General features: G+C 39.7%; 1 protein-coding gene and 1 long non-coding RNA gene across 3 annotated transcripts; one reads left to right on the top strand and one right to left on the bottom strand.

The window, feature by feature from the left end:
- Window positions 1-36,256: 36,256 nt before the first annotated feature.
- LOC148020507 (uncharacterized) lies at window positions 36,257-40,960 on the top strand. Its single transcript, XR_015694553.1, has 2 exons — window positions 36,257-36,664; window positions 37,839-40,960. It is a non-coding gene; the product is annotated as an uncharacterized LOC148020507 (long non-coding RNA).
- On the bottom strand, window positions 40,848-55,805 carry LOC148020506 (uncharacterized protein At2g39795, mitochondrial-like). 2 transcript variants are annotated; one of them, XR_015694552.1, is made up of 4 exons: window positions 55,426-55,805; window positions 42,356-42,708; window positions 42,021-42,238; window positions 40,848-41,911 (listed from the first exon to the last, which is right to left on the bottom strand). XR_015694552.1 is itself a non-coding variant. In XM_087698270.1 (3 exons), the coding sequence occupies exons 1-3, from the start codon at window positions 55,693-55,695 to the stop codon at window positions 42,079-42,081; spliced, it is 783 nt and encodes a 260-aa protein (XP_087554396.1). In that variant the 5' UTR covers window positions 55,696-55,805; the 3' UTR covers window positions 40,848-42,078. The 2 variants fall into 2 exon arrangements, 1 of the variants encoding a protein (XP_087554396.1); XM_087698270.1 differs by having other exon boundaries at window positions 40,848-42,238.
- Between the last annotated feature and the right edge of the window lie 16,284 nt (window positions 55,806-72,089).

Below are 72,089 nucleotides of genomic sequence, written 5' to 3'. Positions count from 1 at the left end.
ATTATTTACAAACAATCCTCAATTTATAGTCACTCAGTATGTGTGTGTGTGTGTACTCTCTTCCGTGCACTATGCGCAATCAGGCTTTCGGCTTATCTTAGGTGTACTTCAAGTGCTAGAAAACAGTACGAGTGCGAAGGTAATGTGATTATGTGGCTCTCGCACTCTCGTTTACAGATTTGGCTTGATAGGCTATAAGTTTGATTTCTGACCGTTCTCACTGGTCCTTGAGTCTTGCTACATCATTCAACTCGATCGAGACCTGTTTGTGGATCTATGACTCAGTCTGGTACTACTAGTGACTTGGACCGCTAACTGGTCAGCTAAAGTTCCTTCTAAGTCCGAGTTTCTCTGATTTACCTATTTCTCGCACCAAAAAGCTGCTTTAAGCATCTATATGGCCTTCGAGGGTTCGCATGACAGTGGTCTGGGTCAGCTGGGGTCTTCAAGTCAAAAAGTTAAAACAATTCTAATTCAGCTCAGCAGGTCCGAATTGCAGGGGCCAAATGTCCAATTCAACCCCTGCAAATGGCTAAGGGCCAAATGCAACTCGGCACAGTCCGAATGTGGTTGTCCAAGGGGAAAGTGCCCGGATGACCCAGGACCACAAGTCAAGTGGGTTGAATGCTAGATTGGTCTGAATGGTCGATTTGGCCAGGCCAAATGTCAACTCGTCCGAGTGATAATGGGCCGAATGGCCAAAAACACATGAGGGCCAAGGGCTGATTTTGGGGTTTGGCCCATAATCGCCGTTACTCGAACGGGCCAAACATGGCACGATTTTGGCCGTCGCAACCACAAATCAATCGAATCATAAGATTTATGATAGGTCATGTAGCAAGCGGCTCCAGATCAAAGCTATAGACAGAGGAGAAGAGTTGTGTATACTTGGAATAGCAAATAAACTCCAAAATACAAATCGACAAACAAATCAAATCCTCTTGCCCAGTTATGATAGCAAAATCCCTAATGCTTGTTTTTCTTTTTTCTTTCTCCATTTTTTGCTATCCTAATACACCCAAACCACAAAGAAAAACCTACTCTACTCCAACATGCTTTTCCAAATCCAAAAAATCAAAAACTTACTTGATAAGGAGATCGTATACCTCTTCAAACTCCATTGCTTCCTACCTATCTACCTCAGGCACCAATTTGGGAAAAACTCTACTTCAATGCTTGATTCGGAGCATACAAGCATTCAAGGCTTGAATTCATTGGTCCTAGCAAACAGAACCAAAATGTAGAGACAAACCACCAAGACCCACGGACTGCTTATTATTCAAGCATTTAAAGCTGAGCACTAATGGCTACCTCTCACATAGCCGACATGCTATCTCTCTCTATGAGTGTTATGAGCTTACCTCCATGCTTAATTGAGTTGCCTTCTCTCTCGAGCACTTTGGTAGCTCCACGATCCAAGTGTAAGCTTCAAGCGAGCTCAATCCTAAAGCTCCACGCTCCAAGCTCCATTGCTGCGAGCAAGAGAAGAGAAGAGAAGAGAAGAGGAAAAGATGGAGAGCTTATCCACCACGGTCCCTCACCCTCACACACTCACTCCCTCACACTCTCACACTCCCTCTCTCAAGCACAAGCTTAAGCAAGAAAAAATAAGAAGAGGACAACTACTTTTAGCCATACACAAGAATGAGCTCCTCATTCACTTTTAAACTTTATATACAAAACTCTAAATCCCTTTTGGGCGGTCATCTCTATATCCCCTTTTTTACATGACCCTAGGCCCTTTTTCCCATTGTCCTCCTATCTTCCTAGCTTCCTTCCTATTGCCCATCTACCTTTATAATTTGCACAGGAGGGAGCCTGGCACTCTTTTACAAAAAGTTTAGGGGCGCCTTGCATTTAAAAATGTGCTTTTGCCTTTGACTTAGCTTTTGAGGCCACCCTTGCATTTTCAGCCGTTTCCCTTCCTGCTTCTTTCATTGTATCTAATTCCCTTATGGGCCACCTCTTTTAGGTCCCGACTTTGTGCTTTTTCACTTTTTCTGCTTTCTTCTTGTGCTGAGGCTGTTTTGGATGGTTCCTTTTGCCTTTGTAAGATTACTATTATTCTTGATACATGAATGTATGATGTGGATAGAGCTATGATTTGTTTATTATTATAAGGATTCATTGGTTGATGTGGTTTTGAATTGATTTCATGATTTATTGAGCTATTTTGTCCCCATTTTGCTGAAAGGAGAGAAGGATCGAAGCTTGCACTCGAGAGCTATGGCGGGAGAGAAAGAGCAAGAAAGAGAGAGACAATAAATGGAAACTCCAACAGTCACAATGTGTGACCGAGCCTTCCTTTATTCAAACTGTCACTAAAAGAATAAAGAATAAAGTGACAGTGATAGGCGCCCGCCACCTACAGTGTGCAATGGTGGTGACTGTCAATGTAGTAATACACGGGCAACTAGGCGGAGGCACCTTTACCCCCAATAACCTCCCACTTAAAGGCGAATCTACCATAGTGAGGAGTGAAAAAGAAAAAGGAAAAAAGATAGTATAACATGTACACATGTATAAAAAGATGAGGAAAGACGTCATCTCATCCCACGCCCATCAACCTCCTGAGGAAGGCAAAGCGCTCTGTAGAGAGGCTTTTCGTAAGCAGATCTGTAGGATTCTGGTGGATATGAAACGTTTGATTAGAAGATTCCTAGAAGACGAGGATGGAGCTCAACTAATTCTCTACTGGACCACATATTAATTGGAAATTAATTCCAGGGAAGTGGATGATTGCCAATCAAGCGTATTAAAATTATGTCCATTTTTCTCAATAATATCACAATCTACAGATCCTTCAGTGAGATTGACGGCTCACTTTGCTTGTTGATACCTAGCATATATGCATAGGCATTCACATAATGATCCAAAGGCCATTCCCAAGTTATGCACGAATGTCAATATAAACATTGATTCCTAACAACTAGATGTACTGTATTTTCATGCCCTTTTCAGCCTAGCAGGTACCTTATCTCACTAGAAAGGATGTGTTGCCTTCAATTTTTCCAAAATCCTCCAAAAACTTTTGTAGATGAATCCTTATCCATGGATCGTTTTCGTAATAATAAAGCCTTTAAGAGGGATTATCTTCACTGATACCTCTAGATGTATGTAGTTAGTTGAGTTTGGTTTGAGACGCATATATAGGTTTCTTCTATTTCTCTGTATTATAGTTCTTTTTTGCTTACACAACTAAGAAGAGGAAAATTGTTTTTACCAATTCTGTGACAAGTGCAGAAGAAAGCAACGATGTGTGGTATGTTGACTCAGGTGCATCAAACCACATGACAGGTCATGCAGAATGGATGCAGGATGCAAGGAAAATGGAAAAACCAGGATTTGTGGAGATTGGTGATGATACTGCACATCCTATTGTGCAGATTGGAAAATTTCCTTTGTCTATGTAGGATGGGAAAAAGAAATACAGGTCAGATGTATTTCATATCCCGAATATCACCAAGAACTTGGTTTCTGTTGGTCAAATGGTTGAGCAGGGCTTGCAGGTCAGATTTAATCCTCATGGATGCTTTGTTGAGGATATGAAAAATAAAGGTCGCTTGATAGCAAAAGGAAAGAAGAAGGGTAGAATGTTTACGTTGGATGCAAACATGCCTGAATTGAGTGCAGCAATGTTTGCACATGGGACCGGTGTAGTTGCAGATATTGATATCTGGCATAAATGCATGGTCATATTAATGTACAGCGACTTAAATTAATGCAAGCCCAAAATATTGTTGCAGGATTGCCTAAATTCAAGGTTGCAGAAATGTATAAGGTATGTGAAGCCTGTCAATTTGGAAAACAGGCAAGGAAACCATTTCCTAGACATGTTCAAGAGAGTGAGAAGCCATTGGAATTAATCCACTTTGATGTGTGGACTACTAAAGCTGCATCTATTGGAGGCTGTCATTATTTTGTCACTTTTATTGATGACTATAGCAAAAAATTTTGGGTGTATTTTATGAAAAAAAAAAGTGAAGTGTTTGGGCATTTCAAAACTCTTAAAGCTATGGTTGAAAAAGAAATAAGTCTGCAAATAAAATGCCTAAGGTCAGATGGAGGGGGAGAGTACATCTCGAATGAGTTTGCAAGGTTTCTGCAGGAGCATGGCATAAAGCAGCAATATTCATGCAGTCATACCCCACAACAAAATGGAATTGTAGAAAGGAAAAACAGGCATATTGGAGATGTATCTCGTGCCATGCTCAACGAAAAAGACTTGCCAGATTTTTATTCGGCTGAAGCAATTGCTACAACAGTCTACATAATGAGCAGGACTCCCACTGCAGCAATACATGGGATGACTCCAGAGGAGAGATATACTGGTAGGAAACCAGATATTTCTCATTTGAAAATTTTTGGTTGCATTGCCTATGTTCATGTGCCAGATGAGTTGAGATCCAAGTTGGATCCAAAAGCTGAGAAGTGCATCTTTATTGGTTACTCTCTGTAGTGCAGAAAGGGTATAGATGCTATAACCCTTCTACTCATAAGTTTACAGTGAGCAGAGATGTTGTTTTTGATGAGATGAGTAGCTGGTATAAACCAGTAAATGTGATTGATGATGTAGATGCACAAAATGGTAATGTTGCACAGAATTCACAGCAGCAGTCACAAAATATTAGTGGACATGGAGTGTCCTCTAGCAGTGGTTCACATTCTTCGCCATGGACAGGCAAATTGAGATCAGGAGAATCTCCTCAAAACAATGCAGATAGTGGTATGCAGGTTTCACAAAAAGGAAAAGAGAAGGTAGATCAGCCCATGTTTGATGTGAATGTAGGTCACTCTTATGTGGATAGTGAATCCAGTGGCTCAGAACAGAGCATTGATGATGAGTTGGGTATTCCTTCTATTATTACACCTGGAGTAAGGAAGACCACGGATGTTTTGAGAGCACCTGGGAGTGAACCTACTTTGCGCAGGTCTACGAGAACTAGGTATCTTGTGGATAGGCTGAAATATGATGGATTTACAGCCATTCACTATGCCTATATAGTCAAAGTGATACAAGAACCAGAACCCACTTCTTTTGAGCAAGCCATGGAAAAAGAAAAATGGGAGAAAGCCATGGATGAAGAAATGGATGCCTTGGAAGCAAATACCACATGGGAATTGGTACCTTTTCCTAAAGATAAGAATGCAATTGGTTGTAAGTGGGTTTATAAGGTGAAGCACAATGCAGATGGTTCTGTGAACAGATACAAGGCAAGATTAGTAGTCAAGGGGTATGCACAAACATATGGCATTGATTATGAAGAAACATTCAGTCCGGTTGCAAGGATGGCAACCATAAGAGCAGTCATTGCTATGGCTGCATCAAAGGGATGGTCTTTACACCAGATGGATGTAAAGAATGCCTTCTTGCATGGTGATTTGTAAGAAGAGGTCTATATGGAGCAGCCATCAGGTTATGTGCATACTGTTCATCCTGAGTTTGTTTGCAAGTTGAAGAAAGCCTTGTATGGCTTGAAGAAAGCACCTAGAGCATGGTCTGACAAGATAGGATAGTATATTGTCACTATTGGCTTTCAGATTTCCAAGGCAGATTTCTCACTTTATGTGAGAAAAACAGAGAAAGGTATTATGCTACTTGTCATTTATGTTGATGATTTGATTATGACAGGTGATAGTGATGAAGATATCCTTCATGTGAAAATGCTATTGAAGCAGAAGTTTGAGATGAAGGATTTGGGAGAGCTGCGTTATTTTTTGGGCATTGAGGTGATTAGATCACCAAGTGGAATACGGCTCTTGCAGAGGCAGTATGGATTGGACATGCTGTCCAAATATGGGATGACAGGCTGTAAGCCTATTTCAGTTCCTTTGGAGCAGAATGTGAAGCTGAGCGCAGATGCAGGTGAGCTTCTCGAAGACCCTACTATGTACAGACGTATAGTAGAAAGTTTGATTTATATGACTATTACCAGGCCATATTTGAGCTATGTTGTTGGATTGGTAAGTCAGTTTATGCAGACTCCAAGGAAACTGCATTTGGATGCGGCTAGACACATACTCAGGTATGTGAAGTCCACATTGCAATATGGACTATTTTATGAGACTGGGGTTCAGATACAGTTGCATGGATACACTGATGCTGATTGGGCTGTTAGTATTTCTGATAGACGATCTACTAGTGGATATGTGTTCTCTTTTGGGAGTGCTGCAGCCACTTGGAGCAGCAAGAAACAGCCTACAGTTGCCTTGTCGAGCATAGAGGCTGAGTACAGGGGTGCAGCAATGGCTGCATGTGAGGTAGCTTGGTTGCATAAGCTACTTTATGATATGCATCAGCCTATAGATGGGCCAGTTGTCATTTATTATGACAACATGAGCAGTATACACTTGGCAAATAACCCAGTATATCATGCTAGAACAAAGCACATTGAGGTGCATTATCACTATTGCGGGAGAGGGTTTTACTAGGTCTTATTGATCTAGTTTATGTCACCATAGAGGATCAGGTAGCTGACATATTTACGAAGGCATTGAGTGCAGAGAAGCTGCGCAAGTTTAGAGACCTGCTTGGTGTACAGGAATTGGGATTGAGCTCGAGGGGGAGTGTTGAGATATCGAGCTCCACTCGTGATATGCCAGGGTGACCATTGTGCATTTATGTCACCAACTTGTTAGCTGCAAATGCGGTTGGTACACCGCCCATGAATAATAGCTAGATGACAGCTATCCTTATCTAATCTAGTTCGTGGCTCAGTTAGTATGCCACCTTAGTTAGTTGAGTTTGGTTTGAGACCCATATATAGGGTTCTTCTATTTCTCTGTACTAGAGTTCTTTTTGGCTGACACAACTAAGAAGAGGAAAATTGTTTTCAGCCTCCACCTTTGTGTGTATTCCCCCATTGTGTAAGTGAGAAAGCTACAAGTGAAACTCCTTCTTCTCTCCTACAATCTTGACAATCATAAGCTTTCCCTGCTATCAGCATATCATCCACATAGAGTACCAAAATCAATAAAGAACCATCACGGGCTTTCTTCGTGTAAAGAGAAGGATCCATAGCACTCCTGTTGTAGCCCTGTGACTGCATAAAGGCATCAAACTTATGATACCACTCCCTAGGTACCTATTTCAAGCCATAAAGACTTTTCTTCCATTTGCACACTAGGTGCTCCCTGCCAGGTTCTGCAAAGCCCTTAGGCTGCTCCATATAAATCTCATCATGCAAGTCTCCATGTAAGAAAGCCATCTTGACATCCATTTGATATAAATCCAAGTCAAGCTGAGCAATCAAAGCCAAGACTAAGCGCAGGGTGGTCATCTTAACCACAGGAGAAAAGGCCTCATTAAAGTCTAATCCATGCTCCTGCTTAAAACCCTTTGCTACTAGTCTAGCCTTGTATTCTAGCTTGGGGTATCCAGGGGTACTTTTCAGCTTGTACACCCACTTGAATGGCAAAGCCTTCTTGCCCTCAGGCAAGGAAACCAAATCCCAAGTCTCATTCTTATGCAAGGAGTCTATCTCAGATTGCATAGCCCTCTCCCAAGAGTGACTGTCACCCCTGCACATAGCCTCATCATAAGTGAAAGGCTCTCCTGCATCTATAACCAAGACATAATGCATCGAGGGCTAAAATCGATCAGGTGGACGTCTGTCTCTAGTAGACCATCTCACAACAGGCTCTGCTGCCTACCCAACTACCTGTCCAACACCCTGACCATAAGCATCTGCTGCAGCTGGAGGCTGTCCAACTAGCTGTGCGGGAGCCCTCGGCTCCTCTTGAAATATGACCCTGTGTATCTCAACAACTCTCTCAGGCTGCCTATGTATCTTGTCTTCATGGAAGACTACATCATGACTGCGGATGAATTTTCGTGCCTGTGGATCCCAGAGATGGTAACCCATCTCGCCTGCATCCCCATAACCAAGGAAAATGCATTTGACACTCTTAGGATCGAGCTTACTTCTCTTGTCCCTGGGCACATGGCAAAATGCCTCACATCCAAAGACATGGAGATGCGCATAAGAGGGAGGTTTTCCACTCCATACCTCCTCTGCAACCTGGAAATCCAAACCACTAGAAAGTGATCTGTTTATGACATGCACAACTGTACCAACTGCCTCAGCCCAAAAGCTCTGTGGTAGGCCTACATGGCTAAGCATACTACGTACACGCTCCTGGATGGTTCTATTCATCCGCTCACCCAAACCATTTTGGGGGGGTGTAGGGGACGGGCGGTCAACTGACACTTAATACCTCTCTCATCACATAACTGCTCAAAAGCACATGAGACATACTCACCCCCATTATCTATCCTTAGGCATTTTAGCCTATAACCAAACTGGTTCTCAACCAATGCAAGCCATCTCTAAAACACAGCCAAGACATCGGATTTCAGCTTATTTCAGCTTAATGGGATAAGCCCAAACTTTCTGTGAAAAATCATCCATGAAAGTAACAAAATACTTTGCACCATCCATAGACTGACAAGGCATGGGCCCGTAGACATCCGAATGTACCAATGCCAAGGGCTCACGCATGTGTGGCCTACCAAACTTCTTATGCGTAGACCTAGTCTACTTGCCATAAAGACAATGCTCACATGAATCAAAACATGCATAATCAAGGGGCAGTAATAAGTACTGCAAACCAGAAAGCATTTTCATTCCCTTCAAAGACATATGACCCAAACGAGAATGCCAAAGAGATACATGTGGGATAGAACCCACAGACAAAACATGATCAAGGGAAGAAGCGGATATAATCAAGGGATAGAGGCTGCCAGCCTTGGTACCTCTCGCAATCACACGTCTGCCACACGAGTGATCTTCCATGCAGAGTCTCCAAAAGATACATGATAACCTACGTCATCAAGCTGTCCAGCTGACATGAGACTGCGTGTCAAAGCAGGTACATGACGTACATCCTGCATAATAAAATTGTTTCCAGAAGGAAACTGCAGCCTAACATCACCAATGCCCACAATGTCAAGAGAGCTGTCATCACCCAAGCGCACAGAACCCGAAACAATACGGTATGAACGAAAGCACTCTTGGCAAGGTGTCACATGAAAGGACACGTCTGAGTCCAAGAGCCAACACTGTGCATACATAGAGTGTATCTCTGTCATCTGCGAAGCACTAGAAGAAGCTGCAAGGATATAATTATCATCATCAACATCCTCAAGTTGCATAACATTGATCTCTTCAATTTTAACACTGGACTTTGCAGGCACTATGCTGCGATCAGAAGACTTATCCTGCACTTTGTATTTCCCCTTATCTTTGCGCCTTTCATTGCGCAGTTCATGGCATTGTGGCCTAATATGGCCCTCTTTCCCACAATGGTGACAAGTAACATCTGCATTTCTGCCACGAGATTTGCTACATGACTTTCCACGAGACTTGGACCGAGATTTCTAAGAATCCCGTCCACAGCCACTGCCACTGCCATGCTTTCCATGTCCATCATTTCTGCCTCTAACTGTCATAGCATGCAACACACGAGAGGCATCCAAATTCTTACGGTTAACCTCTTCCTGCAAAAGAGCACTCTCAATATCAAATAATTTCAAGATAGCAGCAGAGGCACATAATGCAGTGCGAAATACATCCCATGACTCATTAAGAGTATCAAGCAAGAAAAGAGGAGTGACATCCTCTGCAAAAGTGATGTCATGCGAAGTCAAGTTCTTGAGTATAGCATGGAACTGACTCAAGTGAGCAGACATGGTCACATTCTCCTTCATGCGTAGATCCATAAGCTGCTTCAGCCAATACATCAGACGACTCGCTGGACTTTTCTTGTCATAGAGATTCTTGATTTTATCCCACAACTGCCATGCACTCTGTTCTTCCTCAAATACATTGTAATGAACCTGTTCTGTGAGAGAGAATACAATAGTGGAGTTGCATAGCTCATCAAGCTCAAACCATTCCTCATCTGGCATAGTTGCAAGCGGCTGCCCCTTGAACCTCAATGGTTTGATCTGCGATTTCTATACCAATACCTGTCAAATCTGGCTCTTCCAATAAGAGTAATTCGTACCATCAAGCTTAGTGATGTTGAAAATAGCATGATCAGTGGACGAACTCGCCATAATGCACGCTAGAAGACTGTAGAGAGTTCAAAACTACTTGTTGTTTACTGTCGAAAATGACCAAAAAAATCACCAAAATCGAGAGAGAATGGCGAGAAAAGTGTAACCAAAGCTGCTGCCCACCAAGTACATCATTTCAGAATATTTTAGCATGAAAAATCCATGTCAGTCCGGAGTTATATACTTGCTGTAATAAATGACAGCAAGGTATTGTGAGAGTCAATTGCTGACCAAATCACTGCACCAAGTCAATAAATGACAGCCAAGACATGACCAGCCATGAATGGCATAAATCAGCACCAAATAGTCATCAAAACCCTGAGCAAACACCCAAACATGTCACCAAAGCATCCGTCAGTGTGAGTAGGCTTACGTAACCCCTGGACAAAAGGGCAAAGTATACATAGCACTGGCAAGACCTGACACTTGTAGGTGTATGCTCACAAGAGTGCAAAGCCCAAGCTCAGGTCAAAAGCAACTCCAAGATATCAATGGCATGAACCATGCAACATTTAAGTGTAAGAGATCCCAAAGTCTCAAGTATCTGCAAAATGCTCAAAATAGCATAAACCTCCTGCTCAATGTCAGTCAAGCATACAAGATGCTCCCACTGGCACAAAAGGTGGATAAATGAGCTCAACAGCTCAATCAAACCAAGTCAAAGTACCAAAGACAAGTAACCAAGATAATGCCTCAATAGCATCCCAAGAGCATGACGGCTACAAAGCAACTGTAGGTAGCATCCATGAGCAAGACATACATCCCAATAAATACCTCAGACAACCAAAATGACATCCAATACAAATTTCCAGAATAGCAAATGAGAATCCAAGTCAATTCTTCAGAGAACACTAAAGCTCAACAAGTACATTGTACACTGTGCCAAGACAAATGCATCAAGCCGTAGGCGTCGGGTAAGCGTGTACCCGAATAGCATATAACTATCAAAGCATTGACCACTATCAAGCATAGACCAATGTCAATAAGTGTGGGCTGAAATAAGCTCAAGCTTCCAAAAGCATCTGGATCCAATGACAAGATCAAAGTCGTCCGTCGATGATCAATACATCATAGCATAACCCAAGACATACACCCGGGAACCAATAGGCATATGTCAAAGCATGAAAAATAGCTTCAGCCCAAGAGTATTCAGCATGCATTTATGTTATAAATTGAGTATTTTTAGCCCTACAATCAAGCCAAAATCATAGCATTACATGTAGCTTCAATCCCCCAATCAATCGGGATGCAATAGGCATCAAACCGGTTATGTAGTCATGCCCAAACAAGCATAGGCATAAACTGTGAATGTAGCACTAGCATCAAATATCTGTGGACTATTTACAACTGTCCTGAAACACTATTTTTAGCCGCCAACTAATGCCTGATCTCAAAGGATCAATGCCAAGCATCAATACATGTGCAAGAAGCCCGAAATGGAGCCCGAACAAGTGCTTAATGCCAAGCTGGAGCTGGAGCTGAAGTGGCTGACTATGTGGCTGTCCAAAAAATAGGCACAAATTTTTGTGGGGTTGCTTCTGGTCCTGCTAGTCCATGTGGCAGATCTGGAGTGATTGGAGGGCTCAAACATGAGCCAAAGGGGCCTGGGAACAACCCTCTAGCAGCCCACAACTGGTGGCAAAGAGATATGAAGGTTGGAAGCTTCAATGGTGGCTGCCCTGTTTGCCTAGACCTGTGGACTGAAATAAATCTCTGAAATAATGAAGCAATACCTCAATGTCAATGCCTGATGGTGCCTCAATAGGCCGGGAAGAAGCTCGAGAAGCTGGGGAGTGGCGGGAGCTTAAGAGAATGAGCTATGGCTGCTGGGAAGGAGACCCAATGCAAGTGGGGAGTCAATGGGAAGGAGAGAATGCCACGAGCCAAGCTCAAGAGTCGGGAAGCCAGGCTCTGATACCAGTTGAAAGGAGAGAAGGATCGAAGCTTGCACTCGAGCTATGGCGGGAGAGCAAGAGCAAGAAAGAGAGAGACAAGAAATGGGAACTCCAACAATCACAATGTGTGACCGGGCCTTCCTTTTTTCAAACTGTCACTAAAAGAATAAAGAATAAAGTGACGTGACGGGCACCCGCTACCTGCAGTGTGCAATGGCGATGATTGTCAGTGTAGTAATACACGGGTGGCTAGGCGGAGGCGCCTTTACCCCCAACATTTGCTTTTGAGAGCTCCTATAAGCCTTGTAAACTTCTACATGTCACTATATGTTGCTATGTGAAAAAAAGAATATTTTTTTCTCTAAAATGTGGTGGATTTAGGATTCTTTCTTAGCTAGATGAGTCAAAGTGGCTCATCAAGACCGAGTGAAGACTAAACTGAAAATGCTAGTGTAGAGTAGAGCTATAACATATGTATCCAATGAGTCCCAATGGCATGTAGATTTGGTAGTCCATCAAGAGGTAATCATGATAACTACTATCTAGAACTCCCTTAGAAAAACCGAATATCCATAATCTTGAATTACTCGACTCTACTCTACAAGGGAAGCTCTACCTCAATTCTGCAAGATCAACCTAAAATAGGGCCTAAATTAATATTATAGTCTCCTATTAGTATTCTCTAGCATCTGTTTTTGAGGTGACTACATTGCTATCATCCCTCAAACATAAGCAAATCATTATTGCAGTTGGTTCAAAGAGAGTGAGAAGTGAGGGGGAGTGATAGGCATTGAATCCTCAACCCATAAGATATAGCCTCACCTTCCGCCCCCTAAAACAATACTGGTTGGGATCTAGGATAGTCAATATTTTGGCCCTTCCTAGCTTTTCCTAATTCTAACATTTGTGTTTTTATGAAAGCCTCTTGACTAACCGAGATCACCCTATCATAATGAAAATTTGTTGGGGATCTAGCTACCCCTTTTCTTTAAGAAGTATTTTTAGTTTTCTAATTATTCTAATGCAATTGAATCTGATATTTACTCTCATTTTTTAAAGAACAATGTGGAGTTGTGGTTCATGCTCCTCATATTTCTTGGAATAGGTCAAAATGTCATCAAAGAAGATGAGAATGAAATAATCAAGATAAGGCCATAACATGTCCTACATTAATCCATTGAAGGTTCCAAGGGCATTGGTTAGTCCAAAAGAAATAATAATGCACTCATAGTGTTCTATCTTGTATTAAATGAAATTTTGGGAATGTCTTGTTCTTTTATCATTATCTGATAGTATTTGGGCCTCAAGTCAATCTTTGAAAGGATCTCTACTCCTTGAAGCTGATCAAGTAATTTATCAATCCTAAGGATTGGTACTTGTTCTTAATTGTAACTTGATTTAGCCAATGGTAGTCAATGCAAAGACAAAGAGTTCTATTTTTCTTTTTCAGAAATAGGTTCAGGGCTCCCCATGGCAAATGCTTAGTCAGATATATTCTTGCTTCAATAATTACTTAAAGTGTTCATTTAACTCAATAGTGTTAGGAATAGATAGTTGGTATGGTCTTTTAGCAATTGGACTAGCTCCTGTCACTAGCTTAATTTTATGGTTGAGTCCTCTTGGAGAGGTGGAAGTTCAAGTAGTTTTTCTAGGAAAATATTTACATTCTCCTTCATCCACAAACATTCCTCTTTTGATTTGTTGTCTTGACTAACTTTATTGAGTTTGATTAAGTAGACATGCAATCCTTTTCTTAGCCCTTCCACTTTTGTGAAGCTTTAGCCAATTGGTTTTTTGGTTTTCTAGCTTTGCCTTGAGTTGTCACTTGGTTTCCTTCTAAGTTTTTGAATGGGGCTTTTCCTCTTCCACAATGGATGTGAGCATCATTGGAGATTATGTAATCCAATTCTAGCAAGCATTCATAAGCGGCCAAGTTCATAACATGGAATCTTATACTTGTGGGCTCATTGTTGAGTCAAACTTCACATTTCTAGTTGACTATGATGACACAAATTCCTTTCCATTTGCTAATCTACCAATTTCAGATGATGGTGCAATCTTTATGCCTAGATTATGTAGACATTTGAAAAAAATAAAGGAATGATTACTTCTATGATCTATCAAAATTTGGAAGGGTTGACCTGGACTGTTCGTTGTTATCTAAAGCATTGAGCATTGGTGGTTTGGTCCCTTCTTATCAAGAGCAACATGAATCATCCCTCTTTCCATTTTTACTTCCATTGAAGGCTCTTTTTCTTCTTCTCCTATGAAAATTACTCTAGTAGCTCTTCCTCATCCTCTTGCACCTTTATTTTGGCCATAAAATTGTCCTTATCTCAAGAAGGTTGGTTTAGTTTGGGACAATGTCTTTTATAGTGGGCCTAGTTGGTTACAGTAGAAACACCTTTGAGCACCATGTTTCAATTTGATGGAATGAAGGACCCATCATATTAACCTTGGCCTTCTTCCTTGCATCAAATTATTGTTGTCCTTGTGCTCTTTTTATGAAGGCTTTGGGTCCTTTATTGGGTAATCCTTGATCCCAACATCTTATATTCCTTGAATTTTCTTGGAGATTGACTGGTTTTTATCTTTTATCAAAGCATCCTGAAGTTTTGTGGGATGCATGGCTTTCAATTGAGTATCCAAGGGAGGATTTAATCCTTGGGAAAACTTAGCCACTTGTTTGCAATATCCATAAACATAGGGCACGACTTGAGAGTCATAAATTAGGAGTACTATGCTTCTAGCAACTGGAGAAGTTTGAAGAGCTCATTCATCTCCAAGGCATGATAGAAGATGGAAGATACATTCACACATAGCTTCTTTTATGAGTCTCACTAAGTAGCAACAACCTTACAAACATTGTCTCTACACCACTACTTTGCACTTCCCTTAGAGGTGCTTATCCTTGCAGCTCAAAAATAATCCTCGATGGGTTCAATCTAAACTTCAACATCTATCTCTACATCCTTATCCTTCTAATCAAACTCGAGAGGTTTTATTTTCTTGAGAATGGATTTCTTATCTTATAGCTCAATAGGGTTAATATCAGATGGATTTTCTCATTTTACAATATGCAAATAACTAGTTTTAATATGCATAATTGAGATTCCATATAGACCTTTTCACATTTTCAATGTAAGATTCTAAATTTTTTTGCCCTTACACAAGTATAATAGAAAGAAACATCTTTTATTTCAATTTTTCCAATAGCCACATGTGTAATGTCATGACATGGATTCTACTATGAAGATTCACCCATGGAAATTTGATATATTGATAATGTGATAGCATAGAGCTTTAGTAAATACTTCTAAGAGTCCATGACCTTGAACTACTTGAGTCTACCCTACACAAGAAGCTCCACCTCAACCCCACAAGGATCGACTTAAAACAAGGCCTAAATTAATATTATAGTTTCCTATCAGTATTTTTTAACATTAGTTTCTAAGGTGACTCTATTGCTATTATCCCTCAAAATGAAGCAAACCATAGTTACACTTGGTTCAAAGAGAGTGAGAAATAAGAGGAAGTGATATTCATCGATTTCTATACCCATAAGGTATAGTCTTAACTGTGGTGCCCTACAATGGCATTGATTGGAATCTAGGATAACACACTAGGATAGTTAATGTTTCAACCCTTCCTAGCTTGTCCTAATCTAACATTCAGGTTTTTGTGAAATCTTCTCAACTAGTCAAGACAACCTTGCCATAGGAAAGATCCATCAGGGATCCAACCACTTGCTTTCCTCGAGGAGTATATTTTAGTTTTCTAATTATCCTAACACAAATTCATTTAATATATAGAGATGACTGTTAATTAATACATTAAAATATCTTCCTTCATGTAAGTTAAGCACATATATAAATAATAAATAATAATTTTTTTGAAAATAAAATTTATTCAAATTCATTATCTTTATTCTTATTCTAATAACTATTTCAGACTCTACCTAAAGGCCAAAATAATACACTAAGTCCACCTTCAACTAGCATTAGGACCTTCAAGGAGATCAACTTGGGCTTATGGAGGGTAAGCTAATTGTAACATGCCGGAGGAATTATGACGAGACCCCCCTTGGCTCCTTAGCACCTCCTAGCACACAACAAGTTCCTAAAGAGATTCTTCTTATATTTTGTGCCACTCCTAGTAATCTGGAGTGGAAATCCAATTCCCTTAGGGAAGAGCTAGTGCATCTAACCTTGGGGAAGATCTAATACGCACATCCAATAATTGACCTATTTTTTGGATAATTTATTCCTTAGCATCCACAAGAAGGACAAACATTTTTTTCAATGCAACAAGTAGTATGACAAAATATAATTGTGCATAAGTACTTGTCTAAAGCCTTGAGGTTACAAGTATAGGTTCCACATGATTTTAAGTCATGGGTCCTATTCTTGGGTCTTGGTTTTACTAATAAGATGCATTTTATTAGGCTATCTCATTCCCAATCTAGGCAACAAGATTATGCTACTATTTCAAGCATCGAAATCTCTCTTCTTTGTATACCTTCTCACTCTCTCCTTCTATATCTCTCTCTATAGCCTCCTTTCTCTATATTTTGATTCTCTTCCTCTATGTTTATATTAATCTCTCTCTCTCTCTCTCTCTCTCTCTCTCTCTCTCTCTCTCTCTCTCTCTCTCTCTCTCTCTCTCTCTCTCTCTCTCTCTCTCTCTATTTTTATCTCACTCTCTTATCTATCTCTCTCTCTCTCTCTCTCTCATACCACTAGTGTGCAAATTGGATACTAGATGCGTACGTAGTGAGCGTGGGAAGGTCCCCAAGAACAAACAACTCTACTTTAAGCTAAAAATCAAGAGAATAGACTTGCACAACATAAGGCAAAAAGACCAATTGGGTACAATCTTCCCCCATGCCTTGTGTGAGTGCTTCACAAAGCATGTATTTATAAATTTATTCATCTCAAAGCTCAAAAATAGCCCAATTTTACAAATAAGCATGCTTTAGCTTTTGTGTTTGCTTTTGTCCAAATAAAGAATAAAGCGGTTGTGGGTAGCTCAAGAGTCGGGTTACGCCCAAATACAATGTCCAATAATGAAATATTTAAACCGTGCATCCATGCGTATACAAAATAATAAATATTTGTCAAGCGCTTCAATAAATAAGCGCGCCTAAATAAATATTAGCGCCACGCCTTTAATGATAAGACGCGCCCATAAAAAATGATAATTTTTTCTAGGTAATTTGAATACACACTATCGCCCAATGCTTCCCAATGCCACTGCCACCTGCTCTACACATCAACTGAAGCATTCACACTTATTAAAAAATAATAAAATTAAATCGACAAAAATGAATACCTAACAGTCTTTAGCTACAAAATAAATAAATAGGTTGGAACTATGTCCTAACCTTAATTTAATACGAGTGCACTCTAAACTCATAAATGTCCATTAATTTAAATATGTATTTGGCAGAATCACCCACTGTGGAGTCACCCACATGCACATTAAATTAACACGACGCCCGAAAAGGACAGATGTCCCCGTCAACTTCTCGCACAAGGAATCCACCTTGTGTACTAGCCTCGGAAAATAAATATAGTTTTACGGAATCCACTGCTGCAAAACCTCACAGAATCCACCGTGGTCTCATGGAATCCACCGTGGAATATGCCTCTAGCATCATGAGACCACGGTGGATTCCGTGAGGTTTTTCGGTGGATTCTGTAAAACTATATTTATTTGTTAGGCTCGTACACAAGGTGGATTCCTTATATGAGAAGTTGATGGGGACGCTTGTCCTTCTCGGGCATCATGTTAATTTAATGTGCACATGGGTGACTCCACAGTGGGTGATTTCGCAAAATATATATTTAAATTAATGAACATTTATGAGTTTAGAGTACACTCGTATTAAATTAAGGTTAGGACAGAGTTCTAACCTATTTATTTATTTTATAGATGAAGATTGCTAGATATTCACTTTTATTGGTTTAATTTTATTATTTTCTAACAATTGTAAATGCTTCAGTTGATGTGTAGAGCAGGTGGCAGTGGCGTTGGGAGATAGCGCGTATTCAAATTACTTAGAAAAAATTATCATTTTTGATGGGTGCGCATCTTATCATTAAAGGCGTGGCACTAATATTTATTTAGGTGCATTTATTTATTAAAGCACTTGATAAATATTTATTATTTTGTATGCACATGGGTGCACGGTTTAAATATTTCATTATTGGACATTGTATTTGGGCACAATCCGACTCTTAGCCGTCCAATCGCTTTATTCTTTATTTGGACAAAAGCAAACACAAAAGCTAAAGCATGCTTATTTATAAAATTGGGCTATTTTTGAGCTTTGAGATGAATAAATTTATAAATACATACTTTGTGAAGCGCTCACACAAGGCATGGGGGGAGATTGTACCCAATTGGTCTTTTTGCCTCATGTCGTACAAGTCTATTCTCTTGATTTTTGAGCTTAAAGTAGAGTTGTTTGTTCTTGGGGACCTTCCGGCACTCGCTACGGATGCATCCAGCATCCGATTTGCACACCAAAATCTTGCATAAGGACAGTTCATATTTCAGATTCACTAGCATTAGTGACTACTAGGAAGAATGGTCTATTAAAGTCAAGTAGTTGTAATATAGGGGTATGTGTTAAGGCATGTTTCAATAAATCAAAAGACTTTTGCTGATTATCAAACCAATGATAGACAATACCTTTCTTTAATAATTTTGTCAAATGCAATGCAAGCAATGAAAAATTTCATACAAATTTTTTGTAAAAGCTAGCAAGACCTAAGAAAGAATGTAATCCATGCACATTTTTAGGTATTGGCCAATTCAAAATTGCTTCTATCTTTTTAGGATCAACTTTAATATCGTCAAATAAAACAATATGCCCTAAGTATTCAATGTGTAACAAGGAATTCAAAATGTCCAAATTGAGCTCTAAATGAAGTTTTGAAAATATCATGTGTATATAATTATACTTGATGATACCTAGATTTAAGATCTATCTTGCTAAATATTGTGGCCCCTTGTAGTTTATCCATGAGGTCTTCTACCCTAGAAATCAAATATCTATTCTTGACAGTAATCTTGTATAGGGCACGATAATCAATGCACATCCTATAGGTGTTATTTTTCTTTTTAACTAATAGGATAGGTGCACCAAAAGGAGAACTATTGGGCCTAATGAGTCCTCGGATTAACAATTCTTCAACTCGAGTTTGAATTTCTTTCTGTTCAATTTGATTATGTTGATAAGGTGCTTTACATGGTGGTTGAGAACCTAGAAATAAGTCTATTTTATGATCTTCAAGACATGTAGATGGTAAGCTAGGTGGTAAGTCAGCAGCAAAACAATCTTTAAATTGTGAAAGAAATTGTACGTACCTAGGATGCATATGATTTTCCTTAGCTTCAATTTTATTCACCCATATTAAGTATGATATGCCACCTTTGCTTAATGCATGTTTAGCTTGTGTGTGACTAAGCAATGAAAAATTATCTAAAGTGTACATACCATGTAATGTGATTTGTTTTTCATTAGAATGTATATTCATTGAATGTGTGGAATAATCTACATCAGGATTATATTTATGACGCCAAGGCATTCCTAAGATAATGTCACTAGATTGCAAAGGCACAACTAAGAAATCTCTACGCTCAACATAATTGCCAATTTTAATTTCTAAGTCATGAACTTATTGTGTTCCATTGTATCTAGTACCTAAGAATGCAAGCTTGATGCGATAATGAGTTGAAATAGTATGAAAATTCAATTCTTTGACCAATTTTGTAGAAATAAAATCGTGTGTGCTCCCGTCATTATGTAAAACAATCTTTTCTCTACTACGCACAAGTCATTTCATCATTAATAAAGAATGAGAATTTGGCATACCTGGTAGAGTATCTGAAGTAGTATCGATATCGTCATCGTCTTCTGTGAAATCGGGCATTTCTTCATGGTCTTCATCTTCAGTCGCTCCTAAGTAGTTGATGTGAACAGTTGGCTTTTTGAATTGACAATTCACTGCTAAATGTCCAGGTTGATGCCACTTGTAGCAGACTATGGGTTTGACTTTGGAAACACTATTGGTAATAGCTAGGAGTTTAGGTATGTTGGGATTTGGCTGGAAAGATGGCTTAGGATTTGGATTTGTGTTGGATGGCAAAGCAAGGGGTCATGTCCAAGATTTACGGAAAGAAGCTTGAACAAAGAAATTTTGATTGAATCTTCGAAAGGTAGAATTGAATTGCTTTATACCGAAGTTACCATTAGTTGGGAATTGATGTGGTCACTTCTCTCGTCCTCGAATTTTGTCTTCAGCATCATGGGTCAAAGAAATCGCATGCTTGAGAGTTGTTAGCTTGAACGTGTTCACTTCCGCATAGAAGTGACCAAGCAAACCAGACATAAACTTGCACTTATGGATCGCCTCAGGTATATCTTCGAGCATTCGAAGTTGCAATAAGGCATTCCAGAAACGCTCGGTATATTGTGAAATTGGCTCACAATCTCTTTGTTACAGAAGATCCCACTGTTTGATTGCTTTTTCATGGAATTGAGGTGGAAGAAAATTCTACAAAATTTTCTTTTGAAAAGCCTCCCAAGTAGTAGGACAATCAATACTTTTGCAGACAACAGTCCACCATAGCGATGCTCTGTCCACTAAATGGTTAGTGACACACTTGAGTTTATCTTTTTCGGCATATTGTTCTTCATGGAAATAATTATCAAACTGATTGATAAAAGCGAGAATAGTCTTTCCATCACGTAGCCCATTAAAAGTATGAAATTTGAAATTTCTTTTACTTATCTTGGCTTCTTTTCTGATAGATTGTGCTTCGAGTGTCGCATCGATCGTACGTCGTATAGCATCTTTTGCGGTCCATCTTGTTCAACAGTAGATCGTTCAAGAGTGGCCAGTTGAGCTTGCAAAGTTTGACATGCTGTTCATTACTCTTGAAGTTGCACCATAATTAGATCCAATTTTTGCTCCATTGTTGGTTCCAGTAAGTCACCTTCGACCATAAAATCTTCCATATTTTGATCGATCATCTTGCAAAATTTCAAACAACCTCACACACTCGAAATCTTGTTAGCAGGATGAGTGTAGCTAAAAATTTGGGTTTACAAAGCTTGCTTTTTTTTAAATGTTTTTTTTTGTGATCTTTCTTTTTACGAGTACACAAATTGATGAAATCCTTCTTCCAACGAATACTTTGACCGTGTAGACTGCATATAGCAATTTGCTTTGCTGGAAATTATCTCTGTCATAGCACGGGTGTGAACAAAGGCTTGCAGGGAGGTTGAAAATGAGTTCAGGATTGACTTAATGTGAACGCCCGCTGAGAAGGAGATTATTAATGAAACTTCTAAGCTTTACCAAAGCTTAACTTTAAGCTTTGTGAATAAAAATCTTATATCAATCGTGATCAAACGTTTAGGACGGCGGCAACTTTTCGTCGATGTTGTCATCCTGGAGTACGTCCTCCCACCACACATGATTGAGTTTTGGGGCCTTTAAGCTTTAAGATTAAACAATAAGCTTAATGATTGATATTTAACTTGGCAATTTTTGTCTTCTAGTGGCTGAGAAAGAAGAAAAAGAAAAACATGTTTACAAAGGAGCTTCCTAAGTGGTCCTTCGCGATTCAACAACACAGCAGGGGATTCTTCACCACCACGAACATGTTGGTATTAACGGATTGTCGCGAGACTGACTGTAGAGCCTGTTCGTTCTAGGAGCTTCGCCTTCGCGCAAAATGGTAAGCGATTGGAAGCCCTTGATCTCGGCTTTGCTCTGATAACACTGGTGTGCAAATCGGATGTTGGATACATACGTAGTGAGCAGCGTCGAAAGGTCCCTAAGAACAAAGAACTCTACTTTAAGCTCAAAAATCAAGAGAATAGACTTGCACGACATGAGGCAAAAATACCAATTGGGTACAATCTCCCCCCGTGCCTTGTGTGAGCGCTTCACAAAGCATGTATTTATAAATTTATTCATCTCAAAGCTCAAAAATAGCCCAATTTTACAAATAAGCACGCTTTAGCTTTTGTGTTTGCTTTTGTCCAAATAAAGAATAAAGCGGTTGGGTGGACCAAGAGTCAGGTTGTGCCCAAATACAATGTCCCATGCGCATACAAAATAATAAATATTTGTCAAGCGCTTTAATAAATAAGCGCACATATATAAATATTAGCGCCACGTCTTTAATGATAAGACACACGCCCATCAAAAATGATAATTTCTTCTAAGTAATTTGAATACGCGCTATCTCCCAATGCCACCACCGCCGCCTGCTCTACACATCAACTGAAGCATTCACAATTGTTAGAAAATAATAAAATTAAATCAACAAAAGTGAATACCTAGAAGTCCTCATCTACAAAATAAATAAATAGGTTGGAACTCTGTCCTAACCTTAATTTAATACGAGTGCACTCTAAACTCATAAACGTCCATTAATTTAAATATGTATTTTGCGAAACCACCCAATGTGGAGTCACCCACGTGCACATTAAATTAACATGACGCCCGAGAAGGACAAGCGTCCCCGTCAACTTTTTGCACAAGGAATCCACCTTGTATACAAGCCCCGACAAATAAATATAGTTTTATGAAATCCACCGCAAAACCTCACAGAATCCACGGTGGAATAAAAACTCATGGAATCCATTGTAGAATATGCCTCCTAGCATCTCTCTCTCTCTCTCTCTCTCTCTCTCTCTCAACATTTGAAATTATGAATATCATAAGCCTTACATCTAAGGATTTATATAGCCTTTGGCTTTGGCCTTGTTGCTCAGTGTGATTTAAGCGACGTGTTTGAACTTTGCTCCAATCAGACTAATCATAATCGATTAGTATGATCACAAGCTTTGAGGATTTGTACAAGGAGCTTTAGGGGATTTGTGTCAAGCAATGGACAGAGTGTTGGATAATGATGACAAAGATAACTTTGCATCACCTGACAAGATTGATGATGGGGGGATGGATGATGTCAATGTAGATGATGGGAATGGTGATGGTGCACAAGGAATGGTCATTCTCAAAATCATTAAGGTTCTAAGATTTTTTAAAAATTACATTAAGGTCACTACAAGAGCTATAAAAAGGTAATGAAGTAGCCAACATGACACTTCATACCAAAACATGCCTTTTGGAGGGTACTCCACCACCAATGATGATTTGAAAATTGACATTATATCCATGGAAGAATTGTGACATATAATGTTGAATGGTTATAGTACTTTCTATTGTTGTTGTTCTTATAGTTGGTTTGGAAACATAAAAAAGATAAAGACCATGCTTATAGGTGTTACAAGATAGACTTTCTTTAAGAGAAGACTACATGTTTTCACTCAAACTACCATGCATGTTGCTTCAACTCAAGGATTTGCAAAATCTATAGCAAAGAACATCTGAGTTTATTCATGTGTCTATGATGTTTCAATCTCCCCAATAGTCTCATTCGTATCTAGTACCATGGAGGAAAAGGCAATGGTATAAGCTATATGTGATACCTAGATATCACATTGAGATGAAAAAACTTATTTTCACCACCACTAGTTTAGTTATCTTAAGGTGAAAATTAATAAATTTTGCCTCAATGTCATTTCTAACAACCCCTTATTCTATGTTGTCCCACAATAGACCTTGAAAAACCTTGAAATGATCATAACCTTTTGAGTGTCAAGTTGATTGTGTCCCAATAAAAGCAACAAAACTAGTAACTGTTTTTCCATAAATTCAGCCTATTACATGAATTTTACATCCACAATGACACAAAATATGCTTCATAGAATAAAGAGTAACCTAATCTACATATCTTATTCTGCAAGTATAATAAGATATTGTATAGGGAATCTCAAGGTAAACTTTTGATTTTCACACATACATTGGTCACCTCAAGGTAAAAACTGGCCATTCTCACCTCAATGTTCTATTTTTACAACTTTGGATGCACATAATGTCAATTTTGGTAGTTTTTGACTTTAGTTGACCAAGGGGGATAACTAGCTGCTACTACTAGCCCCTACCACACCACCCCCAAAGGCTAATCAAGATGGAGCATCCATAACCTACACCATCCACATCAAGGGCCAACTGATGCATGCCATATTCCTTGAACTTTGATCATATAATTAGATTACTATAGCCTAGCTCAACTAGCTAAATGGGATATCCATGGGAGACATAGCCACATGGGTCTTTGCAAGAATTTCTTACCCAACAACAACCATTGTCCACTAAAGTAGTGATATATTCTACGCCATCATCCAAAAGACCCATGCCAATCCCAATTATCATGTCTTATTGTCATCACTAACACAAACATCTAAAGAGCCACAACTCGTCTACCAACCACATTTACTCTCATTGTATATTGTATCCACACACTTGTACACTATAGGTGCTGGACACCCATCATTGTTAATTTATTATTTATTCTTTCACTAACTATTGAATAAGGGAAGGCCAGTCACACATTATGACTATTGGAGTTCCCATATACAATCTCTCTCTCATTCTCTCTCTTACTCTCTTTCTCCATCTATCATAGCTCTTACTCCTCTTGCTTCTGCTTCTGTGCTTCCACTCGGGCTCTATGCTTTTAACTAATATAAGAACTTGGATTTGAGGAGCTTCTTCTTCATTTGTTTCAGCCTGGATTCAAAACTCCAACTGATGCCAAGAGGCATATTCCACAGTGGATTCCATGAGGTTTTACAGTGGATTCCGTAAAATTTTATTGCCGGGGCTCATATACAAGGTGGATTCTTTGTGCGAAAAGTCGATGGAGACGCCTATCCTTTTCGGGCGTCTTGTTAATTTAATGTGTAAGTGGGTGATTCCATAGCGAGTGATTCCGCAAAATACATATTTAAATTAATAAATATTTATGAGTTTAGAGTGCACATTCGTAATAAATTAAGGTTAGGATTGAGTTCTAATCAATTTATTTTTGTAGCTGAAGACTGCTAGGTATTCACTTTTGTCGGTTTAATTGTATTATTTTTCTAACAATTGTGAATGCTTCAGTTGATGTGTAGAGCAAGCAACGGTGGCATTGGGAAGCATTGGAGGATGGCGTGTATTCAAATTATCATCAATTTTTTATGGACGCGTATCTTAGGCATGGCGTCCATATTTTGACGCGCTTATTTATTAAAGCGCTTGATATTTATTTATTACTTTTGTATGTGCATGGGCGCACGATTTAAATATTTGTATTGGACATTGTATTTGGGTACCGCCTGACTCCTTGGGCACCCAATAGCTTTAATTCTTTAGTGGCACAAAAGCAAACACAAAAGCTAAAGCGTGCTAATTGTAAATTAGGCTATTTTTTTAGCTTGAAGATGAATAATATATAAAATACATGCTTTGTGGAGCCCTCACACAAGGCATGGGGGGAGATTGCACCCAATTAGTTTTTTGTTTCATGTCGTGCAAGCTTTTTTCCTTGTTTTTTGTGCAAAAGTAGAGTTCTTTTGTTCTTGGGGACCTTCTGACGCTCACTACGCGCGTATACAGCATCCGATCTGTGCACCAGTGGTATCAGAGCGAAGTTGAGATCGAGAGCTTCTAATCATTTACCATCTCACGCGAAGGCGGAGCTCCTGGAAATCGATCGAGCTCTACAGTCAATCTCGTGGCAAACAGTCGATACCAGCATGTTCCTGGCAGTCAAGAACCCCCTGCTGTACACTCAGATTGTGAGGAACTGGCCTCTGCAAGGTGGAGGACCACGCGAGAAGATCCTTCATGAAGTCGTTGGTTTTTTCCTCCACAAATAAGAAATTTCTTCCATAGCTCATAAAGTTTAAGGTTAAGCTTGTAAAGCTTCAAGAGAAGCTTAATAAAAAAGCTTCAACACTCGATTTAACCCGTCGGCGGCGGCAGCATGTACTGCCCGTCGTCACCGAATCAGGCGTCAACATACCCAAGTCCTAAAAATCCACGATTAGTCTAAAAGACTAAAACTTCAAGTCACTAAGATCCTAAAGATCATCTTCAACAACTACTATAGAGGCAATTCATATTCAGCAGCGCACGAATCAGTTTACTGCCCTTTGGAAGCCCTTGTTCACACCTGTGAACTGACAGAAACAGATTACAGCGAATAATCGGCAACACGCAATCTATACGAAAAATTACTTTCTTGAAAGATGATTGTGACATCGAATTTCGCAATCGTAAAGGAGAAATACTACAAAAGCCAAACTAATATATATATATATATATAAGCCTTGTAAACCTGCCTTTGAGCTACGCTCATCCCGCTAATAAGGTTTCGAGTGTGTGAGGTCTTTTGGAATTTTGCAGGATGACTAATCAAACCATGGAACATTTTATGGCTGAAGGTGATCTACCCAAACCAACAATGGAGCAAAAGTTGGATTTGATTATGATGCAGCTTCAAGAAGAACGAAGAGCACGACAAACTTTGCAAGCTCAATTGGCTAATCTACAACGATCTACCACACCAACCAAGATGGATCGCAACCTGAAGATCTTATATGATGTACCATCGATGCAACACTTGAAGCCCAATCCATTCAGAAAGAAACAAAGATAAGTAAAAGAAATATCAAATTTCGTACTTTCAATGGATCACGCGATGGAAAGACTGTCCTTGCTTTTATCAGTCAATTTGATGATTATTTCCATGAAGAATCATATGCTGAGAAAGACAAAATTAAATGTGTCACTAACCATTTAGTTGACCGAGCATCCTTATGGTGGACTGTGGTCCACAAAAGCGTTGATTGTCCCACTACCTGGGAGACTTTCCAAAAGAAATTTTTGCAGAATTTCCTTCCACCTCAATTCCACAAAAAAGCAATCAAACAATGGGATCTTCTACAACAAAGGGATCGCGAACCTATTTCACAATATACTGAACGTTTCTGGAATGCTCTATTGCAACTACGAATGCTCGAAGATGTACCTGAAGCAACTCATAAACGCAAGTTTATGTCTGGCCTACTTGGATATTTTTATGCGGAGGTCAATATGTTCAAGCCTACAACCCTTGAAAATGCAATTTCCTTGGCCCGTGACACTGAAGACAAAATTCGCAGACGAGATAAGCAACCACAACAATTTCCAACTAATGGTAACTTTGGTTCCAAACAATTCAATTCAAATTTTTGAAGATTCAATCAAAGTCGTTTTCTTCCATCTTCATTCCGTAAATCTTGACACGACCACCTGCCTTGCCATCAAACACAAATCCAAACCCTAATCCCTACAGTCAAATCCCAACATTCCTAAACTTCCTACCATTACCAATAATGTATCCAAAGCAAAACCCATAGTTTGTTATAAATGTCATCAACTTGGACATCTAGCAACCAATTGTCAATCCAAAAAGCCATCTGTTCATATCAATTATTTGGGAGCAATAGAAGATGAAGAACGTGAAGAGATGCTAGATTTTACGGAAGAAGATGACGACATTGGTACTACTTCTTCTAATACTTTTTTAGGTATGCCAACTCCCCATTCCTTATTAACAATGAAATGTTTTGTGCATGGTAAAAAAAAGACTATTTTACATGATGATGGGAGCGTACATGACTTTATTTCTGCAAAATTGGTCAAAGAATTGAATTTACATACTGTTTCTACACATTATCGCATCAAGGCTGCATTCCTAGGCACGAGATATAATGGAACACAAGAGGTGCATAATTTAGAAATTAAAATTGGTGATTATACTGAACGAAGAAATTTCTTAGTTGTACCTTTGCAGTCTAGTGATATTATCTTAGGATTGCCTTGGTGTCATCAATACAATCCTGATATAGATTATTCTACGCATTCGATTAAAATTTATTTTCAAGGAAAACAAATCACACTGCATGGAATGCACACTTCCAATAATTTTCCATTGCTTACTCATACTAAGGCTAAACGTGCATTACGTAAAAGTAGTAAATTCTATTTAATATGGGTGAATGAAATTCAAGCTAAAGAAAACCAGATACATCCTAGGCATGCACAATTTCTTTCCCAATTCCAAGATTGTTTTGCCACTGATTTACCACCTGGATTACCACCTGCATGTCCTGAAGATCATAAGATAGATTTAATTCCTGGAACACAACCACCATGTAAAGCACCATATAGACATAACCAAATTGAATAGAAAGAAATTCAAAACCAAATAGACGAATTGCTTAACAGAGGATTAATTAGACCTAGTAGTTCTCCATTTGGTGTACCTGTCTTATTAGTGAAGAAGAAAAATAATACCTATCGCATGTGCATTGATTATCGTGCCCTAAATAAAATTACTGTTAAGAATAGATACCCGATTCCTAGGGTAGATGATCTTATGGACAAGCTACAAGGATCTGCCATATTCAATAAGATAGATCTTAAATCTGGATATCATCAAGTAAGATTGGACAAATCTGATATATTCAAAACTGCATTTAGAACACAATTTGGACACTATGAATTTCTGGTTATGCCTTTTGGTTTAACTAATGCACCAGCCACATTCAGTCGTATGATGAATCGCATATTTTTGAAACATCAGCATTGTGTCATTGTTTTCTTTGATGACATATTAGTTTTCAGTAAAAATGAGAATGAGCATTATGAACATTTGTCTTTAGTTTTTAAGTTATTAAAAGACAATCACTTATATGCTAATCCAGAAAAGAGTGAATTCTTCCAAACAGAAATTGAATATTTAGGACATATTATTTCATCAGAAGGTATTAAAGTCGACCCTAAAAAAATAGAAGCAATTTTAAATTGGCCGATACCCAAAAATGTGCATGAATTACGTTCTTTTCTAGGTCTTGCTAGCTTTTACAGAAAATTTGTGAGGAATTTCTCATTACTTGCATTACCTTTGACAAAAATCTTAAAGAATGGTATCGTGTATAATTGGTCTGACAATCAACAAAAGTCCTTTGATTTTTTGAAACATGCTTTAACTCATTTGCCTGTATTACAATTACCTGACTTCAATAGACCATTCTTCTTAGTAGTTACTGACGCTAGTGGATCTGGAATAGGAGCAATCCTTATGCAAGATTCTCACCCCATAGCTTACTCTAGCTGCAAACTCAAACCATCTGAACTTAAATATTCTACCTATGACAAGGAATTGTTAGCCGTAGTACAAGCCTTACATCAATGGAAACATTATTTAATGGGATCTGAGTTCATGATCAAAACTGACTAACAAAGCATTAGACATCTTCTTAGTCAACCACAAATATCTGACCGACACATTAAATGGGTTGCTTTTATTCAAAGTTTTCATCCCCTTATACAATATCAACCTGGAAAAGAGAATGTTGTTGCTGATGCTTTGAGTAGAAGACCGACAATTCAAAATATTTCTGTGATATCATTTGATTCCCTTATTCCTATGAAAGATACTTATCACCAAGATCCTACTTTTCAAGCTGATTTGAATAAATTAGTTGCAAATAATTGGATTCCTATTGATTCATTATCTTACACTAATGGATTTATATTTTATGAAAAAAGATTATGTGTGACTGTTCCATTTCGATCATTTGTTTTGCATGAAATTCATTATCCCCCATATCAAGGTCATAGAGGAATTATATCTACTTTGCGTACATTGATTGAAGATTTTTATTGGCCACATATGGACACTGATGTATCTAATTTTGTATCTGAATGCCTAATTTGTCAACGAGTAAAAAGACACCATGGTAAACAATATGGTTTACTAATGCCATTATCCATTCCATCACGACCATGGGAACAGATTTCAATGGATTTTATCACTGGTATACATAATACTAAAGCTAATCACGATATGATTTGGACTGTTGTAGATAGGTTTAGCAAACAAGCATATTTTATCCCATGCAAGAAAACCTTAACTGCATCTCAAGCTGCTCGATTGTTTTTGAAAACTGTTTTTACTTACCATGGTTTACCAAAAGTCATTATTTTTTATCGTGATTCTAGATTCTGCAATAATTTTTGGATTACTTTGTTTGCTAACTTAGGAACAAAGATTGATTTTTCATCTACATTTCATCATGAAACAAATGGTCAAACAGAAGCTACTAACAATATCATTTTAGATCTTTTGCATGCCTACACAATTTCAAAACCACACACATGGGATACATATCTACATTTACTTCAGTTTGCATATAATAATACACCACATACAGCTACAAATAAAGCACCATTTGAAATTATTTATGGATATCGATTGCCTACACCTGTTACATCATTATCAAACAAAATTCAAATTGCTGATGATATTGCTAACATACATGCTACTATTTTTTATGAAGTTAAAGATATGATTGCCAAAGCCCAACAATCATACACAAAACAAGCAAACAAGAAAAGAAAAGCTATGAGTTTTAAAGTTGATGATTATGTTTGGTTACGAATTGAAAAACGAAGATTACAAAGTGTAGATAAACATCCCGTTGTCAAATTAGCACCTAAGTGTTATGGACCATTCAAGATCATACACAAAATTAATGACAATGCATTTAAACTACAATTACCATGACATTGGAAAATCCACAACACCTTCCATATTAGTTTATTACGACCTTTTAAAGGACAACTACATGTACACCCTGTCTATGAAAACTCTCCTTTGCTAGACGAAGAAACTGAAATCCTAGAGCCTGAAACTATTATCGATACTGACTTTATGACCACTAGAACTGGCCGTAGATATTCTAGATATTTGGTCAAGTTTAAAAATCATCCTGTTGAAGAAGCCCAATGGATACACGCTAGAGACCTAAGTGCTTTTCCCACACTGTTAGCTCCACATTGAGCTAATAGCAATTGAGGACAATTGCTATCCCACCCCGGGGGTATGATGCCAGGAGGCATATTCCACGGTGGATTCCGTGAGGTTTTGCGGTGGATTCCGTAAAATTTTATTACCGGGACTCATACACAAGGTGGATTCTTTGTGCGAAAAGTCGATGGGGGACGCCTATCCTTTTCGGGCATCTTGTTAATTTAATGTGTAAGTGGGTGATTCCATAGCGGGTGATTCCGCAAAATACATATTTAAGTTAATAAATGTTTATGAGTTTAGAGTGCGCACTCGTAATAAATTAAGGTTAGGATTGAGTTCTAACCAATTTATTTTTGTAGCTGAAGACTGCTAGGTATTCACTTTTTTCGATTTAATTGTATTATTTTTCTAACAATTGTGAATGCTTCAGTTGATGTGTAGAGCAAGCAGCGATGGCATTGGGAAGCATTGGAGGATAGCGTGTATTCAAATTATCATCAATTTTTTATGGGCCCGTATCTTAGGCATGGCGTCCATATTTTGACGCGCTTATTTATTAAAGCGCTTGATATTTATTTATTACTTTTGTATGCGCATGGATGCACGATGTAAATGTTTGTATTGGACATTGTATTTGGGTACCGCCCGACTCCTTGGGCGCCCAATAGCTTTAATTCTTTAGTGGCACAAAAGCAAACACAAAAGCTAAAGCGTGCTAATTGTAAATTGGACTATTTTTTTAGCTTGAATATGAATAATATATAAAATACATGCTTTGTGAAGCGCTCACACAAGGCATGGGGGAGATTGCACCCAAGTAGTCTTTTGTTTCATGTTGTGCAAGCTTTCTTCCTTATTTTTTGTGCAAAAGTAGAGTTCTTTGTTCTTGGGGACCTTCTGACGCTCACTACGCACGCATACGGCGTCCAATCTGTGCACCACCAACTTAAGGTTTCATGGTAGCCATGGCTTCTTCACCTCAAGGTATGCATTATGCTTCAACTTCCTTGGTCCACAGTTCAAGTGACTTTATTCATTATTGCTTGAGGCTGTAGAGTGAGTAGCAAGACTCGTAAACACGCAAGCATCATCAATGTGATTTGTACTAGTTTTTCAGTTTCTTGTCCTTGATATTCTCCAACACCAACAATTCATGCTTTGACCCTCTAGCACTTGACAAATACTTTTGCAACTTCCTCGGCATTGGTGCTTACTCTTAGGCATCATTTGAGAGCTCCTCAACCTCTATCTTTGCTGTAATATATAGCAAACTCGTTGTGTACAAGTCTAGGATAGTTTTACTTCAAGGTTTGGAGCTCATGTATGCTTCTACTAATGCTCGTATGCTCATGTCATTGCTCTTTGCTCACTTAGTTGTGCATTTGGTAGATCTCTATAGTTGCTTTTGAGATCTTCTACGTGCATGATGTACATGCTTATGGGATGTATAGTTTATTGATGCCTTAATTTTGTAACAGTCTTTGGTACTGGTGGTCTATGTTCAGTCTCTGTTAGTTGCAATCTCTGTATCTTGGTTGTTACCCAAATATCCTTGGCAATGGGAGCTTGCTTTCTAGGCTTTTTGCACACAGTTGGTTTTTGACATATACTATTATCTTTATTTTAGCATTACTATAATTACAACTTTCAACATTCTTTTGGAGAGTAGACAGTTTGTTTTGGCACTCTTTTGATTGCAGTTTGTAGACAACTCTAGTCTCATTTATTCCCAACCTTTTGCCCACACTTTCACATAAGCTTTGAGCTTGTTTTGTTAAATATACAAAAGCATGTACTCTTGTAATTTGCAAACATTTATAGTCATTATGACAAGTTCAATGAGCATGTTGGATTGCCTTTCATTGATGTGGAGAAGCATGTACATGCTACTAGGTTAGGTTCATTAGTAGTTAGTAGCTTTAACTCCTACTATTAAAAAGATTTTGAGTTCCTACTAATTCTCAGGTTTAGGTTCCTATTTTAATATTGTTGGAAAAAAGTAATATTTGTCTTATTACTTGGATTTTAAGCTAAGTATAATGATAGTTACCATGCCTCCATGGTTTCACTTTTTTCCATGTTGCTTTACTCTCACTTTTGGCAAATGCAAGATACATGGCATTGCTCAAGCTTTTATTATTTCATGGATGGTTTTTTAATGTGGTCACCTACCATCTTGCACTATTAATCAATCTCTCACATAGGATAGTTCAAGAGGCTGTCCATACACTTGATAATTCTCCTATTATCTCTATTAGTCAATCCTTTGCACCTTGTTTTGTCTTAAAAACATAATCATCTCCTTTGGCTATTTGAATTTGGGATAATATTTGAACCATGACCATACCAAAAGATCTATGAGTTATTAGGAGCTCTTTGGTTACATTCAAGGCCTATAACTAGGATGTTTTCGAGCTAGTAAGACAATTGCTTATGGAGATCAATAATTGGAGCTTTACCCAACTAAAGTCCTTTCTATGAGAGACAATGATGTCAATTGCCAAAGTTGTAGATGGGAGGATTTTTGAATCTACATCACATTTATTTTAGAAATGAAGATATTTGAAGAAAGTCTAAAGTAATTTTATGGCAATGATGGATAAAGGTTTGGGTTGGGCATCAGATTTGGTTAAGAATATTGTACCTCCTAGTGTGATGACTTGCTCAAAATTTTTCTCTAACTCTAAGAAGCTTAGTGTGTTGGAGAATATGGAATTAAAGGACCAAAACTCCTTTTGACAATTATGTTGATTTTGTATAAAATTTCCAAGCAAAAGGGTATTGAGATGCTTTGAAGAGCTGGTCACTTTATGCTAGCAAGATGAAACAAGCCAAACTATCTAGATACTTAATCTGGTTGGTTAAGGGCAAAAAAAAAATTATTTCAAAGAAAAACAAGGTGATTTGATCACAAAGGCCTACCAAGGTCAAAGTAGGGGCTATGTTCAAAGGCTTAGTGAATCTGAACTAAGAATTAATTTACCAAAGGTTAAATTGAATATTAAATATAACATTAAAGAAAAAATACACAATAATTTATTACACCTTTAAAATGTCTCTATTATGAAGTAGGCCATGTGGTAAATCTAATATCTCAAATATTAAATATAAACAATGTTATGAAACTTTAAAAGAATAAAATAAATTAACAAATTCAAAAAAGAAAAAAGAGAAAACACGTGATAGGACCCCCAACGTCCCCCATGACAAACACCATGGTTTACTTGTCTATATTATAAAATGCTAATTACATAGCTATTTACATTCATATCACATGTCTAACTTCAAAGAAAATACAAACATCAATCAAACTATAGATTGTTGAGAATTAAGAGGTTTTATATAACTTGCTATAATTGATGTAAACAATTACATATCGAATCATGATGGTTTAATATCATAGTCACACCCATAACTTGCCAAAACCCCAAAAACAACTTTAAAAGCCTTGAATTTCGACTCCATATCAAGGAGAAATAAACTAAGTTCTTACCCCGATCTTCTATTTTGCACATAATTCTGTTGCTTTTGCCAAGAAAACTAAGAAATCTTGAATCACATATAAAAAATAGCAAAGCATTCCATGAAGAAAGCTTATTTGAATAAAAACATATCTTAAATCTAATATTTTAATATTATTTATATTAAAAGTATTAAATTAAATAAATTAATGAATTAAATATCAATGCTTTAATCAAAAGTGTCACTAAAAAAGCTTAAACTTGTAATTCACAAATACACTAAAATATCATATAAATACATATTAATGTATTAGTTATCTAAGCACAATGCTTCTAGTGTCACATGATGGGACTTGAGTATTACAAGTCACAATTATGCAACAAATAGATATTAAGAATCTACAAATAATATCGATTGCACAATCCCATATTATAAGTTTATCCTTATCACATTCTCAATCTTATAACCCACATAAAATTTTATAAAATAAAATTTTATTTATTTATAAAACTTATAAATTTAAATAATTTTAATTACTATGAATTCTACATATTTGTCACATAATTTGATTTATTATGTGAACATGTGCGAACAATACTAGTCACATTATGCATCGTAAATAGATGAAAGTATACTAATGTGTTTTGTGTTGTGATAAGCAAATTAGTACATGAAGTTAATCAAAATTATTATTTTGAAACACATTTTATTGTGTAGCTTTTATGTACTTTATAATGTGAAAAATAATGCATTTTAAATGTATATATGAGTGCAAGACTTTATGTATGTGCACGTGCAATAAAGTTATTTTGAATGTATTTATTAAAAATAATGGTATTTATTATTTATAAAGCTATTTAAAATAGGGTATGTTTGATTTAATTGCACAAAAGCAAATAGTGCAAGGAAAGGAAAAGTAAGAATTCAAAAAGGATGCTTTAAATGTATTTTGAGCACAATAGCTTAATTGAATATTACAAATACTTGCATAAGGAATGTGCATTGTGCCCATATCTTGTGTTGTGCAAGTTTTATAGAATTCTCTTCTCATGTACAATTAGTTTTGTTTATGTTTTTCTATTAATTATTGGCTATTGGTTCTCTTCATGATGAAGGCAAACAATAATCTTAAGATAGTAGCGACTTAATACTTCCATTCCATCATATTTCTACTATAGATTTTTGATATGTGATAAACTCCTTGGCCCTTTCCAAGCAACAAGTAACATAAATTTGGAATGGAGTTCCAAATATGGATCTAATACAATCAAACAAAGACTTTCCTAGCTACCACTAGGTTTATGCTATAGAAGTAAGGGTAATACAAATAGTAAGGGCTTTAGAACTTGCTCCACTAGTTATATTGTTAGTATGTACTTTAGTGGATTTAATCCACAATATACATTTATGCTTATGTACATGTGCAAAATGGAGGATATATCCTTTGTGCAATCGTACACATGCATAATGATGGATATATGTTCTATGAAATCAGATATGAATTTCCCAAATTGTATTGGTATTTTTGGATATTTATAAATGTAGCATATCTATGTGTATGTTTTATATATCCACATGTGTATCTAAGGCTGGGTTCAAATGGATGTGGCAGCACTGCAAAACATGATCAACCTTTTGCCTCCTTGTGTGAATAGTGAGACCAGAGGCACAGTGTGCTACAAGAAGGTAAAGAGTGGATTTTTCTTAGTGCCAAGGCTTTTCCAAAGGGGGTGGGGGGGGGGGGGGGGGGGGGGGGGCGGTCGGTAGAAAGAGGGTGGGTCAGGCAGAAAGAGGAGGGAAGTCTCAGCCATATGGGGGATGCCACATCAAAAGCACGCCCCTTTGTTATATCTTTGCCGTCGCTCGTCTAAACCCACCCTAAGGTGCATTGTGTGTGTGTGTGTGTGTGTGTACACATACGTAGCTAAATGGTAAAAGATGATAAAAAGACATAAAAGAGCTACTTCCAATTATACAAATGTGTCAATATAATAAAAATTTTAGTGTTTATATGACAAGGGGTCAAAAATACTTGGTACAATACAAAGTAAAATATGGAGGCGGCTTGGTCCCGAAATGAGAGGCTAATTAATCCCCACAAAGGATAACATTGCTTAGTACTACTACTACACGTGTCCTCCCTGCATGTAGCTAAGCATCTGGGAGGAGGTCTTCAGACAACGATGAAGCAATGGAGGATGCGGCATCATGGGAGAGCAACGTGGGACAATGCAGTGCTGCAAATACATAAGAGAAAGAGAGACGAGGATGACGACTCCTATGCGGATACCGAGTAAGATGGAGCAAACATGCATTACAATCAATCGGTGGGGACAAACCCGCTCGGCTCCCAGCAAGACTACGAAGGACAACTGGAGGCTAAACCGCATGTGGTCTCCGACCTCCTTTACTCAAATATGGAGTGTGGCACGAGGGAGCTTCCAAGAGGATTACTCTCCACTCTAGCAAGGTATGCAACAATTTTCTTCGTTTTAACTCTCGTGGTGTTCTGATCTTCTCCACTGGCAAACCTCCCATAGTCATGCAAGTGGGGCGGATGGCTCCAAGACACGTGGAATACATTTTCTATGGAGGTAAGGCGTTCTATGAAGTGCTCTTTAGCAACAGAGATGCTGCATGCAAAGTTTTGGATCAGGGGGGATGAATCTGGTCTATGTTACGGCATACAGGCCTGTCAAACTGGGCACAGAATTGCTCCGCAAGAAGTGCCCGGTTTGGATTGAGATACCTAACCTTTCGGCTTATCTCTGGTGTATGCTTCCTGACATCACCAAGGAATTGGGCAAACCTCTATACATCCCACCCCTAGCGAATGCATTCAAGAATCGTGTTTGTCTCTTGTGGAATCCTGAAGAAGAAAAACCAGAATTTGTCGATCTTGACACCCCCGCATGTCGGCGAGCCACGACTCTGGCTCATCTGAACAAGTCACGAGATCTTGCCACAACTGTGGCAAGTGGGGCCACTATCTTAGACAGTGCTCGGAGCTATGGGAAAGGAGGAAGACGACAGCCAAAAGCACAACTCATCTTGGGCAGGTGTGGCCAAGAACCACCCATCAACGACAAAGGCAAGGATAGCACCATGCAAGGTGGCAACGAGGGTGACGGTTGGCAATGGGTCAAAGGCAAGAAGGGCAAACCCCATCCATACCATGCAAATGCCCAAAGCTCAGAACCAGCCTTCCACAACCACCTATATACATCAAGGGATTTTGGTCTAAGGCGACAATTCCCAGAAACTCAAAAAGCAAAGTCAGAACGTTCGCCCAACTTTATAGGATCTCTCTGGACGAACTGGCAAAAGAGTACCCAGGCCTGGATGCCGAATTCATGGCAGCCTCGGGGGAGGCTATGGTGACCAGCTCGCCCATGGAAGCAACAACTGGTTCCTGGCAGCCAGGGAAGCCAGTTCCAACAGACTGCTCATTGATGCAATCCCCAGAGATCCGACAGTTCAAGGGCGCGAGAGTAACTCAATCAACCTCACTCAATCCAATGGAAGTAAATGAAGAGCGGATTAAGTTAGCCACCATCAACACCAAGGGCCTAAATGGAGGGGCCAAACACCACTTATTCTAGAGTTGGGTGCTAAAAAATGACTTTGATATTGTTTTTGTGCAGGAACACAAGCTCCACAAATTGGGGTCTCTGACTTCTCCTACAAAGACTACTTTATTTCATGAACGGGGGTGATGGTTCCCACTTGGGATGCTTGACAACAGTAAAGAATTCCTGGAGCCCATCCCAAACCTTCTAGTCAGAGGACGATGGCATCACGGTTATCTCCATTGAATGGGAGGAAGAACCATTGAAATTGATAAATATCTACGAGCCAAATGATAGGAGAATCAGAACAATCCAATGGGACCTACTTGCTGACAACTGCCTCATCGCGGGGGACTGCAACATGGTTACTGACCACAAGGATGCATCTACATCTTCCTCCGTGGCCTTTGGTGAAGAGCTTGCAACTTGGCATGCAGCAGTGGAAAGTGGAGGGCTCATGGATCTAGTGGATGACCTTAGCTCGTCTCAATCGGCATCCACCTACAATTCTGTATGACACAAAGGCCACTGGTCCTACCTGGACCGATGGTACTACTTGCAAGCAGGAGAATGGCTTTCCAATGTTACATCCTGAAAATTGACGCCAACTGCTCCTCCTATCCAACCATCTCCCAATCACCCTTGAGCAGAGGTCATTTGAGTCCTCCAGGTTAGTAGGGCAACATAAGTGCCTAATTGCTAACTTAAGGCACTATAGCCAAACTCCCTTTCAGTACATGTTGCTAGGTGCTGCAACCAAATTGGAAGAGGAAATCAGAAAAGGCAAATCTGACCCTTTGGGGGAGTTCATCAACACCATGGAGCACTCGACCACACTTAAATGCATCTGATTCTGCTCCCAGGAGCGCTATGTGGAAGAATGGGCAAGCAAGGCGATGGACAATCTAGCTTCAACCATGACACTCCAAACCTCTTATCTCCCAGTGAAACCGAAATGCCATCCAAAGCACAAATAATCCGAAGGGAAACCTTGGCTTAGAGAGTTAGAGAAGGTCAACCTAATCTTCAATAGGAAGCTTATCTTGGATCTTGACTGCTCATCCCCCCATCTCATCAACAGTCTGCATAAACAGAGAAGGCAAAATAGCCCGGTCTCCCTTTGGCTTGATAATGGTCAATGGATCTGAGACCCACAGCAAGTTAGTCACACTTGCAGAACCTACTTTACTAATCAATACAAGGAATAGCCCACAAGGTAGATGCCGATCTACAAAGTACTAGAGGCAGTGCCCACGGTGACCATGGAGATTGAAAACCTATGGCTAATCTCCCCATTCTCTAAGGAGGAAATTGAAGGGGTTCTCGCAGGGCTAGGCAGCAACATGTCCCTGTGCCCGAATGGGATCTCAGGAGAATTCATTTGTTAAAACTGAGAGACCCTCCAACATAGTGTCACCACCATCATCAACACTTATTGGCAGAGGGGGGAATTCCCCACCTCCTGGCTGGAGAGCACCATTACACCAATGCCAAAGCAAAAGCAATGTCTGCAAATGAAGGATGGAGACCCATATCTTTACTCAACTCGGTGAACAAGATATTCCCTAAAGCAATGGCCAGCCGACTCATGCCCCTGTTCAGCAAGCACATCAATGAACATCAATTTGGATTCATCAAAGGACGAAGCCTAATAGGCAATGTCCTTAATGCCATGATTGTGTTAGAATGGGCCAAAACCTCTAGGCAAGAGGTGGTATTTCTCCAACTCAACATACAGAAAGCATTTGAGAGGGTAAGCTGGCACTACATAGAGTGTGTATTGAAGAAAATGGGTTTTGCCCACAAGATTGCCTCCCTTCCCTCAATGGTGGCAAATCAGGCCCTAGCCAGCATCTCCCTAAATGGCCTGCTATTGCAACCCTTCCAAGTCTCATGTGGAGTCCGTCAAGGCTTCCCTCTCAGCCCATTTCTGTTCACAGCTGCATTCCATCCCCTTCTCTGTACCCTAGAGAAAACGGTAGAGAAGAGGGAGCTACATGGCATACATTATAGGGGCAAACAATTGTTAGCCCAAGGTTTCGTCGATGACCTACTAATTCTGAAGGCCCAAAAGGACAACATGGAGAGGGCAATGAAGGTCTTAAACACCTATGAGCAAGCAAGGAGATTGATTTGCCATCAAATCCAAGTTGATCAGCATCTTGGAAACACATCTCCTGAAGCTGCAGTGGAAGGGAAGCACAGTGGGGAGAGGTAGCATCTTTAGATACCTGGGTCTACCCATGGGAGTAGACATCATGGAGTCTTGCAGGTCATTCTGGGTACTGAACAAAGTCAGGGAAAAGATCAATCGCTGGGCCTCTGCTAATTGGCCATTCCATATTTGGCTCAAGATACTCTCGCTTCATCTACCCCATGCTATCCTTCTACCTACCCTTCATCAGCTGGAGTAATAAGGATCAAAAGCAATGGGACTCATTGGTAAAACTCTCGCTTCATCTACCCAATGCTATCCTTCTACCTACCCTTCATCAGCTGGATCAATAAGGATCAAAAGCGACAGAACTCATTGGTAAACAGATTCCTTTGGGGAAAGCAAGGTAAAAAAGAATTATGCCACATCAATTGCCATGGACAAGCTCAAAATGCCCCTATCAGACAGGGGTTTAGGTCTGCCCAATCCCTCCAAAGACATTCATGCTCTGCGAGCCAAGTTCTTAAGGGGTTGCTGGTCAGGTAAGTCACCTTGGTCCTGCATGCAGACTGATCTCCTTGCAAATTGCAACAAGAAATTCTGCAACACATGGGGCCTCTCAACCTCAGACCTAGTAAGGTCTCATGCTTTGTCCAAAGTCAAGGCATAGGGCTTCCTGTTAGACCTTATCAAGCCACGGTCCATGGTACTTAGCTTGACAAACATCAACGGTTTTGTTCTGGAGGTTGACAAGGAAGACAATATATTCTGGTCACTCTTCATATCATCTAGTCTACCAGGAATCAAGCAAATTTTCAAGGCAACTATAGCTTACTCACACAGCAAGAGTTAGCCTTCAAAGCCCTGAGAATATGGGAGCTTATCGGCAAGTTCAAAAGTCTTAGTATCTCTGATGTGACCAAAATCTCTATTTGTAAAGCATTAGGGCATTATAAACTTTTGTAACCAAAAGCATTCTTTGATATAAACCACTATTCGCATGTAATTATATTTGGTACAATGCAATGCCACATCGAGGAATTGTAGCATAATTGTCTTTAACTAAGGATAACTAGTTTATCATGCCAATAAGACAAGTTGTAATTCCTCAAGTAAATTCGACGGACATTTCGATATGAAGGCATACAAAATGAGAGCCATAAACCAAGTACTTGGGAGCTCAGTGAGAAGATAAATGACCTTTACAGCTGTAGTAAGGAAGACATCTTGCACCACAACACCCTTCAAATGCCACTTAAGGAAGATACAATCTTCTCTCTGGAACAACTATGGGGTCTTCTTCCTCCTCTTTTACAGTAGGACTATTTGATGTTTCCAGAAAACTTCCCTCTTCTGGTAAAATCCAATCATCTTGGTTCAAGTTGCTCTCTCTTGCGATCCAGTGATGGTATACCCTTTAATTATGAATGGTGAGCCCAGGTCAAAAACAAATGAATTCATAAAGTAAGTGAGATCAAAATCATATGGGCACATAGAGTAAGCAATGAAAGCATCGGCTAGCACTGGTTGGCGATGCAACACAGTAAACCCTAGAAGTTTGCTTGTAGCCATTCATAATAAAAGAATTTTCCGAAGCTAACTCAATATGCCTAGCTTAATGCGAGTTTCTATACCATCAGGCATTAGTTCGTTGACTACATCAGTTCTCTTCTGGATCCCATCCACACTGACTTAATTCCAAGTGATTGTTTTCAAAATCATCATCCAATAATCCACTCACCAAAAGCCAGATTGTTGACAATTTGCTTTGTTTTCATTGTTTAAATAGGAAAGAGAAAAGCTTAGACAAATGTCACTTTGCCAAGGGGATTTTCTCATCTTGACTTGAAAAGCTGCAAATGATCTCCGTCAAGAGCTACCGAATTAGTCTATAACCTGCCGGTGTATGCATGCATAGCACGGACCCGCATCTAAAAACATGCCACCTGTAGGCATGTGAAGGGCTGCCATCACCTCTCCTCTGAACCTTTTGCTGCATATCACCATGTTGATAGTTACTTTGTTAAAAAGAAACAGATTTTACCCATTTGTTGCCAGTGTGCTTGGTTCACCATGAACAAGACATTGAACAAGTGACTGACTCTGATAAATTGTATCCAGCCCTTCAGTTGTGGAGAAATTTGATGATCACCATGACCTTTAAGCTGTAAAAAAGGTCTCCAAGTTGTGTAGCCAACGCATATATTCTCGTTGCTCTTTGACGGTAGCATAATCCAATACGTATGCAGCAATCCTAGGAGAAAGCCCCCTGGCTTTCAGAAGATCATAGAATGCTTGCTGCAAATTTTCATCTAAATCCCTGCCCCAAAACCAAGAAAAAAGGACAACATTAGACAAAGAAGAAGAAAGTCACAACAATGGAGATAATCAAGTGAAAACAAAACAACTTTTGACTTTCAAGAATCACATCACGTACTCGAATATTGGACCTGAATACGCCTCTGCTTTTTCAGCTGATTTCTCATTGGAACTTTCATCGAGAAAAGATACAGACTGAATCACTATTTCACTACCTCCACGCATAAAGCTGCACTCTATTTCCAAAGCTGGTAATTCCGTTCCTTTTGTTACGTTGACATTCATGTGTAAAACCTCCAGTGGTTTTTCATTCTGCTCTTCAGGATCTTCATCTTCGTCTTGGTATTCACTCTCCAGCAAGCACGTAATTGCAATCTGCTCATTGGCAAAATTTCTTTTCAATATGACTTCCTCTGTGCCTGGTTTATCTAGCACCTCGAATGGTTCAGCTGATCCCTTCAAAGAAGCTTGCTATTGAATAAAAGGAGGCAAAAAATCCACATTACATAAGCACGTCTTGACATAAGATAAGAGTATAAATTTTGAGTAAATAGCATGAATAAACATTAGAGAACAGTGTCTCTAATTCAGCTACTTTACAAGCATTCAATAGTGGATGGCTACAAACAATCTTGAGCCATGGCTTCAGCGAATCCTGATTTTTATCTTAAAGAAAACCAAAAAATAATGCCTCTCTGAAAAACCTGCCCCCCAAAAAAAAAATTAAGGACTTCTTCCTCGCATGAGAGAATTGGCCAGGATGTCATCTCAATGAAGACCCCTCAGCATGTCCAATTGCCATTGACTCCTTGCCATGGTCTAGTATCAGTCTACCATTCAGTAAATTGCATTAGATGTCCCTCTCAAGGTTTAACACAGCCAATGTGATGTCATCCTCAGCTTTGGGTTGTTTTTCTAGTATGAATAAAAATGAGAGTTTAACTTAATGATTTTATTTAAACTTCACCTAAAAGTTTTAATTTAAAATGAACTCTAATTTTAGTGCCCTTAGCTCTCGTCATGGTGACCATTCCACACCGGACATGCAGTGGACAAGTGTACACGTTAGGTGGTACAAGGGCAAGGCAAAAGGAACAAGGTGCAATGTGAAACTTCCATAAATAGAAAGTTTGGAGCCTGGACCTTAGAATCAAGTTACATTGAAAGGTTTGCCTAACTATTTAATGTCAAGCAGCCACCTTGTAGCTTAACAAGCAGCCCCACAATCATTTAATGTGGCTCCTGCATTGTGTAGATGACAAATGCACTTAGAAAGGCAAGTATTGCCATTTGCAGCTCTTCTCCTCCCCTTATGAGGGCCCATGCCCAACCCTTGGGGAGTGTTGATCAGTTTGCTGCTGTTTTCACACTTTTGGCCATGGAGAATGCAAGTTGTAGTGGTGTGACCATTCGTGCAGCAGGAGCGCCCAATGGTCCATGTGTATCAAACTTGTAACACAAGGGTGGGAGGGAGAAGAAGATAATGGTATCCCCCAATGGTGCGATAGAAATAAAGAAGAGTCTAGAATTTGTGAGTGTTGCTGATCTCGTAACCTTTCTTTACCTCAATGGAGAATAAGAATCGTTAGCTCCTGGAGCAACTCTACTCTGATTACATTGAGAAATGGGAGGATTTGAAAGGAGGAACACAAATTGTACAGCAAACGCTATGACAAAGAAAACTCAAAAACGCAAAATAAGAATGAATAATGATGAGTATTGAATCATGCTCATACCATGTTGCTAAGCTTGGAGATGATTGCATTGTCTTGGCTGATCGGTCAATAGCACATAGAAGGGATCCACACTATAAAGAGAGCAAAATGCGGAGTACTCCCTTTGGCCAAAGGTGTTGATCACAAGGAAAAGAGCTACTTTATGAAGGGAGTGAAACACGGTCCTTTAGGCAATGGAGTGTCGAAGTAGACACTATAAGATGAAGGACAGTATTAGAGAGAGCGAGACACAGTCCTCAAGAGCTCTTATAGATGAAGATGACGGCCAAGAGTGGAAGAGTACATAATCCCAAGGCAAATGTAACTAGCCTTCCTCCTCGGATAGGGTGGTAAAATATATCATGTAAGTTTTTCTTGCTATCATGGATTACCAAAGACACTTTGCATTTATGTTCAATGCTATGCTATGTGTCATCCCTTGTGCATGCATAGTCATTCCTTCTTAGGCACCATGTCAAGAACCCAATCACCATGAGGCGTCATATGATTCGATGCTCCCGAATCAATATACCAAACAGCATCCTCAGTAGACTTCTCAGCAGCCTTGTCTTTTACATGTCATGGCAAACAGTCTATCCCCAGAAGCATCATTTATTTGACTGGTCGATGCATAATGTCCATGTTGCTTGTCCTTTTGATTGCCCTGCTTTTTCCAATAGTCCTTGGCAATATGACCATACTTTCCACACTAATGACAATCCTTATCATTATTAGGATTGTCAGATGGGCACTGCTGCTGCCCAGGAGCCTCTACATGTAGAGCTAGATCTCCCCTTGCCTCTAAAATTTCCACCTCTTGCATTTGAACCTTGTTGGCTATTATTACCATAAGATACATTTTGCTGGCCTTCTTTGCCAAAACCATAACCCACATCAAGTACAAGTGTTAAATACCTTGCTTGCAGGTTGTAGTCAGCCAATACTCAGTCAAACCAGATTTATCCAGCTCCAAAGTGTCCTCAAATTACATTATATATGTGCTATCAAGTGTAGGGGTCAATACATAACCATACAGATAACAATAGACACTCTGTCTTCAACAGGCAATGTCATAGAATGCATTCCCTTTTTGTAACCAACCGAAACAATATCAATGCATTTATTTTCAGCTCCAAACTTCAGTTTTCATGAGCATTCAATGCTCATCTCAGTCATCCAGACATTCAACAAGCATACGCCATGTCATACATTTGACAGAAGTTAACTAATGTTATGTAATGCCTCAGGACCAATGAGTATTTGCTGTCCACAGTTTTATGACAGTTTTCAGCCTATCATACACTCTCAAATCCGAGTGTTTTGTCCAAGAAATTGCAACTCAAATGCATATGACACAATACATATGTCTTCCAGGATGTATCTACACTTCAATGGAGCCAAGAATGCATGTCAGATAGCTTCAATGCTTCAACCAAGATCCAATGTATGCTGTATATTCACTGTTTACAACAATTCATGCTCTCTTCCAGGTCTGTGTACCTATGCATAACTTTCAAACTGAGCTTCCATCAATGCATTGCCATGTCAGAACCTTCAAGTTGTCAGAGTGCAGCGGTGCGGAAGCGTAGGACTGAGAGAGAGAGAACGCAGAGAGAGAAGGGAGAGAAAGAGACAGTGTACACTGAAGATCTGCTGTATAAAGAATGCTGAATACAAAGATATACACGGGCGCAGTGCGCTGGACTGCGTGTCTCCACCTCGACGATGCGACCTGCTGTCCACCTCGAAGTCTGCTGCAGTCTGCACTGTCTGCTGTCAGAAATCTGCGAACAGAGACAGAGATCTGCACGGCACCGGTCTGTAATCTGCGACAGAGAATGAATGCCAGACTGCTGAAAACGTCAGCAATAAATAGGCGAAAATCTGCCTAGGATGGGGCGCCAAAATAAGGCGCAGCCTGATAAAAATCAGCTGCAGACAGTCGGACTGCCACGTGGCAGTCCGACTGCACAGTCCGACTGTGCAGCTGGACTGTGCAGCTGCTGCCTGCTGCTGCCTGCCTGAAACAGGCTATGATCTCTGACACCCCCTCTCAGAGCCTGGACAGGGCAGAAGCCTGAGGGATCTGGAATGTTGCCGAAGTAGAGCCTGAGGAAGCGCCTTCGTAAACAAATCCGCAAGATTATCCTCCGTCTTGCAATACTCCACAGTGATGGTCTCATCCAAAAGCTTTTCTCGGATGAAGTGGTACTGGATCTCAATGTGCTTCGTCCGGGCATGAAAAACAGGGTTCCTTGCCAAGGCAATGCAACTCTCATTGTCACATCGCAGCAATGTAGGACGAGTCTGGGGGCACCCAAGCTCCTCCAACAATCTCCGAAGCCACACAACCTCGCATGTGGTGGAAGATGCGGCCCGATATTCCGCCTCAGTAGACGAAAGGGCTACCGTGGGCTGCTTCTTGCTACTCCAAGAAATAACACCTGCACCCAAAGTAAAGCAGTAACCTGTTGTAGACCGCCTGTGGTCCACGTCACCGGCCCAATCCGAGTCGCTCCAACCTGCAAGTACAAGATCTGACCCATCTGTCCCTGCGGGGTAATGAATCCCCAAATCAGACGTCCCCCTCAGATACCGAAGTATCCTCTGAGCAGCCTGCCAATGCACCGTCTTAGGTTCACTCATGAACCCTGCCAAGAGCCCAACAGCAAAACATAGATCAACCCTGGTGTTGAGAAGCCAAATCAAAGACCCTATCAACTGTCGATAGCGGGAAGCATCCGCCAAAGGAGAAGCTGAGTGGGAAGTGGCCTTCCAGTTCGGATCCATAGGAGTAGAGAGGGCCCGACAATCTTCCATCTCAAAAGACGCCAAGAGCTCCTGTACATATCTCTGTTGGGAGAGAAAGATCCCCCTCTGAGACTGAAAAATCTCATGTCCTAAAAAGAAATGGAGTAGCCCCAAATCCGTCATCTCGAACGTCTGATGTAAAGCTGACTTTGTCTCCTGGACCTGCTGTGCATCATCACCTGTGACAATCAAATCATCAACATATAATACAAACAGCACACAACCATCCTCGGAAGTGTGAACATACAGCTGCGGATCGGCCTTGGACCGCCGATATCCCAACTGAGTCTGGAGGAACGAATCAATCTTCTCGTTCCAAGCTCGCGGGGCCTGCTTGAGACCATACAGGGCCTTCTTCAACCTGTAGACTTTCCCATCTGAAGAACCAAAGCCAGGAGGCTGCTCAACGTAGATCTCCTCCTTCAAATCACCATTCAGGAAGGCCGACTTCACATCCAGCTGATAAACAGGCCATCTCCTATGGCCAGCCAAAGCAAGAACAGCTCTAATGGTTGCCATACGAGCTGTAGGGGCAAAGGTGTCATGACAGTCAATCCCTGGGCGCTGGGCAAAACCCTTAGCAACAAGGCGAGCCTTGTGCTTATCCAAAGTACCATCACTGAGATATTTGGTCTTGAAGACCCACTTGACTCCAATCACCTTCTTCTTCGGGGGGCGTGGCACAAGTGACCAAGTGCCATTCCTCTCAATAGCCTCCAACTCAGCTTCCATAGCTTTCTTCCATGGGGCGGACTGTAAAGCCTCCTTCACGGAGGTGGGCTCTCGATCCTGCATAACTCGGGACATCAAACAATAATTGGAGCACACAAGCTCCGAAGAATGCGCCTGGTGCCTCCGTGACCGCCGCGGACCATCCTGCGGTCCCCACTCCTCAGGAACCCCCTCGATCCCTGAATCACGGAGTGTGTCACGGGCCCAGCGAGGAGGAGGCCGAACCTCCCCTCGTCGTTCTCCATCAGTAGAAGACTCTGGAATGTCCACCGGTGGTAACTCCTCAGAAGGATCCGGTGGAACAGTAGACTCTGTGTCAGAAACAGAATCATAATCAAACGGCACAGGCTCCAGTGGAACTGTAGAAGGAGCCAAACTCTCCCCTGGATCTCCAAGAACGGGATGCTCCTCCCCCGTTGAAGAAGCCGGAACCTCCACAAACCGCACATCACGGCTAGTATATACATCCCGCTTGACGGGATCATACAGTCGGTAGCCTTGGGACTGGGAGCTGTAGCCAACAAATACCTGTTTTCGGGAAGCCGCTTCAAATTTGTCACGGTGAGCCTTGGGAATGTGAACATAGGCATCACACCCAAAGACCCGAAAGTAAGAAACATCTGGCTTCGTCCCAAAATACGCCTCAAATGGAGTCATCCCTTCCACGGCCGAAGTAGGAGATCGGTTAAGAATGTGGACTGCAGTAGCCACAGCCTCGGCCCACAGAACCTGGGGGGTCTGTCGGTGCTCCATCATGGTGCGCGCCATCTCGATCACACTGCGGTTCTTCCGTTCGAGAATACCATTTTCTTGTGGAGTATTCGTATTGGCAAACTCCTGGTGAACTCCTCTATCTGCACAAAACCGAGCAAATTCATTAGAGACAAATTCACCTCCCTTGTCGGATCGCAAGGTCTTCAACTTCCGGCCTGATCGGTTCTCCTCAAAGAGAAGCCAATCCTTGAAGTGCGAGAAAGCTTCTGATTTTAGTGCCAAAAAATAGGCCCATGTCATCCTGCTATAGTCATCCACGATCAGCATGAAGTACGAGCTCCCACGCAGGGACTCATTCCTCATAGGGCCACATAGATCCGTAGATACTAACTCCATCGGTGAAGTAGACCGCCGCGAAGCGGTATGGGGAATGGCATCTCTATGCTGCTTCCCCCGTATGCAGGAGACACATGGCTGCTGGCTCACCACTATATCCGGCAACCCTCGAACAAGCTGTCCCCGTGACGCCTTCCGAAGATAGTCATAGTTCAGGTGACCAAACCTAGCATGCCATAATTCAGACTGTGACTGTGAGGTAAGAAGAAGAGTAGAGAGGGCAGTGGAAGACTTCAGTTTGTAAATGCCGTTCTCCTCATATCCACATGATAGAACCTTCCTCGACTCACGATCGAGGACTCGCACTGTAGAACTGTCAAACTCCACCAGAAGACCAAGGGAACAAATCTTATGGACTGAAAGGAGATGGTACCCCAATCCTGGTACATGCAAAACCTCTGAAGTATGGGTGCCACCTCGTCCATCCGGAATAAGCTGCATCTTACCCCGACCTGCAATAGAAACTGAAGAGCTGTCTCCAATGAGAACCTGCCCACGCGAAGGTCGCAGCTGGGCGACACCATCTGATGAAGGAGTCATGTGCCGTGAGGCACCACTATCAATAATCCACTCTCGAGATTGGGAAGCCGCCATCGCAGCATCAGAAGCATTCGGAGAAGCGTCCTCAATGACAACTAAATGTAGAAATGCAGCTGATGAGGGTGCAGCCACCGCTCCAGAATCCTTGGTTTCCTTCTTCTTGGTGTCCTTCGAGTCTTTGTCAGGGCAATCCTTCTTCCAATGGCCAGTCTTTCCACAAATATGGCATGTGGAGTCTTTGTCCTTGTCCTTCTCCTTGTCCTTCTTGGACTTGTTATCCCCCTTCTTCTTCTTTTGGTCCTTCCCCTTCTTCTGAGAGGCTTGACCTGTCAACGCCTCCGTCTTGGAAGCATTCTGTCCCTTTAACTGTTCCTCTTGGTCCAAGACCATAGGAACCAACTCCTCCCACCGAAGAGTAGACTCTCGCCCTGAAGCAATAAGGGCAGAGTAAAATGTACCGAATCGTGGCGGCAACTGGGACAAGAGTGTAATCGCCATGTCTTCGGAGGAGATCGGCTTCCCCGCATTCTGAACCTGCATCTGTAGCTGCCTTAGCTTGTTAATGTGTTCCCTTAGCGAAGAAGACTTATTGACGGACAAGGTCCGCATCTGTACCTCCAAAGAAACCCTCTTCATCAGGGTCATCCGATTGTACATTTGATCAAGCTCCAGCCATATCTCACGAGCCACCGTCAAGTGCTCGATGTGAGCGATCACAGCTGTAGTGCATGATAGAAAGAGAAAGGATCGAATCCTGGCATTCAGTTTGTCCCAATGAGACTGGGCCCTGGCCAACTCCGCACGAGCATCGGAAGAGAGTTTGGACTCATCTCTTACCGAGGGTCGGTCAATATCTTCCTGTACCAACTCCGCCAAATCATAGGACTCCAGAATGGCCAACATCATAACGCGCCAAATGCGGTAGTTGTCGCCGTCGAGCTTCTGATCTGTAGGAAGAGCCGGTAGGACAGGCACCTTCCGGTCCATAATCGCCTGGAACTCCAGGTCCATCTCTGTAGACATCTTCACCTGCAATGCCTTCTCAAACGCAAAAGCAGCCCCCTCTGACTGAGTAGACTCAGCCTGCTAAGGCTCTTCAGCGTCCCGAAGCTTCTTCACCCGCCGGAGGCGATGAAAAAGCAAAACCTGCACTTTTAGGTTGAAAACTCAAACTTTCTCCGCGACAAACAGCAGTAAACAGCAGCAAATCCACCACCTGTACTCCTTTCCTGTGCGCCCACACTCGTTTCAGCCTTGTTCCAAGGCGCAGCCCTCCTGTCTGCCCTTAAACGCAAAAAACGCAAATTTGTGTCGCGATGGAAACTCCTCTTCAGGTTGATTCTGCGCTCAGTCAGCCCTCATACACTGCTCTGATACCATGTCAGAGTGCAGCGGTGCGGAAGCGTAGGACTGAGAGAGAGAGAACGCAGAGAGAGAAGGGAGAGAAAGAGACAGTGTACACTGAAGATCTGCTGTATAAAGAATGCTGAATACAAAGATATACACGGGCGCAGTGCGCTGGACTGCGTGTCTCCACCTCGACGATGCGACCTGCTGTCCACCTCGAAGTCTGCTGCAGTCTGCACTGTCTGCTGTCAGAAATCTGCGAACAGAGACAGAGATCTGCACGGCACCGGTCTGTAATCTGCGACAGAGAATGAATGCCAGACTGCTGAAAACGTCAGCAATAAATAGGCGAAAATCTGCCTAGGATGGGGCGCCAAAATAAGGCGCAGCCTGATAAAAATCAGCTGCAGACAGTCGGACTGCCACGTGGCAGTCCGACTGCACAGTCCGACTGTGCAGCTGGACTGTGCAGCTGCTGCCTGCTGCTGCCTGCCTGAAACAGGCTATGATCTCTGACACAAGTACCTTCCACAATGTATTTCCAAGCATTGGATAGCTAGGTTAGTACTCAATGTCTTCAATTGCAACAAAGGAGATCAAACAAGAAACAAACACAATCACGTGATGCAGTCTGGGGGGGGGATCAACAGCAGTCCTTCACACCAATGATGGCCAATGCCTTCTTCAAAGTACTCAAACAAGCCTCCACAATGCTCCAGACAAACTCAAACAACCTCTCCTTCGAGCAAGATGAAATACATTCAACACATACCTTGTAAAACAACAATGGTAGATAGCTTGTTATTCACAGGAACCCTTGGCCTTCGTGTAATATATCAAATTAAAGAAAAAGGGAAAAAAAAATTTCCCTTATCCTCCTGTCTGCGACGATTGAGGGGAGTAAGGGGGGAAAAAAAGAAACACCAGAACGCTGTCTATCTGCCGTGAGAGAGGGAGAGGGAACGACATCATTCGCCGTGTGCCGCCTGATGCCAAAACGCCGCCGCTGCTGAGGAGGAGCCGCCCTGCCGCCAACCGCCAGCTGCTGCCGCTGTCGCCATCTCCATTTCCTGCCGCCGCCTTGAAGTGACTCCCCTTCCCTCCACGTGGCTGCCCACAGAAACTTCTCAGAAGCTTCTAATTCCTCCCCCCCTCCCGGTTTTATCCCCTTAGAACCCTTTCACCCCCCTTTATATCCCTTTTTACTCACCCTTTTCCTCCCCCCCCCCCCCCCCCCCCGGTTTTTAAACCCTTAAAGCCCTTTTCTCCCTTAAAGCACCTTCCCGTGGAGGCCTTAACCCCTTTCCAAGGAACCCTTAAGCCTTCCCGCGGAGCCCCCATAAAACCCTTTCCATGGATAGAATCCCCAAAATGAACTATGGCTTGAAAAGCCTTATTACCTTTTCTCCCCCGTGTTGCACCCCCCTCATATTCCTTTTTTAAACACACCCCCCTAAGCCTTTTTAACCCCTATGTCCCCTTTTCCTTACACACCCTTTTCCCTCTCCCCCGTGCTATAAGCCTTCACCCTTCACCTTTCCCCTATCACCCCGGGTTAAAATCCCTAAAACCTTTACTACTCCGTGTCCCAAAAACCTCTCCAAAACCGCCCTTCCTATACCTTTTACCCCAAGCCCAAAGATCTCCCAAGGCCCTTTATATGTTTTTTGAAACCACACTCACACACACCATTTTCACCGTGTATAAATCCCTATAGGGCCTTTTTCTTTTAGGCTTTATAAACCTTTCCCTCTCCGAAGAGGCTAAGATCTTAAAGGTCATGTTATCCCTTCCTCGTGGTTAATCCCTTAACGGCTCCTTGCCTTGAAAGAAATAAGAAGAGTATTGAAGCGGCGGTGGAATTCCGAAAAGGAGTGTAAAGCTGCCTTCACGTTCGAAGGATTACAACTGCGATACCACCTAAGAAAGTCCAAGGAGTAACTGCGGGAGGGTCATCTCCCGGTATCCATGTGGATATCTCACCCCAAAACCAGGTTTTTCCTTCTTGGTTTTATATCGGTTTTAATTCAATCATGCAAGATGAATTGTTAGGGATAAGATATACTTTGTCCTAGACATTTACGATGAAGGAATTTAGTTTAATTGAACATGCAAAATGGATAATGTATAAAACATAGTTTTCCTTCAAATAGCATTATGCATTGAAACAAATTACGAGCAAGATTATCTACCCACTATAGTAGTATATTTTGGTTAAATCTTGAAGATTTTTTTTTTTTAACTGCATCTTGTACCATTAACCCCTATTCTTTTTGCAACGAATCATCATAGAAGGTGAAATTCATGAAAGGTTTCGTACGTTGCTTAAACTCTAAGAAGTTATCATTGCTAACTGCATATCTTAGCAAGGAAAAGATTGTTTATTTGACATGAGTTTTGTTCGCAAGAAAAAAGGAAGTTTAATTGAATTTACCTAACCTCAAAGCAATAAAGTTTAGGACTGAAAAATCAATTGTCACATAGATAACAAATCGTGCCGAGGTGATCTCGATATTACCTTCTAAAAGTTAACCGAATTAATATAAACTTAGAAATACCTATGCTGCGAAATATGCATTGGGAATGATTTAAAAATCCAAGAAACGTTTATACCTTAAAATACTTGCCTACCTTCCCTGATTGTAGGGTCAGTTAAATCGTAAATGTAAAAGAACTAGGGTTTGTCCCTGAGGTTCTTAAAAAGCGACCCTAGGTTTGACAAACGTCAATTTAAAGAAATTGAAACGGATTGTTTTTGTAACTCCATTATTGCATAGTACGATGCAGGACTTGCACGGCAAGTACAAAGTCATATGATCTTGTGATTGCTTCACAAGAAAAAAGGTTGAATATCCTCAAAAAGGATAGCGGATCCTTACGCAAGTTATCTTGCAAAAGGATGTATTCTTTGATATCCTTCTAAATGAGGAAGGTTAAAAACCAGAAACTAAAGTATCCAATGAACTTTAGGTTTGACCAAGTTGGATTAATAGGATATGCCGTAACCCAAAATATAAAGGATCTTGCCAAGTTGCAAGGCACCCTGGATCGAGTGCTAGATACATTCAAAAGGAAAAATTCATTCCTTAGCAGTTTGCCAACAACAAGATCGGTTAATGGAAATGTTTGTGCTTGCTAGAGATTTTAGAGCACTGTTTGATTTATGAATTACAAATTAAATGAATATCTATACTTCAGGTTGAAGGCCTGAAGGGAGAGGCAGCTTCAGTTACCCTCGACTGCCTGTCTGACCCTAACCAAGGGTGTTGTTGACCGCGCTGGGAATGTGAACCGAACCCGCCGCGAGAGATCTCTCCGTTGAGCTCTACTTGAAGCAGGGGGGGCTCTGGCCGTAAATCCCTCGCCTTCCGGGCCCTGCACAAGAGGCTAACGTGACTCGAGATTGGATCTTGAGACCCGCATACTAGTCTACGGACAGAAGCTTGGAATAGTGATCCCTGTGGATTACTGAATAGCCTTCGGGCGGATTATGGACAAGCCTATGAGCGGAACTCCTTGTATTTCAAAGATAAATATGATGATATGTTAATAAAGAACTTGTTTAATATTGTTTTTCTATGTCACATGATAAGATTACGTGAAGGAACCAGTGCTTAACGGTTTAATTAAAGAAGCTGATTGTTACATGTTCAATTATGTATTAGATAATTACATAACTAAAACAAACCGAGGAAAGTGCGGAGAATGGGCCATGGGTCCGTCCTACGGTTGGGTGGTCTCGGTTGGCCGGGAACTTTTCTCAAATCTTAAAGAACAGCGGGATGATCGTCAAAGGACACGAACAACAAAAGCATTGATCTAGAGTTATGTCTTAACCGATTTACACTGTTTTAGGGGAACGGAATGGAACTATGCCTTATGACAGAGAGGTTGAGCTTTGCATCCCTCTCGTTTCCCATTCTCTTTGAACCAAGTGCAACGTGAATCCGCTTCGGACCTGGCGTTTCTGCGTAAAGTAGTTCGCTTGGGTCTGACGCTAGTTGCTGTTAGGAAATGACCAATCAGGAAAACCCAAATTCCAGTCGATCCTAAGTAGGAACGGCCAAATACTTCCGCTACGTGGCAGACGCGGAAAGCCCTAGATCGCAAACCCCATAACATTCCATGGGAGTGCCAGGCGGAGCTTTCTAGACATCCTTTCCGATGGACTGCTAAGACGTGTCCTAGATGATACTAGTGGACACGTTACACTTCGGTCTTCAAGTCTTCTTCCAAAATGCTATCCACCACGAAGCCCATTCATGGCTCTGATACCATGTTGAGAGAGACAAAGAGAAGGGTTGGAGCTACAAAGAAAAGCAGTGTGATCTCATCTCATTTCCTTCATTGTTCCATAACACATAACGAAAGTGAATACAACACACTACAGGTCTTACAAACTATTCACACGCAGCCTAAAGTCACGGACTTATTTAATGTCCCACACTTGCCAATACAGCTAGATATATGACAAGTGACAGAGTGTCAGTTACACACATACTAAAGATAAAAGAGCTTGAAGTCTTAGCACTCATTCATCTACTCCCGTCATCATATATAATTTGTCTAGCTCTCACAAAGAGAACTATCAGTAGAGGCCTGACCATGAAGTATCAAAATTTTCACTATTGCAACCATTGTAAGGGCTTGCAAATTCCACTAACAAACAGAGTTTCCAATAAGCTTTTAAATTGTAAAGAGTTAAGGTTGCAGCTCTCTCTCTCTCTCTCTCTCTCTCTCTCTCTCTCTCTCTCTCATTAAAAAAAGCAGCTCCTCTACTTCCCTACAAACGTTAAATCGGTGAAACAGATTGCTTGGGACAATAAACTTTGATCTTTCTTGAATGCTTTGCCAAGAGTGCTCCTCCATTGTTCTTTTTAATATGATGCACATACAGCTCCCAAAGCTTATTTTAGCTCTGTAAAGGACTAACCTTGCGAGGCTCTTCACGAAGCTCGTGTTCGATTTCGAACTTGAGGAGCTCGACGAGGTGGCTGTCGGCAGAGCCTCGCGTGGCGTATCTACGCAGGGGGCAGGTATAATAGGGGAAGGAGAGGCTACTGCTTCTTTCTTGCCGAGGATGCTGATGATGACGAATCCCCGCCCGCCAGGCGGCGATAGCACCACACGTCGACCGGCGCGCTTGTGCCTGCGAGCACAAGAAAGCAGAGGAAGCCCTGCACAGAAGGTGGCGAGAAGACATTATTTTGCCGAGCCACCCCTTTAAGGTTTAGGGGTTTAGAGTAATCTGATCTGCGGTGCAGGTTTACTTTATAGAGCCTTGGCCTTCTTCCCTCGTACTAACGAGTGGAAGCCAAATTGGTTTTGCTAGTGTCAGCGAGGGTGGTTAGAAAGAGCTTCGGGTGGTTGGGGTTATGTGCAAGTTGTCCATTGCTTTGCTTACACACTAAACTGTGCAAATTAAATGTTTTATCAAAAGAGGCTTGGCCCATTTCTAAGGAGATTGAGGTGTGTGGGGATTGGTGGGGGTTCCATTCTTGTCAGTCGTGTAGCGCCCTTTTTGAATAAATGTATTGTCGTCTTGTGCATTGGGCGTGCCCAAATTTCAGGACGGGGGAGATCCCTTGCCCAGAAGTGTCTGCCAGTCGCAAAAATCGGGTCCAATGCACAAGTGTGGCGAACGCCTCTTTTTCCACCTCCTGTTTGTCCATAGCTTGGTGTGAAACTGGCCTGAGTTACACGATGTCACACATTAAAAACTTACAATTGGCCGACCTCATGGTACTACACCTCATGTGATAACTTTTACAAAACTTATGATTGGGCGACTTCATGATACTACACCTCTGGTGATAAATTTTACCCAAATGTACTTAAAAATGCATTAGAAAATTGAATCATGCTATAGAGATTACACCTCAACTTTCACAATCTTAAAAAAATAAAAAGACATAGAATAAGATTTATTAAATGATCTCACAACTTCTATTGAATGAAAGAAGACCCTATGAAACATTGTGGAAACTCTAGTCATTGAATCCTATGAAACATTGTGGAAACTTGAGTCCTTGAATCCTAAGGGGCTTATACACCCTATCAACATAACCAAACTCCAAAAGTTCTAGCTGACAAAGAAAAGACATCATCTATAGCAACTTGGCTCTAATATGTTCCTAAGAAATCAAACCAACCAAACTTCAAATTTTCTAACTCACTAACAAAATATATCATTTAGAGCAACCTTTCTCTAATATACTTCCAAGTGATTGGGCCAAGAAGATCCATGAAAAGACTCATTTCTTGCCTCCCATTACCTTTGGAGGACCATTAGGCAAACTATGTGAAACCTCAACATTATAGTTTGGAAGTAATGTCTAAGTCCAAACCACAAATACTAAGTTTGACATAATTGTCTCCAAGAGTCCCTCAAGCCATCCTTGCCTAACTAATCTGAAGGGAGTAAATCAAGCTTTGTTTATGAAAAACTAAGTAGAGGAGTCTTCTATTAGAAAATACATATAGAAATATTCTCATTAAAACTTGTATCCTTCGTTACCACATAATGATAATCCCATTTGATGTTATCAAACACCTTCTCAACATCCAATTGTAACACAACTATGACAATTAGAAGCTTTAACCCAATCAATTGCCATGAGACATTCAAAGAATTGTCTAGAATGAACTAGCCTTTCATAAATCCATACTCATGAGGATTCAACATACCTAGAATGGTGACATCTAAGCTATAACAATTAGCTTGGTGATGAGGAGAACTAACATTAGAGAAAAAGGTCTCTAATGATTGGGTCTTATGCATTGTTGCTACCTAGGGACCAATCTAAGAATGCCTTCTTTCCTAAAGAGCATATGTATCCAAGGTCCCAATGCTTATTAATAAATTAGGTAATTAGCTTCTTAAATAGACCTCAATATTTCAAAATAAACTTTGATGTAAGTCTGTCATAATTAGGGGCTTGCCACATCCAAGTTGTTTCAAAGCTCGAAAGAATTCTATCTCATAACATCTCTCTTCCAACTTTGATTTACTTCACCTGAAATAACCTTCTCTAGAACAAACAAGAGCCTATTTAGTCTGTATTTTAGAGCTTTCTAAATTACTAGATGTTTAAAAATGTGATGACAAAATGATCGGTTCATCCCATATCAGAATTAACTTTTGTTTTTGAATAAAATCTCCAAGGAAGTTAAGATAACTAGAAACGTTGGTTATGAACTATTCTACTTTTGCTATAAAAATCGGCTCCTAATAGGGGAGAGATTAACCTCTCAAACTAGCAAGGGATTAGAAAATATTAATTCTTTTTGCTAGAGAATTATCTAGCAAGGTGCCTTGATGGAATTGAGACAACAAGATAATTTAGTTATACTTAAAGCTTTTTAAAAATGAAGCCTTTGATGCTCAAAACTAGAAGCATCGTCTTGCTACCTAGATTGAGAATGACATAGCTCAATGAAAGGTGCCTCATTGGTAAAACCCAACATAAGAACAAGAACCATGACTCAATTTGAGCAAAACCTATGCTTGTAAACTTAGGGCTTAGACGAGTACTCGTGCACAAGTATATTTTATCATGCTACATGATTTTGGCCTCGGATAGAGTCCTGACATGGACTGGCAATTATTGGAATAAGATTTAAGATAATAAATTTGAATAAATATTTTGTTTTTCAAAAGGATTGTTTTCCCTTATATTCGTATCTTTGTCTAACTTACGTAAAGGAACATTATTTAAGATATTAATTAACGAAGTTTTTTTACATGTGAAACTAAATTGTGTTAGGATAATTAGAAAACTAAAAATACTCCTTGAGAGAATTGGGTGGTTAGTGTCCGATCTTTCCTATGGTAGATTAGTGTCAATTAGCTATAAATCTTCCACAAAAAGTTAAACGCTAGATTAGGACAAGAGGAAGGGCTAAACATTGATTGTCCTAGTGTGTCATCTTGAATCCCAACCAATGCCATTTTAGGGGTCTAGAATTGAGACTATATCTTATGGGTAGAGGGGTCAACATGCATTGCTCCCCCTTATGTCTTGTTCTCTTTGAACCGAGTGGGGCAATAATTTGCTTCAATTTGAGGGATGGTAGCAATGTAATCACCTAAAAAACTCATGCTAGAAAATACTAATAGGAGACTAGAATATTAATCTAGGCCCCATTTTCAAGTTAATCCTTATGCGGTTCAGGTGGAGCTTCCCTTGCAAGGTAGATTCAAGCAGTTCAAGTCATAGATCTTCAATTATTCCAAGGGAGTTCTAAATGGTAGTTATCTTGATTACCTCTTTATGGACTACCAAAAAATTGTGCGATCGAGATTTGCTAGATCAGCATGTTACACATGGTATCAGAGCAAAGATAAATGCTATGCGAACCTAGATATTGTTTGCAAATTGTTAAAACTAGATAAGAACCAATTAAGAAGATATTATTTATGATTCAAATTTCCACTAATGCTTAAAGATTTTGTATCAGAATGATGAAGATTGGAAGTGTTTCCTTGTATTATGAGCCATACTTACATCAATTATGCACTCCCTAGATTTTAGATGGAGGGATCAGTTTATGCATACCTTAGATTGACTTTAGGATCCTTCTCCAATGTATAATTGTGAAAGGCGATGGATGTTGAATGACATATATTTCTTCATCAATATTGATTGTCTTTCCTATATTTGAACCAACCTTAAATGGATACAATGGATGGAAAACCTAAAAGTCATCAAGATAATTATTTTTGAAGAATCTAAGGTTAATCCTATTGTTTTCAGAAAAGGATGGAAAATTTGTCTAAATCATTATTATATTAATGAGATGAAGTAACTAAAGTGATTCTTAATAATTGAGTTACCATCCTAGGCCATTGTCGCTACAAAATTATTGTTAAGAAGTTATCAATATCTATTTTCCAAATATGGGCTCCTATAAGTTTTTGTTGAATCTCCATGTTATTACACTATCGATGTATCTAATTTTCATGGGTAAATCGTTATAGTAAGACCCTTATCACTATGTAATACGTTTGGCTATTAGAAAATTTTAAATAAAAGCTGTTTCTTTCTCTTCCATTTGTGAAAGGTTTTTTTTTTTAAATGTCAAGTTAAAATATGAGAAGGTATATGGAATCTCAATTATGTATATTAGATTGGTTCTTTGCACATTGTGAACTAGGATATTCTAGTTGACTATTAAATTACAAGAGAAGAAATCCCTTCTCAAGCAAATAAAATCGTTTGAGTTTAATGGGGGGAGGGTAAGGATGTAGAGACAGATGCTAAAGTTTGGACTCAATCCATGGAGGATTATTTTAGAACCATAGAGACAAGCACCCCTATCCAAGCTATGTTAACCAAGTTGAAACTAATCGAGGAAGCATGTCTTTGGTGGAGCAATGGTATAAAGACATTGAAGTCTTAAAGGCTATTGCTACTTGGGAACTCATAAAGGAAGATGCGTGTGGAAGGTATCTTCCACCTTCCTATCATGCTCTAAAGAATACTAAGTTCTTTTTGCAAATTAGGATTGAGCTTGGAATCGTACTAATCTCGGTTTGTGGCTCTCAAGAGGTATGCCCCACCTATGGATAATATGTGGTTGCGTTTTAAATGAGGCTTAAATCCTTCCTTGGATACTCAATAGGTGACTCACAAGCGGTATGCCCCACCTATGGATATCGCTCAATAGGTGGCTACATTTTATCAAGGCTTAAATCCTTCCTTGGATACTCAATTAGAAGCCATGCATCTCAAGATCTACAAGATGCTTTCATAAGAGTTGAACCACTTAGTCTCCAAGAAAACTCAAGAAACATAATATATTAGGGTCAAGGATTTCCCAATAAAGGATCCTATCCTTCATAACAAGAGTGCAAGGGTAACAACAATTCGATGGAAGGAAGAATGTCAAGGTTATTATAATCAAAACCTTTGTTCCATTAAACTAAAGCAATGGCATGCAAAGATGTTTTCACTGTAATCTGGCCATTATAAAAGGTAGTGTTTCGGGAGAAATGAACCTCCTTGACAAGGACAAATTTGTGGAAAAAATAGAGACGCAAAAAGAAGAGGATGAGAAAGAGCCACTGCAGTCTCATAGGAGAGGAAGAAGAAAAGCCCTCAATGAAAGCAAAAATGGGAAGAGGAATGATCCATGTTGCTCTTGATAAGAAGGGATCAAATCGCCAGTTCTCGATGATTTAGACATCAAAGAACCATCAAGATAAACCCTTCCAAAATTTCATAGATTGTGGAAGTACTCATTCCTTTATTTCTCTGAAATGTATATACAGACTAGCATAGAGATTACACCAACATCTAAAATTTTGGTAGAGTTAGCAAATGGAAAGGAAGTTGTATCATCATAGTAAACTAGGAATGGAAAGTTTGATCTAGGCAATGAGCTCACAAGCGTAAGGTTCTATGTCATGAACTTGGGTGTTGATGAATGCTTGCTAGTAGGAATGGACTCCCTAATCCCCAATGATGCTCACATTCATTATGAAAGGGGCCAAGTCTCATTCCAAAACCTAGGCAAAAATCAAATGACCACTCAAGGAAAAGCTAAAAAATAAAAAATGAAGTTAGCCAAGGCTTCACAAATAGTACAAGGGCTAAGCAAAGATTGTCTATATACTTAATTGAACTCAACAAAATTAGTCAGGACAATAAATTAGAAGATGGAACTTCACGGATGAAGGAGTATGCATACATTTTTCCAAAAGAGTTAATGAAAAAATCATCTCAAAGAGAAGTAGACCATGAAATTAAGCTAGTTGTAGGGGTTGATGCAATTGCAAAAAGATTGTACCATCCTTCCGACCAAGAATTTTGCCATGTGCAGCCCCAGTCATATTTCAAAAAAATAAAAATAGAACTCTTCGTCTTTGCGTTAACTACCATAAGCTAAATCGGGTCACAGTTAAGAAAGTATCTAATCCCTAGGATTGATGAGTTATTTGATCGACTTTAAGGACCAAATATATTTTCATAGATTAACTTGAGATTTGAATACTATCGAATAAGGATAAAAGAGGAAGATATTTCCAAAACTACCTTTAATACAAGATATGGCCACTATGTATCAATGCTCTTGCAACCTTCAATAGATTAATAAAGGACATATTTTGACCTTATCTTGATGATTTCATTATTTCCTTCTTTGACAAATTTTTGACTTATTCCAAGAAAGATGAAGAACATGAGCCACGAATCTACCATTAGGAAAAATTTAGACTAAAAAATGGGCCCTTAAAAATAATATACTTTAAGAAGTGGGCCTTTGGATTGTCCAATAAGAAGGTTGGATGTTGACATCCATGGGGGATGAATGTTCTTTGTCCAAATTTTGGTTTTTCATTTAAAAAAGGGGTAGTGGGGGCCCCTATCTTCTACATTCTAGTGAATTTTCATTCCCATTAAAGCTCAGTGGGGAGGGTATTTTGATCTCTTTTCTTACCTCTACAATTTCTTCTCCATACAATTGTAGATTTTGGGCAAAACATAGGTGCTAGTCTCTCTCTACATTTCCTCTTTTGTGTTGTTTTTTTGGTAGGTTTTGATATCAATTATGACTCTAAATGTTGTCTTCTTGCAAAGATCATTTTGGACATGAGGCGTAAGTACTCCTCTGTGTGTGTGTGTGTGTGTGTGTGTGTGTGTGTGTGTGTGTGTGTGGTTTAGGATTTGCTTGAGGTTGGCTCTAACTCTTAATATTGTCTTTCTTGTAGGAATTGTTTTTGGAAGAAATATAGGTGCTTATCTATCTTTATCTCTTTCTTTGTGGTTTCTCATTATTTGCTTGATGTAGGTTCTAATTCTTGTTGTTGTCCTCGTGAAGAGATCATTTTGGGTCAAAGGCATAGGTTCTCTCTCTCTCTCTCTCTCTCTCTCTCTCTCTCTCTCTCTCTCTCTCTCTCTCTCTCTCTCTCTCTCTCTCTCTCTCTCTCTCCCCTATGGTTTTTTTTTTAAACTTTTATTTTGATAGAGCTTGAATTTATTTTTAACTCATGTTGTTGTCTTCTTTATAGATATCATTTTGGCCAAGATTGCATAGGTACACTATCTCTCTCTCCCTCTGTCAAATTATGAGCCCCTGTGAGCAAGATAAAGGAAAGAATGTCAACTAGACCTAAGCGATAGTAGCTAGAGCTGATCAAACTACAAGAGGCATTGCAAAGGCCAGTGCGACCTCATGTGTAGTGTGTGCATTATGGAGGGAACCACCTAACATCCCTCCTAACATCCTAGTGTTCCAATCCTAGGTCTCAACCTTGTACTGCCAACTATGGAAGATTCGGACATGATGCTATGCACTGTTGATTGCCAAGGTGGTTGTCATACTAGCAACCCTATGCTCAGCCATTCTACGCTCCGTTGATTATTTTGACTCTATTATAAAATAAGAAATACTTATTGTGCTCTTCAAGGCATTTTTTGATTTTTTTCAGGTTGCTAAAGTATCATATATTACCACTTGAAAACACGATGCTTGAGTCCTGTGATGATGCACGATTGGTGTTATGAAAGCTTGGCATGGACTACAACAGCATCCATGCATGTGTCAACGATTGTGTGCTATTTCGAGGAGACTATGGGACTATGGAGACATGTCCAAAGTATGGTGCTCACAAGTATTGACAGGACTTGCAAGGGCAAACCATCCCTTAGAAGGTTCTCATACACTTTCCACTTATACCACATATACATCACATGTTTCATACGTCAGGCATGGCATGCTTGACAATGTGGTATGCACAGAATAGATCCATAGATGGAGTCTAACAAATATCAGTAGATTTACAGGAGCCACATTGACTCCACCTTTCCGGCTTTGCACGAGAGCCAAGGAATCTTCAGCTCGATCTTGCTATGGATGGCGTGAATCTATTTGGTCTCCACTCAACTTCTTATAGTGTGTGGCTTATAGTCCTTGTTAATTACAACATCATGTTATGAATTTCTACGAAGAAAGGACACCAGATTCTTAGCTTGATCATTCATGGGTGTTACAAAGTCAAGAACATGGACGTCTACATCTGTCCATTAGTTGATGAACTTAAGATTTTGTGGGAGGAGGGGGTCAATGTGAAAGACATGACCAAGCACGATGGTTGACAACAGTCTGCTAATATACAAGCCATTCTCATGTGGACCATCCATGAATTTCTAGGATTTGGAGAGTGCTCAGGTAAGTGGGCTTTTGTCACGCGGGGGATTCACTAGTAGTTATAAGGAGATGTCACTTGCGTGCAAGAAATATATGAAAATACCCCTTATCTACCCCCTATTTATAGGACCTTACCTTATAAAATGTACCTTTCTTCCCTTAAATAACCCCCATCCCTTACACTCACGTGGTACCATATGGTAAACCCTAGTGGACCCCCCGGGGCTTTCGTTCTAGTCATTGGTGATATCTAACACAACTAGTTCAAGTTTATGTTGACTAGAAAGAGATGTTGTGATAGGTTTGGTTACCTCAGGTTATCATGCATGTCCATTGTGTGGGAAGGTCACAGACCATGAAGAAGATGGTATATGAAGGACACGCCGCTTTCTTGTTGGAGGGTCATGAACTGAGGGAAGGTTTTCTTGGACGACCTCTAGTATGAATAAATGCCTAAAGTTAGTACGAGTTGAAAATGGTCCACAATGAGTCACATCCGAGTAGACTGAGATGTTTCTCAAATTTTTACGAGTTGTCTATTGGACCCATTTACATATCAACCATTTGTTAGATCCCATGCATATTTTCAAGAATGTGGATAGCTTATTATTGGACCAAATCATAGGAAAGAGAGACAATGTAGGGGTATGAATGGATTTGAAGGAGATAGGCAAGATGAAGGCACTTTGGTCACAGTCGAGCACTAATGGTCACTTGCAAAAATACCCCGCGCTCCTTGGGTTCTACCCACTAAAGAAAAGTGTATCGTGAAGCAAATTATTAGGTCTATCCACACCCTGATGGGGGTATGATGTGTTCCCTCAAGTCTACTTTCTCTAAAGATAACCAGCCAAGGGCTGAAATCCCATGATTAGCATAAGATATGTCAAGTTTGTCTTGTTCTTGGTTGCAAGTAGCCTCAATATTTCACTATTTAGTATCTACTTGATGTTCACAATGCTTCTCCGTTTGTGACAATTTTTGTACTACCGATCGTGATCATGGGATGCCTCACTCTAGAAATATGTGAGGCAATTTATAGGTTGCTGAATTTAGTGCAATGGATCTCACAAAAGGAGATCAAGGCATCCTCTATTGAATCCGCAAGGCTAGGGGAGTGGTGGAGATAGTCGATCTCTTTGAGAAGTACCTATCCACGAGCATCCTCATGATACAAACTCACATCCTAGTGCATATTATTGTAGATGAAGTGGAGATTGTAGGACCTCTCCATATGCGATGGATGTTCTTCTTAGAGCATTTCATGAAAACCCTGAAGCGCTTTGTGGGACAATGAGCTCGGATGGAAGGTAGCATGGTTGAAGGTTGACAAGTGTCAGTGGCATTTGTGCATATTATAGAGTGGCTGCCGAGAGTGGATTCAGACAACAATATGCTATGGTCACTGAAGGATGATGGTAGACTAACTGGAGATGTGGTGGTTGAAAATGGATTAGAAAAAATGATGGATACTGTCATGGAGGAGAAAGTGAATCATTTTTTATGTTGCATCATCCATCCATGGAGAAGTGGCTCGTTACGTACGAGCATGCTAGAAAAGATCGAGAAAAAGTGCGATTGAAATTTCGATGCAGTACACACCATTGACTGATTTGATATCCCGAGGGCATGGAGAAGATGCCACAATTTATGTCTATGTAGTGGTTACATGGAGCTTTGATTGCAACTTGTCGCAAAGGGATAGAGGTCTTTGTTGCTGAGGAGCGGGAATTCTCGAGGGGATGTAGTTCGAAGGTGACTGCATGCTTTATTTGATGTCGTATCTAGATTTTATGCGCAACAAGTAATCTAACCGTTTCAGTGTACAGTACAAAATCTACAGTGCAACTGGTTGCACGGGCGACATTTTCGTGTTGAGTACATCGACAAAATGCACTCCATAACGGATTGTGGTGTCATGGCAAAGTTCAAATAAGAGAGTTGACGATGGGCCATGGAAACTTGTAAAGTTTTCGCCTTGTAAAGTTCATGCGCATTCTGTCATCAATATATTGCAGCGAATGCCTGATCGGTTAAGTAACTCATCTCAGTACTAGCCATTTCTCCACACTAGCTACGTATTAGCTAATCCATGTCTCTCTCGATTGAGAACCCACAAGGAACTTTAGACACAAGACTAGATAGTAAAAATACAAACATCTAGTAAATGAACTAATTTTCCTAGTTAGTAAGTAGGAATTTTCATCTTCAAACTAGGTTTTTAATTTTACTACGAAAATTTTCTAGTTACCATGTAGGAAATTTTGGATTTAAACTAGGTTTTAATTTTACTAGATAAATGTATATAAAGCTAAAAAAATAAAATAAATGTCTATATAGCAAAGTAAACAAATAAATTTTTAGTTATAGTAAATAATAATGTTTATATAACCAAGCTAAGAAGTTGTTGCAAGCATGTTATGCTAGTGTATTGTACCTCAACCTATGATGTTGCCAAGCATAGGAGAGTTATTAGTGTAGCTTATGTTCTCAATCTCCTCTTGCATGTTTTTCATCTAGAACATACTATTTCATGTAGAGGCAATGATGGAATAATCTTTCCTTGTAGCCGTTGTTTGCACCAAACATAGTTTTGCAATGCAAAGGGGAGGATATATAGAATTGTAGAGTGATGTAATACGTATGGAGATTTTATAACAATATCATAAGAAACATGCAAAATTATTAGAACACGAACTTGTCAATTCAATTCTTGCATATCCATCTATTAGTATTCTCATGCATGGTTTATGTTTGATATCTTGATAATCATGCATTTGCATGTACTTTCATTTATAAAAATTGTGCATGCACATGGTATGTATTGCAAGAGAGATATATTTTATATGAATTGAAAAATGTAAAACTTAGGTGAGAATCTTGATCACTGCAAGGCATAAACTTTTAAATGCAAGACACACACATGCACATCATCTCAGTCCTTCATTTCTTTGCATGTGGATGATTAAATATGCATGTGCATGCATGCTCTCCTTCTTTTATGACACTTGAATATTTTCGTGCTTGTGTAAAACTTAAGATAACCTCATAAGTGAGCCTATTCAATGCTATCAAATGTAATAGATTTACTAAATTAACTCCCTCAATCACTCACACACACACACACACACACTCTCTCTCTCTCTCTCTCAACATAATCAAAATACATTAGAAATGAAATGTTCACACATTTTTTTAATCAATGTCAATTGTTGTCAACTAGACTTCAATAATTGTCATAGTACTCATGTTTAAGTGGAGCAAAATATCAATTAAGGAGGATTTTCTTATGCAAATCAAGTATTGTCTTGAATTTATCCATGCTATCATATAATTTGAAGCCATTCTTGATCCATCTTGCTTTGCGATGCTTATCTTAGAACTTCTCATACCAAAATTTTAGTAGATTAGGTATTATGACTTTCCTTTATGAACCATCAAAGTGTGAAGACAAAAGCAAAGGAAAACTCACTAATTTATGTAATGAACGGCCATTTAAAAATGTGTATTTTTGTTAAGGCAAATAGAAAAGGAAAACTTAATAATTTATGTCATGGTATATCATTTAAAAATTTGTGTGTGTGTGTGTGTGTGTGTGTGTGTGTGTGTGTGTGTGTGTGTGTGTGTGTGTGTGTGTGTGTGTGTATGTGTTAACTAAAAACTTCTAAAGGAACGAGGGTGCACATGCAACATTGCCCTTTTTTTTGGTCTATTTTGAGTTCCTATAAAAGGTTCATGTCTTGCATATTTCTTCAACTACTATATCATTTAGAGAAATAGCACAAAACTATCACAATGGCACTTAGATTGACCAACAATTTTAGCTTTACAAGATAGGAGGTTAGGATAACATCCTTGCAAGGTCTATCACAAGAGGTTGAAAACATTTTGGATTACTTAATATTCTAACAATAAAGATGAACCTTCTAATTTAGGAAAATATCATAAATGAGATAAGAACTCATTTATTTATACCTAGAGGTAGTAGAGCTCACAAGATGAGATGAAAACCCATTTAGCTCGACCAAGCTCCAAAATTGTTAAAGCACTAGGAGATCACACAACTATCATGGACGTGTGGTACATCATTTCTATTAGTAAGTACACTATTAGTAACTTTAAACAGTTTCTCTTTGCCAAAATTGATCATGCATACAAACAATGCCTCTTAGTAATTATGCCTATTGTTGTAGACTTTTGAGTAGGAAGCAAGTTGTTTGAGGAAGAAGGCATGATCCTATCAAGCAAGGATCACCTCAACATTTATTAATACATGCATTGTTAATATAATGTTCAATCATAGCAATGATGTGCATGTGAAAAGGAGCCTTGAGATGACAATTGTATGACCTTATGAGATAGGAGCCAACAATTCTTGCACCTACCTTATATCGAGCCATGGAGATAGGACCCAATAACTATTGCAACTACCTTATATCAAGCCATGTCGGATAGTGTAAGAGCCACTTGAGTTTGATGACTAGGAAATGGGAGTAGAACTATCTTATTCAATGTCATATTTCTCATATGACATGTACATCAACAATGTCTCTACATAGCGATCATTGATATTGGTCCTTTGTTGGATTTCTTTCTCATCTCTTTGCACCATGCAAATATTAAAAATGTATTGAACCATAGTGCAAGGAAACAACTTCATTGAGCATGCTTTCCCTCTTTGTACATCTCCCTTCAAGCTTCTCCTTTCTCATAGAAAGCTCGGTACCAAGGTACTTGATAAGCTCATCTTGGACAACCTTTTGCAGCATGTACGTTGAGAGTGTGCTCTTTTCTTGGATTTCTCTTTTAATCAACATTCTTTCTTTTTCAAATCTTCCTTCTATGCTCATATTGCCTATCTTTCTTGTGCTAAGACTATGTTTAGTGTTGTACCTCTACTTTGACATGTTTGCACTTTGTATCTTCAATGATCATTAGAAGTGTAGGTCCAAATTTGAGGGTAAGGAGTTTGGGTCTCATCTTATAATATTACATTGTCGCTAACTCACTTAAATATTGCCAATTTAGTTTGGAAGGTCATAGTGAGTAGGTGTTCCTTCGTGTGAGTTAGGAAGTAGGTTAGTTAATTTATTGGAGGGGGGCCAAATGTCATTTATGTGCACCTACTCTTAGTTAAAGTGGAAGAGTGTAATTACCTCTTATAGTTTTGAGGGAAGTGACAATCATATGGGTGCTTGATGGTATGGCCAATTGCATTGTGACCTTGATTGTCATGCGACCCCTTGGTGCCTGTGGAAGGGCAATTAGGTTTCAGATAGCCTAGGTGTTCTCCTCGAGCATAGGCCAAGTGGGTGGCATGCTAGCACACTGGCTCTTATGCTTCATGCTTCATAGTCAACAAATATTTATAAGCTCCATGCAAATGGAGCTTGGAATGTCTAAAATATGAGAAACATGTGCTGATACCAAGTATAAAAGAGCATATAGGGAATATAGGTATCCTTTGTATGGCAAGAACAAATGGTCTCTATCTCTTTACATGCATTCTACCAATAGATTCTCCTCTATGTTCTGTTCAAGTTCCAATTTTACAAGGAGAAGGCGGATTTTAGGTACTGTATCTTAATCTTCAGTAAGGGGTACTAAACCTTTTTTGAAACCATCCCATTTTAACTGATCAAGGGATTATATCAATTTGACTCGATTTGATTTAACGTTTTGTTCTTCTTGAATATTGCAGAGCATGTCCAAAATATATCTTGATGGATTCTTTGAGGTTTGCAAATTCAAAATCTTGAGATGAATTTGCAAAATTTCCAATTTAAATGTATCCATCTACAAGTGTGCATCCTAATCACAAGACTCTCTTTCTCCCATGGCCTTATAGGTGTAATGAAAGTAAGAAGAAGAGATGGTGCACTATTGATGATTACAAGATAGGCTATATGTGCAACCCAAGTATCTATTAGTTCTCACCAAGCAAACCTACATTTTATGATTTGCAATATAGAAATGTTAGAAAATGCTATTGATGTGTAGTATAGAAGCATGAACTCAAAGGTCAATGGGCATTGGTAGGGGCAAGTAGTACTTTAAGTAGTCAAGTCTAAAGTCATCTAATTGAGGTTCATCTTTGGGAAAATCGTATTGGGGGCATACTATGCAGAGGTAGCAATAGATTCTACTGGTAGATATGTTATAATGTTTGTTATTGCATGATAATTTTAGGCTTAAAAGAAATGCAACGAGAATAGAGGAATAATGAAAAATTCTCCCTATATTACTAATTTGGATTCAGTGAATTTGCATATGTTACAAGACATACAATTGGTCTCATATTAGTGAATAGAAGATTTGCAAAAACATAAAGGTGAAGTTGCCAAATTTTAGTTTAAGGGAAATGGTATCTTATGGGGCCGGTGCTTCGACCAATTAATTTTATAAATTGATGAGCAAGCTTATTTTCCTAGGATTGAATGAGTTAGCAAAGTTGCTAAGGGAGCCAGACTTCCAAGTAGCAGAATTGGAGCAAGGGATTGGGTACTTGGGATGCCCATTGGGCATAGGTAATAAGACACATGTAAAAGATAATTAAACCTTGGGCAATGTAAGAGAAAAAAAAAGAAAGATGCAAATAAAATTAGTTGTTTTCTTAAATGGGAGCTCAATGTTCCTCCAAGATTCAAGAAATGTCCATTCTCGCGTGCACGATTAGGTCCATCTTCTCACATGCACACAATCTCATCCTTGTTTGCCGATTGCCTCGGATGCATGACTGTGTTGTAGTCATCAATTGCTTAGTATAAGTATTGTTATCAAGCATTGAATGACACTTTTCAAGGCAATACTCCGATTATCAACAAGTAATCAATCATTCATATCAAATCATTTGTTTTCAGAGTAGGTGTAGCAGACAACCTCCCTACTATTTTCAGAGTAGATGTAGTTCAGAAGTAATAATGGTTTATGTAGTTCAAAAGTAATAATGGTTATTGTCCTATAGTTCAACATGAGGTTGAAATTGAAACTAAAACTGAAACAAACTATGGTTATTGTCCTATAGTTCAGAAGTAATAATCAACATAAGGTTGAAACTAAAAATAATGGTTATTGTCTTATAGTGAACCCGTCATGTAGACAAGTGATAAGCATCATGAATGTGAGACTGAATGAAAATAAACATAATGGTTACTATTATGTTTAGAGATATCTGAGCCATGCTTATGCCATCACTCGTAATGGAAATCAGGTACTATTACACACTAGTGAGAGGGGCCTTTATACAAATCAGGATTATACCTGAAAAAAATTAGGATTATACCTTCATAGTTGATTTCAATCATAACCTTCATCAAAGTGTTGTTTTTCAAATTCTGTTTGGACATTGTTCACCTGTCATGTAGACAAGTAATAATCAATATCAATGTGAGAGTAAATGAAACAAATAAAGATAAACTCAAGGGGAGTCGAACCCCAAACACAATTTGCGTCTACCTGCAAAATTTAAAAAGAATATCTGTATAGAGAGAGACATGATTGCCTCTAAGGCAATCATGCTTTAAAGGCAATCATGCCTCTCACTCACTCACTCACTCACTCACTCTCTCCCTCCATCGTGCATATTGCTAAGTAAGAGCATATGACTTTAATTCCACATATACACATGTATAGCTCCCACAATATGCACATGAAACTATGTTCTCTAACGAAATTCAAAACTTAAAAACAAAAAGTAAGTGAATTTACATATCAAAATAAAAGGTTGACTCTACTTTTACATCATCTAATGACCTTTCATATTCTTATCTAGTTTGTGTTTCATTTTTTAAAAATATCTCCAAAGCAAAACCATGAAACCGTCCCATGACTAGTAGAGACAAATCTAATTCTCTCTTAAAGGCTGAATAATCAACATCAACAAAATTTTGTTTGTTGAGCCAAAGATGTAGACTATTATAGAGATATAGTCTATATTACAAATATATTTTTGAGATAACAATTAGGATTATTTTTAAGAGCCCTTGTCTATAATAATATACCAACAACGAGTCATTGGGGTATTTGTTGAGATTTTAAGGTGCTAATGCCAACAACATATGCAAATTGATTTGAAGCATTGGGTAGATAGGAATATTAAAGGATATATAAGATCCAATTAGACACTAGATATTGGAAATGGGTCTATTAGAGATGTAGACTCTATTAGATATGCAAATAAATCCACGAGTTTTGGTAGCGAATATTATCACTGATGAGACAAAACATTTTTAATTTAAAGAATCTTGAGTGTTAACAAGATCCCTTTAAGTCTTCCAATTTTGATGAGACATCAAAAATCTCTACAAGACTTGCATTTGGAATGATGATGATCGACAAAGTCTACTCATTGTACTCACAGAGATAATTGATGCGGTGCACGCACCAAAATTCACCAAGAGTTGAGTCATCGAAGCCTGGGGGGGGGAGATTTTATAACAAATTGGTGAT

This window comes from Lygodium microphyllum, chromosome 18 (genome assembly GCF_053477565.2).
Source record: "Lygodium microphyllum isolate KBCC chromosome 18, Lygodium_microphyllum_v1.1.10, whole genome shotgun sequence".
NCBI lineage: Eukaryota > Viridiplantae > Streptophyta > Polypodiopsida > Schizaeales > Lygodiaceae > Lygodium > Lygodium microphyllum.
Note: the sequence above shows the minus strand (reverse complement) of the source record. Positions and strands in the feature narration are given on the sequence as shown.

What these genes read in the sequence shown, in the direction of transcription:
- LOC148020506 (XM_087698270.1), bottom strand. Translation starts at nt 55,695, where the DNA reads ATGTCTTCTCGCCACCTTCTGTGCAGGGCTTCCTCTGCTTTCTTGTGC. An exon ending in TTCGTGAAGAGCCTCGCAAG is followed by an intron (nt 42,709 to 55,425) that starts GTTAGTCCTTTA and finishes TTTATTCAATAG; the next exon opens with CAAGCTTCTTTGAAGGGATC. An exon ending in TATTCAGGTCCAATATTCGA is followed by an intron (nt 42,239 to 42,355) that starts GTACGTGATGTG and finishes GTTTTGGGGCAG; the next exon opens with GGATTTAGATGAAAATTTGC.